The sequence below is a fragment of the Pelobates fuscus genome, chromosome 4 (genome assembly GCF_036172605.1).
Source record: "Pelobates fuscus isolate aPelFus1 chromosome 4, aPelFus1.pri, whole genome shotgun sequence".
Taxonomy (NCBI): domain Eukaryota; kingdom Metazoa; phylum Chordata; class Amphibia; order Anura; family Pelobatidae; genus Pelobates; species Pelobates fuscus.
The window spans coordinates 375,581,529-375,653,617 of NC_086320.1; the positions used below are offsets into that span (position 1 = coordinate 375,581,529).

General features: G+C 42.6%; 2 protein-coding genes across 3 annotated transcripts; one reads left to right on the top strand and one right to left on the bottom strand.

Moving 5' to 3' along the window:
• Nucleotides 1–3,094: 3,094 nt before the first annotated feature.
• ZBTB47 (zinc finger and BTB domain containing 47) lies at nt 3,095–38,516 on the top strand. 2 transcript variants are annotated; one of them, XM_063452787.1, is made up of 6 exons: nt 3,095–3,262; nt 16,044–17,429; nt 31,240–31,387; nt 33,417–33,532; nt 34,411–34,564; nt 37,319–38,516. In XM_063452787.1, exons 1-6 carry the CDS (start codon nt 3,260–3,262, stop codon nt 37,723–37,725), a joined length of 2,214 nt encoding a protein of 737 aa, XP_063308857.1. In that variant the 5' UTR covers nt 3,095–3,259; the 3' UTR covers nt 37,726–38,516. The 2 variants fall into 2 exon arrangements, with proteins under 2 accessions (XP_063308857.1, XP_063308858.1); XM_063452788.1 differs by having other exon boundaries at nt 34,411–34,555.
• Nucleotides 38,517–45,946: 7,430 nt separating this feature from the next.
• Nucleotides 45,947–60,707, bottom strand: KLHL40 (kelch like family member 40). Its single transcript, XM_063452790.1, has 6 exons — nt 59,373–60,707; nt 52,887–53,047; nt 51,942–52,049; nt 49,308–49,493; nt 47,875–48,021; nt 45,947–46,456 (listed from the first exon to the last, which is right to left on the bottom strand). Exons 1-6 carry the CDS (start codon nt 60,501–60,503, stop codon nt 46,345–46,347), a joined length of 1,845 nt encoding a protein of 614 aa, XP_063308860.1. The 5' UTR covers nt 60,504–60,707; the 3' UTR covers nt 45,947–46,344.
• Nucleotides 60,708–72,089: the final 11,382 nt, after the last annotated feature.

A 72,089-nucleotide genomic window follows, 5' to 3' on the forward strand; every position in this document is an offset into this window, starting at 1 on the left:
ATAGCTGCGTTAGAGAGTTTATTATTTAATATTATGTATTTTATAGCTATAGCTGGGTTAGAGAGTTTATTATTTAATATTATGTATTTTATAGCTATAGCTGGGTTAGAGAGTTTATTATTTAATATTATGTATTTTATAGCTATAGCCGGGTTAGAGAGATTAATTTTTAATATTATGAGTTTTATAGCTATAGCTGGGTTAGAGAGTTTATTATTTAATATTATGTATTTTATAGCTATAGCCGGGTTAGAGAGTTTATTATTTAATATTATGAGTTTTATAGCTATAGCTGGGTTATGGAGTTTATTATTTAATATTATGTATTTTATAGCTATAGCTGGGTTAGAGAGTTTATTATTTAATATTATGTATTTTATAGCTATAGCTGGGTTAGAGAGTTTATTATTTAATATTATGTATTTTATAGCTATAGCTGGGTTAGAGAGTTTATTATTTAATATTATGTATTATATAGCTATAGCCGGGTTAGAGAGTTTATTATTTAATATTATGAGTTTTATAGCTATAGCTGGGTTAGAGAGTTTATTATTTAATATTATATATTTTATAGCTATAGCCGGGTTAGAGAGTTTATTATTTAATATTATGAGTTTTATAGCTATCGCCGGGTTAGAGAGTTTATTATTTAATATTATATATTTTATAGCTATAGCCAGGTTAGAGAGTTTATTATTTAATATTATGTATTATATAGCTATAGCCAGGTTAGAGAGTTTATTATTTAATATTATGTATTTTATAGCTATAGCCGTGTAGAGAGTTTATTATTTAATATTATGTATTATATAGCTATAGCCGGGTTAGAGAGTTTATTATTTAATATTATGTATTTTATAGCATTAGCTGGGTTAGAGAGTTTATTATTTAATATTATGAGTTTTATAGCTATCGCCGGGTTAGAGAGTTTATTATTTAATATTATATATTTTATAGCTATAGCCGGGTTAGAGAGTTTATTATTTAATATTATGTATTATATAGCTATAGCCAGGTTAGAGAGTTTATTATTTAATATTATGTATTTTATAGCTATAGCCGTGTAGAGAGTTTATTATTTAATATTATGTATTATATAGCTATAGCCGGGTTAGAGAGTTTATTATTTAATATTATGTATTTTATAGCATTAGCCGGGTTAGAGAGTTTACTATTTGATATTATGTATTTTACAGCCCATTGTACAGCGCTGCGGTATTTGTTTGTGATAAAGCCGGGTTATGTGCAATGATTGTCTAAGTAATTCTCCAGAATAATTTCTTCATCCTCCATCCTATAACCTTTACCAGAGACCCAGGGGTTTGAGGTTAATGTGTGATGGGGATAGTAGTTGGAGACTACATTAAACAACAGCAGACACTATTAAAGGATATCACAACATTGCTTAGTGCTGTGGGAGTTGCAGTTCTCCTGTAGCCTTTCCAACCTATAAAACCCACTCACAATACTTCTAATGCTTGCCTGCTATTAACTCTTTGTATTCCATGGGAGAGTGTGAGCAATGCAGACCATCCCTCCCTCCCAGGGTTAACTCTTTATGTGTAATGGGTGTGAACAATGCATGACTTTCCTCCCTGCAGGGGTAACCCTTTGTATGCCTTGGGTGTGAAATGCATGGCACCCTTTCTTGTAAGGGTTAACCTTTTGTGTGCCATATATACATGTAAGCAGTACATGGCATTCCTCCCTGCTAGTGTTAACCCCTTGTATGCCATAGAAGGGTAGGAGCAATACATGGCATCTCACCCTGCATGCATAACCCTTTGTGTGCCATAAGTGGATGCAAAGACTGCATGTCATCCCTCCCTACAATGGTTAACCCTCTGTGTGCCGTGTGTACAATACATGGCATACCTCCCTGTGAGAGTTAACCCTTTGTGTGCCATGGGTGTATGTGTACAATGCATGGCATCCCTCCCTACAATGGTTAACCCTTTGTGTGCCATTGCTGGGTTTGTACAATGTATGGCACCCCTCCCTACAATGGTTAACCCTTTGTGTGCCGTGTGTGTACAATACATGGCATCCCTCCCTGTAAGAGTTAAGCCTTTGTGTGCCATGGCTGAGTGTGTACAATGCATGGCATCCCTCCCTGTAAGAGTTAACCCTTTGTGTGCCATGACTGGGTGTGTACAATGCATGGCATCCCTCCCTGTAAGAGTTAACCCTTTGTGTGCCATGGCTGGGTGTGTACAATACATGGCATCCCTCACTGCAAGAGTTAACCCTTTGTGTGCCATGACTGGGTGTGTACAATACATGGCATCCCTCCCTGTAAGAGTTAACCCTTTGTGTGCCATGGCTGGGTGTGTACAATACATGGCATCCCTCCCTGTAAGAGTTAACCCTTTGTGTGCCATGACTGGGTGTGTACAATACATGGCATCCCTCCCTGTAAGAGTTAACCCTTTGTGTGCCATGGCTGGGTGTGTACAATACATGGCATCCCTCCCTGTAAGAGTTAACCCTTTGTGTGCCATAGCTGGGTGTGTACAATACATGGCATCCCTCCCTGTAAGAGTTAACCCTTTGTGTGCCATGACTGGGTGTGTACAATACATGGCATCCCTCACTGCAAGAGTTAACCCGTTGTGTGCAGTGAGTCTGAGCCAGACATTGCATGGGCCCCTCTAAGGGTTAACCCTCAATGTGCCAGAGCAGTGCCCAGTGCATTAGATTGGCAGTGCAATGGTTAAAGCTGTGGGTTCCCCCCCTGCAGTTTCTCCTTTATTTTACATTCCTGGCTCCCCCCTACTGCACCCCCTCCCCCCTGAATCCCCCATGCTGCACCCCTTGAATCCCCAATGCTCCCCTCCTGGATCCCCCCTGGTTCCCCCATGCTCCCCTCCTGGATCCCCCTGGTTCCCCCATGCTCCCTTCCTGGATCCCCCCTGCTGCACCTCCTAGTTTCCCCATGCTCCCCTCCTGGATCCCCCCTGCTGCACCCCTTCCCCCCTGGATCCCCCCTCCCTCACTTTGTGTCTATGGAGCAGGGAGGGGGAGTGGGCTCTCGGATCACGTGACCCCGGCTCAGCCAATGGGCGGCCCTGAGCCCCAGGCCCCCTCCCCCTCCTCCTGCCCCCGGCCGGGAGTGAACATGGCGCTGGCTGCGGAGACACGGAGCATGTAGGACAATGAGAGGGAGCGGCGGGCGGGGGCATGCACAGCGGATACATGGACAGTAACCCCCCGGGCAGGAACCGGAGCAGCACCTTCCACACAGCGGCACGGCGACAAAATGGTAACCGACATCCGCAGCCAGGGGCCGGGCCTGGGCAGCCAGGGGGGGGTCAATGGCAGGGGCTGGGGGACAGCCAGGGGGGGGATCAATGGCAGGAGCTGGGGGACAGGCAGGGGGGGATCAGGGGCTGGGGGACAGGCAGGGGGAGATCAGGGGCTGGGGGACAGGCAGGGGGCGATCAATGGCATTGGCTGGGGGAAAGGCAGGGGGATCAGGGGCTGGGGGAAAGGCAGGGGGATCAGGGGCTGGGGGAAAGGCAGGGGGATCAGGGGCTGGGGACAGGCATGGGGCATCAATGGCAGGGGTACAGCCAGGGGGCCGGGCCTGGACAGGCAGGGGGGTCAGGAGCTGGTCTGAGGTACTGGGTATCATATAAAAGGGGCAGGCCTGGACTTGCAGGGGGTATCAGATGGCAGGGGCAGGCCTGGGGTACTGGGCATCAGATGGCAGGGGCAGGCCTGGGGTACTGGGCATCAGATGGCAGGGGCAGGCCTGGGGTACTGGGCATCAGATGGCAGGGGCAGGCCTGGGGTACTGGGCATCAGATGGCAGGGGCAGGCCTGGGGTACTGGGCATCATATAAAAGGGGCAGGCATGCAATTGCAGGGGGTATCAGATGGCAGTGGCAGGCCTGGGGTACTGGGCATCATATAAAAGGGGCAGGCATGGAATGGCAGGGGCAGGCATGCAATTGCAGGGGGTATCAGATGGTTTTGGGCAGGCCTGAGATGGAAGGGAGGCATTAGATGGTAGATCTGGGCTACAGTGGCAGGCCTAGCTGGCAGGGGCTTCAAGGGACATCAGATGTCTGGCTGGCCAGAGCAGTGGATTCTGGGGGAACATAAAATGGCAGTGGGAGGCCTGGGCAGAGCCTCCATGGGGGTATCAGATGGCAGGATCTGGCCTAAGCATGCAGAGGTCAGAAATCTTCCAATGAGGGTATCAAATAACAGGAATAGATCATCCATGCAGGTAGGGCATCAGGGCATCATCAGGTGGCAGGATTAGCATAGACAGGCATGGCATTAAGGATAGGCATCTAATGGCAGGATCGGTATACAGAAAAAGGGCATACATGGACCCCCAGGGTCAGGAGAGACAGACAGGGTACAATCAGATGACAGGATCAGCACAGACAGGTAGTGAATACAAGGGCTTCAGGGGGCGTCACATGGCAGGACCAGTATACACAGGCAGGGCATACAAGGGACATCAGATGGCAGGACCAGTATACACAGGCAGGGCATATAAGGGACATCAGATGGCAGGACCAGTATACACAGGCAGGGCATATAAGGGACATCAGATGGCAGGGCCAGTATACACAGGCAGGGCATACAAGGGACATCAGATGGCAGGGCCAGTATACACAGGCAGGGCATACAAGGGACATCAGATGGCAGGACCAGTATACACAGGCAGGGCATACAAGGGACATCAGATGTCAGGACCAGTATACACAGGCAGGGCATACAAGGGACATCAGATGGCAGGACCAGTATACACAGGCAGGGCATACAAGGGACATCGGATGGCTGGACCAGTATACACAGGCAGGGCATACAAGGGACATCAGATGGCAGGACCAGTATACACAGGCAGGGCATACAAGGGACATCAGATGGCAGGACCAGTATACACAGGCAGGGCATACAAGGGACATCAGATGGCAGGACCAGTATACACAGGCAGGGCATACAAGGGACATCAGATGGCAGGGCCAGTATACACAGGCAGGGCATACAAGGGACATCAGATGGCAGGACCAGTATACACAGGCAGGGCATACAAGGGACATCAGATGGCAGGACCAGTATACACAGGCAGGGCATACAAGGGACATCAGATGGCAGGGCATAAGGATGTGGGTGTCAGATACCAGGATACCATCAGATGGCAGAATCAGGGCATACAGGAGCTCCACGGTGGCCATCAAATGGCAAAGTCAAGATAACCTTACAGACAGTGGTACCATTCGATGGCATTGTCAGGATAGCCAAAAAGCACACAGGGTGAGGCGGGGGGGGGGTGCTGGGAGAGAGTTAGGCCTGGTCTGGATAGCACTAGGGAAGCATGCCGGTGTGTTTATATCTTGCAGGACTGGGATCTCCTGTATTGTTCTGTTTGCAAAAAAAAAAAAAAGGAGGGAAGTGTCTCTAAAGATCTGTAGCTTGCATTAGAATGATGTTGCATTTGACACATTCTTCTGTGGGAGATCATTTTCAGTGTCAGGTACTGATTATCGACACAGTTATATTTTTCTTCTTGGTTTGTGAATGCATGCACAGCACATTCACAGACCAATAAGAGAGCAGTATTTCCTTCTAATCAGCAGCCGTAATTTTATGCAAGCAATGTATGGTATAATGTACGTCACAAATGACCTTTTTTTGTGCTTTAGTTGTTGACTGCCTTCAAGTCCCATCATCCCTAGCCTAATGGCTGTGCATAGTAGGAGTTGTGAGTAATAGCAGTATGGGATCCCATTGATACTTTCCCTGCTCACCAGCATTGTACATGGAACCGTTTAGGCTTGCAATCTATTTTCACTGCATCCTAGACCTTACTGCAGCCAAGAAGTTCATGGATGTATTTTTTCCAGATGTTGCTGAACTACAACTCCCATGATTCTTTGACTACTCATTTCATTCAATGAATCATGGGAGTTGTAGTTCAGCAATACCTGGAGGACCAGAGTTTGGAGAACCCTAAATAATTGTAATTATTTGCAGTCAGTGAAAGTATTCTGTGTGCTTCGTCCAACTTCCTCGCTCTGTAAACTCCTGCACCAGTGTTTGCAGCTACATAATTTATGAGGCAGTGAAAGTGGCGTGCATGTCTGCATTTGCATGTACAGTGTGGTACGACACACACCCACAGGTCCATGCAGCTGTGACACGACCTCCTTAAAACCAAATATTTATACAGTGCAGGGGGAATTCACAGCTGTGCATTAGTCTTGCAGCCAGTGGGTTTTTCTTATTGCTGCTGGATGTTAAATGCACATTAAGCGGTTCCGCCCACCAACGACAGTAACTTTCCACTGGCTGCAGAGACTCTGCCATCAAGGGGTCCTTTTGTAAATGTGGCATAGGGTCGACTTGCAGTTTGTGTGTGTGCGGGGCCTTTAATAATAAATCTACTTTTATTTTACAGGCCTCTACTCTGTGCAGTTCTGTAAAATCATCCTATGCTTTAGTGTAGTGTCTGTGTGTTTAGGGTTTTTTGTTTGTTGGTGTTTTTCATTATTCAGACGCCTCCTAGATTGTAAGCTTGTTTGAGCAGGCCGGTCCTCCCCCCTTATTTCTGTTGACTGATTCATTTGGCAATTTCTGCTATGTAATGCTGCAGAATTAAAGTAATAATTAGGAAAGCCCAGTCCTATTCTGCTGAGTTTATATTTCGCCGTTCTAGGTCTCTTCTATTACAAGACATGTTTAGGGTAGTGTTGGGGTATTGTGGGAGGGAGATGTGCTTGTCTCCGAGCTGTTCAAAATTAGTGGGAGTTATAGAATGCTATAACGATTTCAGCTGGCAACTGCTCATTGGGAGTGTAACTCCCACTAATTGTGGGCAAACTGGCATATATCACAGGGAAAAACACAATCTCCTCGTTGATATCAAGTGTGTTTAATTATGCAATCTTCTTTTCTAATATTTTTGCATTATCAGTTCTGAATTTAATAATTCCCACATTCTTTTTATGGCTGTTTAAATTCCTGGATTGACACATGCATTATATGAAGCCAACGTGGAATATCACTGTAATAGGTGGGATTGTTGCAGGAGCCTCCTTTTAAATGTCCCGGGCTTTTCAAACTTTTTTGGGCCAATCCTTTCCAAATAATTTATTTGCAAACTGCGAAGTAAATGTAATTAACTGCTGTGCGGATAGATCATTTTTATTTTCTGATTGTAAGTCAGATAAACACAGCGATTCTTGTCTCATTTCTGTATACAGCGCCTCAGAATATGTTTCCACATTATCGATAATAGTTTGTGCCATATAGTTTCTTTACAGTGGACAATCATGATGACACGTGCTAAGGGGGGTGCCACACCTGGCCCTCCAGCTGTTCAGATACAATTTTTTTTTTTTTAGACAATTCATGTTTACACTCTTTTTATTATGAAACTTTTGCATAGTTTGTACTTTAGAGACAGATAACCCCTCTTTTCCTCCATATATCTTAATACATTGGCTGCTAGGATTTCATAGTGGCTCGATTATGTTGATCACATGAAAATTTTACTATTTTTATTTTTTATTTTACCTCAAATGTGCCCAGTTTTAACCTCTTACTTACCAGGCATATGCAAATACGATACGTTTATGATATTCCTAATCTGTCACCTTGTAATGAAGAGGTTAAAGAACCCCAAGCAGCATAACCACAGTTGCAATTGTGTATGAAGACTGCAGGTGCAATAACTGTTTTATGTCGAACTGTTTTCGGGGGGGTGGGGAGAATTCTTCTAGAACTGATTTCTGACCCACTGCTTGGTACATCATACGAGAAAGTTATCCATCCCACAAAAAAAACCATTTGTCTAAATGACTTTGGAAACCCAGTGAGGAATATAGGACTTGCCCAGGTAATGTCTCGGATGAGTAGGTAAGCTGTGGGTGCCTATAACCTCAATTTCACATCAGTGAAAACCAAAAATTGAAGGGACTGTGCCATTAACGTCCTTTGAACACTGCAGTAAGGTGATTGGAAATATTATAAACACTGTGTTGGAGATTCATTGAAATCACTGTCTGTGTGCTTTGTATTATGGGCAATGTTAAAGGGGGTCCTCTGCAACGTAAAGGCTCTAAAAGGGAGAGGCCTGCTTTAGATGTATGTACGTGTGGATAGTTTACCTTTTTGCTGGTTGCAATTTCAAAATATGAATTTGTATTGATTGTTTCCAGTAATGTTAAAATGAGAAGGGGGAGGCAAGTATTCAGAAAAGCCAACAGTAACTTTTTCCTTTTTCTTTAATAATAACTTGAAAATGACACATTTTTTGAACTAAAAAAAATGAGTAGAAATTGAAACAAAGCCATTCTACTGAAAACAAGGAGCTCTTCATAGCAGCATTTTTGTGTCTAATCAAATGCTATCTTTAGACTGTGTTGGCAATTAAATCAGTTTTGCTATGGTATTAGTATTTCTCAGTATTTTGGAAAGTTAAACTTTTTATGATGGTTCAGCTTGACTACGTTGGAATTTCACTAACATTCCAACGCAACGAAAAGATGTCGTAAGGCAAAGTGTGGAAAACCTCAACTTATGGTCAGGACTGAAGTTGACCGAACCTGACAAAAAGGCAGATTATCTTCTTGTGTATTGCGATAGCAGGTCTATAGAAAATCCTGTCTAATTTGTCATAGATCTCTCTATTGTGCGATTGTGAAACATTGACGTGGCGCTTGCTGGATGTAGTGCCAGGAGATGAAGATGAAAGTTGCTGATGCCCCCATTGGAGAGTTTCATTTAAGGATATTCGACTTCAGCTTCACCTCGGTGCCCTGTACCTTGAGTGGGGATATCGCCTCAAGGTGTCTTTACAAATTATGAAAAAACACCCAAAGTTGTCAGAGCCACTTGATGTGGAATTCCAATGCTGTCTTAATATTTCATAAAGATTCTGTGTTTAGGAAACTTTGTTTTAAAGGAACACTTGCTTGCACCATAACCACTACAGCCTGCATCTTAGAATGATTTGACTTTTTACCTCAGGTTGGTTTGCAGAAGTTCCCCGGCTGAACTACAGCCTAAAAGAGAGCCAGAATCTCTGTCTGGGCAGAGCCCTGCCGTGCTGGAGCTTCCGCATCACCTGTTAGCTGAAAGGACATGTAGGGCTGCAGCCAGTGGACTTCAGTCAAGAAGTCAAACCTGTTCTAAAACAGGGTGCTCCTTGTTTTTGGGGTGAGATCCCAGGGCGTAATTGAAAATTGGAGTCAATCTAGACATAACTTTTCTGGTTAAAGGGACACTATAGTCACCTGAACAACTACAGCTTAATGTATTTGTTCAGGTATGATCTATAGCTCCATGCAGGCAATCTAATGTAAACACTGTATTTTCAGAGAAAATACAGTGTTTACATTGATTGATAGGAATACCTCCAGTGGGCGTCACTCAGGCGGCCACCAGAGGGACTTCCTATCGTGTATGGCCCTAAAAAGGCCCTGTACACGTCAGCCATATTAAAATACGTCTGACGTGTGCAGGAGAGAGAAGGCACTGTGTGCGCGCCTTCTCTCTCCAGCCTGTCAGCAGAGGAGGGGGGCGGGCAAAGAAATGGAAGCGTCTGATTGCTCCCTGCTCGCGCCCGCCTATTTCGTCATTTTGACGAAATAGGGGGCGCGGCATCACACGGCTCCCGGCGCTGGAACGAGGTGAGTAAAAGACTCTGCCTGGAGAGTCCCTTTAACCCCTTAAGGACACATGACGTGTGTGACATGTCATGATTCCCTTTTATTCCGAAAGTTTGGTCCTTAAGGGGTTAAATATACATTATTGCATGAATGGAACACAGAAATGACCATGATCCCATAGCGACTCTGTTCATAAGCAGGTATTGCTAGCAGCACCTGTGAAATGTGAGATAATATGCAGGAGCTGCCCATTATCCCTTTAAAAAGGAATGCAGAGCCTTAGATGCTGGGATTATGTCCGCACCCATCTAGTGTTTTGCAAACAAAGAGCAGAATCCATTCGGGGTCTTTCGTAACCACAGCTGCTGACCTCTGCTTTCTAACCCGACCCCTATCTAATCTTCACCAGGGAAGGTATTCCCATGTTTGTGATGGAGCTCCGGACAGCTAAAAAAAACAGCTAAAAAAAAAACAAAAAAAAACTGGGATTACCTTAGTGGGCATAATTTACTTTATTTTATTTTTTTTTTCTCTTAAAATCATGATTCTTTTTTTTTAGGTCTTAATTTAATATTTTTGAATAAACGTTTTGAAAATTAATAAAATATAAAATCTTTAATAGATATTGCAATATATAAAAATGATTTTCTAAATATTAAATCAATCTTAAAATCTTATTAAATCTCGACCTAAATTGGGAGTTGAGTAGACTTGACAAAGAACACGGCAAAGTTAAGTCCTACTAGTCATTTATTTTTCAGGTCCGGCTATGGTGAACTAAATGTGCAACTCTCCACTAATGCCACGTTTAGTGAATATTTTTTTTTTCTTTGATTCCAGATCAGATACCGTCATGGTAAAAGAAAGTACACCCTCTTTGAATTCTGGGTTTTTACATATCCGGACATAATAATCATCTGTCCCATAGCAGGAACCATAGAATTCAAAGAGTGTGTACTTTTTTTCCCATGGATGTACATGGAAACATATCTTTATAAATGTATTATTAGACCCTGTAAATAGTTATTTGGCTGAGGATCATGGGACGTGCAGTTTTATAGCTGGCTTGCTACCAGTTAATCATCCCTGGAGTTTGTCTATATTGTTGGCCAACAACCCATGCAGCTCGCTGTTGCCTTACAAAGTATTAACTGGAACCTATAGTCCCAAAAATAACTGTTAGCTCAGGACTATCTGCCCCCTTCAGTTTACCCCCTTTGGTTATAATTTTTTTGAAAGTTTACATGAGATAGCTCACCTTGTTTCCAGTACTGGGATTGCTCCTCTGCAGTTGGCCACTGCCTACGATGACCTCCGCGATCTTGGAAATGGATATCAATGGCTTATTAACATCTAAATAGAACGTAAACCGGTCCTTAGAATGGCCAGATTAATACGTTGAAAGACAGAGAATGGGCAAGGAAGCCAGAAATACACAAGATTGATAAGAAAGCCAAGTCGGGTAAACCAGAGATCAGAAAAGTCATAAATAGCCAAAGTCAGAATACTGGCAATATCATTAAGAAGGACAAGAAAACGCACTCTCGGGAACCAGGAACAGAAACCACAACGTTGCATGCACGCTCGCGTGACCTTTGGAGGCGGAGCTACAAATGGCTGCGACCTTGTGGTCGGCGCCATTTTGGATCCCGCGTGTGAAGGGGACGGACGCCCCAGCGGGGTCGGCTCCCGGCTTGCTGCTGAACAGGTAAGCTCCTAAACCTTTTAGTGTGGGCACAACGATCAGGTGCGACAACGTGCAGCTGTGAGCCGTGACAATCCCTAGCTGTTATGGAATTACCTCTCCATTCCCTCAGCCGAAATGACCCCTAAGGCAAGGATTCTATTTAGTAATCTTAGTGATTGGACGGACCCCTCTCCAGGCAGTTTAGAAAACTTGTAATAATCCAGTAGAAGGTTAGTAGGAGAGCTGCTTCTTTTGACTGCATGTTTTTAAGCCTTTTTCTCTATTCTGATTTCTGATGATCACTTGGTAAACCAGAACAATTTCATCTTCTCCGGTTTGTCTGTGAAACGTCTTTAAATGTACCATGCATAAGTCGATCTAATCTATCCCAAGGGGACGCAAAATGCATAGCTGGTGCTCAGATTTAATTGAATGGAAGATGATTAATAGATGTTTCTGTTACTCAATTTAATTATACGCATTTTATTGACATCAGGAGGATGAAAGACCGAGTCAGCCTTGAGGTCGGCTTGTCCAGCTTCAAAACCTGCTCCTTTTAACCAATTGAACTGCCCCACCAGCATATAGGTTATGGACATCAATGTGGGTGTTTTAGAACTGCTTTTCGATAACACTTTGTCAGCCTAACAACTTGCATCATGGGATTTGTGGTTTACAAGCATCTGCAGAGCTAATAATGACTGACACTTACATATAGGTAAAAGTTTGAAGCCATAATATTGCATCTTTAGACAGGTTAACAATTTGTCTTCTGTTCCGTTTTTAATTCTCCGTTAAGTTGATTGTGCAGAGTCTGTATGACTGTTGTTCTTTAACTTTGCAGAGGATTCCTGTGACCTTGTTTTAGAGATGGAGTATTCTAAAGGGATCATTAGATCGAGCCAGTGGTGTGTAGTATATTCATTAGGGAAGGTGTGTGTGTCAAGGTAGCGGCCTGGCTGATTAATGGTTTTGTCCACACAGTAGACAAAGGAGAAACGTATGAAGGCTGTCGTTTAATTCTTCCACAGACACAAAGGAGAGTAGACGTGAAAGCTTTTAAATAATGTTCCTGTCTGGCCCTCCGGGATCCAAGCGAAGAATATAGGACACTGGAGTCTTAATTTGTGCTGACTTAGCTGTAGTTATGAGTCAGCAAGCAGTGTGCATATGGGGAGGTGGACCTATTGAGAATTAGTAAAGGTTAATTTATAAAATGCCAAATTACTGTGGAAATAGCAGAAACAAAGTGAGCAACATTAATGCATCACTTACCTACAAGAATGAGTATGGGCACAGCATTGCCACTAGTGAAGCCTAATGAAAGGCTCCTCTCAGATGGCAATGTGAACTAGCATGGCTGGGCACTGCTATGTATTATATACAGGGATATGGAGAGGACAGCCGAAAAAGGGCCATGGCAGCCACTCTGGATAAGGCGCCACTGAATCGCGTCGGTGCCCAGGCAGGGCGCCACTGAATCGCGTCGGTGCCCAGTAATCACTTTGCAGCGTGACTTTAATGATGCGATTTTGATATTTCCGGAAGTGGGACACCAAAAGAATTGGGACTCTCGCGAAATCTAAATCTTCTTCTAGACATGCTTATAGGTAGTGCTGATGTTCTCAAGACGTGATCATGGAATCTGTGTCTTTTGTGATTTGTAATTAATCATTGCTAGCATCAGCTGTGGAATAAAGACCGCATTGCGAGTCGAGTTCTTTGAAAGATCTTGCAGGATCCTCCATAAGCCTCTGTTTTTCAATGGTGAGCATTTACAAATATATATGTGGATTCTTGGTGGCTGAAGCTCCAGAATCTGAAGACCTTTCTTATCATAAAGAAGGAGAGCTTCAAATAAGTATCTTTCCCATGGACTGACACACATCAGTGGCTTCTTTGTAGTCTAATGATCATTGTTAATGCCCTCATGAGGTATGTGCAAACCTTTTTTCGCACTCTTCATAATAAATCCCCGTTATGTAACGTAGTTCTGGGTTCTATGAATCCTGCAGTGACTTTAAAATGCATGCATATTGATCATGTTAGTATGCACTACAGTGTGAGATATATTATACATACATTTTAAATTTTACTGGTTGCCAAAGCTGCTCTCGCCCAGAAAATTTTAATTCCAATCGAGGTCGGCCATGAATATTTTTTCTTGCGGAAGTTTTGATGAATGGCATCCATTGTGTAACTTCTGACCTGCTGGACGGGGCACAGACGCGCCTGCTTATTAGCGCAACGTTAGAGTTTCTTGTTTTTATTCACTGTGCATAATTATAGTCAATGTTCCATAAAAATGCCATGCAGACTAGTTACAAAAATTTCAAAACATAATAGGAAAAAAACTGCACTTTTTTTTTTTTTTTTACATTTTTCAATTAAATGATTTATTTTATAAATGATGCTTAAAGGGGCCCTGTTAGAACTAGAACCACCAGAACTCATGGTTGTAATTATGGTGCACAGAGCCAGTGGGCACTGTCCTCATCTGTATAACAGGTGGCGGATAATATGAAGACGTGATTGGTTGTGGGATTGAGCTATTTTACAGCTCATGGTGATTTGCTATTGTCTGTGCATGTGCAATCAGGAAGGTGTTTTAAAGAAGAACAGAGTTAGCTACCGGAGTGGCGGGTTATACTGCTGAATGCGGCAGAACTATTTGTTTTGCTTAAAGTATGACTATGGTGCCAAAACCAAGTGCATTTAAAGGAACACTCCAAGCATTATAACTTTTACCGTGTTACGTAATGGTTATGGTGAAATGAGTGCCCAGACATCGGCCAACTTGAATAGTTGAACCATATTGGAGTGGTTTGATTTTTTTTTTCTTTTGTTAACATAGGTTTAGCTGGACAGAGCCAGAAGTGCTCTTCACTGGGCTTTGCATGTTGGCTGAGCGTGATAAACTCATGTTCTCACCCATATATGTGTCTCTGCACTGCAGAACTTCACTCAGGAGACCTAATAGAAGCTCGTAATAGCTCTCACTTGCCGGGAGCTAGGCCCGGCGAATCCCAGGCCAGACTGGTCTTAAAAAGTTGTTTTTACTCGCCATTTTCCCCACGCCGTCCCCGTTTCATGGCTGGTCAGTCATAATAATCTCAACTAAGGGAGGATATTGCGCAAGCGCAGCAAAACAATGCGCCTATCAGCATCGCATTATAGAGATGCATTGAATCAATGGATCTCTATGAAGAACATTCAGAGCCTCCGTACAGAGTGTGGAAATGCTGAATGTAGGAAGCCATCTGAGTGACTGTTACTAAGCAGCAATGTAAAGGGCAGTGTTTACATTGAATAGTCTGCAGTTACAAGCTGTAGACATCAGAACAACTACATTAAGCTGTCGTGGTTCTGGTGTCTATAGTGTCCCTTAAGAATTGCTTTTTTTTTTTTTTTTTTTTTTTTATATAAATTAAACTTTAAAATTTTGATTTAAAAAAAAAAAAAAACTGTCTCCTAGATTCTAAACAAATTAGCCCAAACTAGGGATGCACCTAAATTCCGGCTGCTGAAGTGGGACAGGGGAGGTGGGGGAGGAACGCAGTGGGACAGGGGAGGTGGGGGAAGAACACTAAAAATTTCAGTCTAAGTATTCAATCAGTAAGCCTCTAAGCTGGGCACCCCTGGTAGGCTATCGATCAGTTGGCGGCCTTCTAGCATAAAAGTAGCCCCCTCAATCACAACTTAAGTTGTGTTGGTGCTGAAGACTAAAAATCTCCCCTTGTGTTTCATAATACTATCATAGAGCTCCACATCAGTCACCCGTTTTTTTTTTTTGTTTGTTTGTCTTTTTTATTTTTTATAAAACTTTAATGTTAATCGTGCTAATTATTTAATCATACTTTTATGTGCTATGTGATGATCGTTACCATCTCATTTCCTATGCGGTTAAAAAACTAAGTGAATAAGTGTCTGTCTTACCACATTACAGCAAGATAAAACCTGTATATTTAGTGTGAGAAAGTAGAATTTAACAAGCCTGGACGGCAGGTGTGTGTGGGGGCTAACTCTTACAGAAGGTTTCAGAAGTTTATGATCAGCTGAGGAGAGTTTATATTCTTTAAGGTATGGTCTTTAAAGTGTTAGGAATAGTTGCAGTGTATTTTAGGACAGGACCCAAAGCAAAGTCTTTCTGTGGCCAAACATCCATATAAAGGAGGCTACTTGCTGGCAAACATGCCCACTTTTACACGAGATAGAGTACTGGGTGCGAGGACACCACATCGAGCAATCTTCAGCACTTCAGATGTGGATTACTTCTTTCCAATGCTCACTGCTTTCACAGCAATAATGCTGGCAAAGCATCAAGGGGGATGTAATCCACAATATCTGGAGTACCAAAGCTTGCTTACCCCTGGTCTATAAAATAGCAAATACTCTGTCTCTGCACTTGCCTTTAATTTCTCTTAGAAAACAATTTCAGAGGGGCTGTTCTTCATGTCCATGGGTAGGTGGAATTGGTGATGTAGTGGATCCATCGTTCTCGTTTATAGATATTTGTAATTGTTCTGAGATATTATTCTGTAACGTCAGTGTCACTTTTAGCTCTTGGTATGGGGGATGAAATAAAGTCACCCCAATGTGTACATAGGTTTTTGTGGGTATAATGAGGCATTGTTATTCTTGTGTTTGGGTCTGGGTGGTGCAGGTTAAAGCAAAACAGGATCTGTTCTTTGAACTTATTTTTTCTTCTTCTTTCTTTTCTGCAGTTGATAGTTGAGAAGACAACAGACTACCCTTCCACTGAGTATTCTCTGGTGGAGGATGTCGCCCTTCATTTCACATGTCTCATGGACAGACTCAATGAGCAGCGCCTATTTCAACCAGACCTCTGCGATGTGGACATTGTACTGGTGCAGCAGAAGAGCACGTTTCCTGCTCACAAAGGGGTGCTTGCTGCCTACAGCCAGTTTTTTCACTCTCTCTTCACCCAGAACAAACAGTTGCAGAGGGTGGAACTGTCTCTCGAAGCCTTGACATCACAAGGCTTTCAGCAGATTCTAAACTTCATCTACACTTCCAAATTGCTGGTCAATGGCTGCAATGTGCAGGATGTGTTGAATGCTGCTGCAGTATTGCAGATGAATGAAATCGTAACATCATGTCAGGATTTGATTCACAGCAGGTCATTAAACCTGTCACTGGCTAATGAGATCATGGACACAGAGGAAACTAGGAATGATACTAATACAGTAATGCCACCGCAGTTCTATCGGGAGATAAAGCAAGAGGTGGATGCGCCTCCAACCAAAATTTATGCTCGAGAGGGAAATGACCCTTACTCTGTTAGAGTGGAAGACAATGTGAGTAAAGGGCACAACAATGCTGAGTCACCGAAGCAGTATTACAAAGACGAGGACAGAAGTGGGACGAGGATCTGTAAAATAGAAGGGGCAGATTCTGAGGAGGACATGGACAGTCAGGAATCTTACAATAGAGAGCAGATCATTGTAGAGGTCAATTTAAATAATCAGACTCTAAACGTCTCCAAGGGGACCGATGGCAAGGCTTCCTCTGAGGCTGTGACTGTCGTCGACCAATCAGATGGTGATGAGCGAGGTTCAGAAGGTGATGGAGATGATGAAAACGAAGAAGAGGAGGGCGGGATTGAAGAAGAGGATGACTTTCTGGATATGTTGGAAGATGAGGAGGATGATATCTTGCCAAGCGAAGAGGATATTGAAGAGCCGCAGGAGGAGGAAAAGGACAATGATGATGACGAAGAGGAGGATGAAGCAACAGAGTTGGCCAAAGATGAAAACTCCCCAGCTGAGGGGAGCAAGTCACCAAGTGAAACTAAGTCCACCAAGTTAAGTAGAGGTGCAAAAGGAACACGCAATCAAAGAGGGTCGGGAGGTGGTGGAAGGAGGAAAAAGAAAGGACAGGATGGTTTGGGACAAAAGGTTAAATTTGAGGAGAAACAGCACTTCCCCTGCAAGAAGTGCCCTAGAGTGTTCAACAATAGGTGGTACCTGGAAAAACACATGAACGTAACTCACAGCCGCATGAGGATTTGTGATAAATGTGGCAAAAGATTCCTGCTTGAGAGTGAGCTGATGCTCCATCACCAAACAGACTGTGAAAAGAATATCCAAGTAAGTGCTAAAATGTATTAAAACACACAATGTGAGTCTTGGATATTTTGGTGAAAGAATCCTTGAGCTCCCACGTAAATGTTTAAAGGTAGTTCTTCATCTGTGGATTTGCAGATGCAACTCACTGGCATCTTCTGAATGTGCACACAAACCTGAAATACACAATTTCATATCTTTCAAGGCAATGTAAAATCATTCATCTCAAATTGAATTCTGATGATTTGGTCACATTGTGTGGGCTATGCCTGGTCAAGCCCAGTGTTAGTGGGTCCTGGTTTAATTTTACCATGGGAGGAGAATATTAAAGGGACACTCCAGGCACCCAGACCTCTTCTGCCCATTGGAGTGGTCTGGGTGTCAACTCTCACTACTCCTAACCCTGCAAGTTTTCTATAAACTGCAATAATTACTTTGCAGGGTTAACTCCACCTCTAGTGGCTGTCTACTAGACAGCCACTAGAGGGAACTTCCTGGATTCTAGCAAAGATTTCCTTTGCTAGAGCGTCGCTGGACGTCCTCACGCTGTGTGAGGACCTCCAGCGTCGCTCGTTTCCCCCTATAGGAAAGCATTGAAATTCTTTTTCAATGCTTTCCTATGGGGAGCGCTAATGCACATGCGCGGCATTGCCGCGCATGCGCATTAGGTCTCCTCGGCCGGTGGGCGGGATCAGTCTCGCCCACCGGCCGACGGAGACAGCGACGAGGGACATCGTCGCTGCCTCAGGTAAGTGACTGAAGGGGTTTTCATCCCTTCAGTAACCGGGGATTGGGGGGTGGGAGGGAGAAAGACCCTCCAGTGCCAGGAAAACTGATTGTTTTCCTGGCACTGGAGATTCCCTTTAATGCTGCTTTACTTAGACATTCCACACACACACACACACACCATTTAGTAGATGTACCACCAGTAAAAACATGTATGCATTTAGTTATGCTTTTAATTTCATTGGAGGCATATTTAAAACCAGATTGCAAATGTTGAAGATCTTGTCTGTAGCCTTTACAAGCCCCTCCTCTTCTAACCCATCACAGATTTTCTGAGGGTGTCCAATCACAGACTACAAACTTATACCATACCGGAGCATATTATAAAAACAAACAAACAAACAATACTTTATTAGAAAATCCAATTAGCAATAATCCATAGATTCACTCAAAAACAGAATATATTCAGGATAGCAAAAAAATTTATAAACCGGTATTCACAATACCCATTATTGTTCAATATATATATAGGAAATAGGATTACATACCAGATAAAGGATTCTGATACCAACAAAAAATCAATATCCCCCAATCGTTTGGCCAAAATGCCTTTCTCAACAGAATATATATATTGTTGTGAGGGAATTTATGGATTGTTGTTAAATATTTTTTTCTAATGAATATTGTTGTTATTATAGTAAACTCCTGTATGGTATTATTTGTAGAGTATTTATTTGGCCCAGAAGGAAAACCATGTTTCTATAGTGAGCACGTGTTTAAATTATAATCCTTATGTGTTCAGTTTTGAGTGCCCTCCCCTGTATTAATTGGTGTGGCTGTCCAATCACAGACTTCCCAATGCAGTTCAATGAGAAATAACAGGACCGGTTATCCGATTGACAGCCAGGGGGTGTGACAAGGTTTATTAATAGAAGTACCAAAGTCTGTTGGAATCTCCACACTCTTTACATATAAAGCACTTTAGCATGTTAAACCGCTTTAGGGGCCTGCAATGTCCCTGTGTAAGCTGAAAGAGAGACTATTAAACAGTTTAATTGGACACTAAAGTCGCCCAGACCACTTCATCTCCGTAAAGTGTTCTGGGTGCAGTGTCTCTGTCCTTTTGAACCTTATGATGAACCTTATGAAACTACAATGTTTCCATTACAGGGTTAAATTGGGGATTGACAAATTTGCTTTGCATCTGTTGAGGTCACATTTGTTCGTGACCTCACCAAACACATTCACTGACACATTCACAGACACCTGGACTGACGCACACAGACACTGACGGACAAATAAGCATGATTTTAAGGCTACATAGAGCCGAAACGTTGCACTTATCGGTGAGGAGAATTGCCCTCTAATAAACACAACAATCTTAGACACATAAACACACTGACCGACACATATGAATACACTCACAAAGTATTTTTTTTATTTGATACCCTCAAATAGCTACACACACAGAAACACAGACTGACTTGAAAATGAGAGAAATCTCCTATCTTTCCTGGTAAAATATTTTATAAATAAATAATTACACACAAATACACATACAGACATATACTCACCTGTTTCCTACCTTTTGTGTGCAAGAGAGAGCCTTTCCTGGGGTCCAGTGGGACTTGGCAGGAGCAGGTGACTGGGGGGCTGGCTGTGGCTGATGGGAGTGGGCTGCCGCTGGTAAACACTCCACCTCCTGTATCTCCGCAGCTGTATGCAAGCCGGGGGGAGGGGGGGTGAAGGAAACTACAATCTGTTCCTCCCGGTGCTAAGGTCGCGCATGGGAATGGGCGGGAGGCGGGTGGCTAGCAAAGCTGTCTTTACTCAGTACCCTGCCAGCTTACCATTCCCCTACGTGGCCCGAAGGAAGTAATTACAGCTCCCTTCATTTCCTCCTGGCGCACAGATAGCTTCACAGGGATGGAGGGAGCGGGCTGACAAATCCAGGACAACATTCTTAGTCGCCATGGTGATTAGTTGAGCCCTGGGGTTAAATCTATTAAAGGCGAGTCAGTGGCACGGACTAAGTAAAACTGTTATGTGATGCAGATGCCCATAGGCAAACATTGGATTGGAAGAGGCTATGCCTCCTCGATAATGTCGCAGTAGGTGGAAAGGTGAGTAAACAAAAAAATATATACAAATTCGCCGGGATCATTAGAGATTGCTTGCCTTGTGTAGTAGTACAGATGCAGTAAAGCAGAGTATTAAACTCCTGATGGGAGAAAGGTGTCTAATATGACGTGGTATCTGCTTGGCTCCCCTAGACCCGGTTTTGTTCTCTATTGCATGTCCAAAATATCTGCTTCTGGCAGCCTCCTCTGCCAGGAACTGAATGGAAAGATGGCAGCCGTGTGGAGGAATGCAGGTGTGTATATCCAAGTCACCTGTACCAGACATGTTACCTGACTGGAGGGATTTCAAGAAATTCATCATGTGGTAGTTTGACATTTTACAATGTTATTTTGAGTCCCCATATTTATTTGCTAAGAAGGTGATTTTGTTTCACCGTATCGTGTTAAGCCCAACACTCCATCACAGCGCCCCAATTGTGGTGGGTCCTACACTAATTGTAACATGCTAACTGCAATACTTACTGCTTAAACTGCTTCTAGAGACTCTCCTTAATCTATGCTTTCCTGTGGTCTCCTCCAAAAGGGCACCTATAATGGGTGGGGTGTCAACCGAAAGAGGAATATGGCAGAGAATTAAGCGGTTAGACTGCAGGGGCATGATCTATACAATAAAACTACTTCATTAAAGGGACACTATAATCACCAGAACAACTACAGCTTATTGAATTTGTTCTGGTGAGTAGAATCATTACCTTCAGGCTTTTTGCTGTAAACACTCTTTTCAGAGAAAATGCAGTGTTTAAAGTACAGCCTAGTGATACCTCCACTGGCCACTCCTCAGATGGCTGTTAGAGATCCTTCCTGGGTCATGGCTGCCTAAAATGCATCCAAACATTCAGTGTCTCCTCCCTCTGCATGCAGACACTGAACTTTCCTCATAGAGATTCATTGATTCAATTCATCTCTATGAGGTGATGCTGATTGGCCAGGGCTGTGTTTGAATCATGCTGGCTCTGCCCCTGATCTGCCTCTTTGTCAGTCTCAGCCAATCCTATGGGGAAGCACTGGGATTGGATCAGGCTATCACATGTCAGCAGACTGCTTGTTTTTCCTGAGTCTAACAGCATGCAGAGTTACACCTTCATGCTTGAATGCAGTAAGATTTTGCTATATTTATGGAGGCATGAGGGGCCCAGGGGGGCTAGATTGTAGAGTTAACACTATAGGGTCAGCAATACATGTTTGTGTTCCTGACCGTATAGTGATCCTTTAAGCTAAAGCTGTTTTGGTCAGTACAATGTACCTGCTTTATTTACTAAACTGTGAATGTAGTGGATAGAAAATGCCATAGTGTTATGGTGCCTTGAGTATTTCTTTAAACAAATTATAGCATTTCCTAATTAACTGTTATGTACCGGAGTCCTGTAAATCTTGCCAAAATAAAAATCTAAGGAAATTCAAAGAATGAGAGGGAAGCTTTCCAAATATTACTAGTGTCCAATGACTTGCATGCGACACAGGCAAAGATTTGGATGCCTTGATTGTGATGCTTTTCAATCAAATAGGGCTTAATGTAGTGGTTCTGGTGTCTCCTATGGCATTGGCTTTGCTGAGATCATCAACATTGATTATCTCCGACAATGGAGGTGGGGACAGCTGCAGCAAGAACGGCACAGTGTGGGAGAAAAGATGAGTAAAAACACCATTCCCATGTGATCGGAGGGGGACTGGTCACCTAAAGAAACACACTGACAGACCCTCACACACACTTTCTATCTCTCTCTCTCACATACACACTCTCTCTCTCTCTCACATACACACTCTCTCTCTCTCTCACATACACACTCTCTCTCTCTCATACACTCTCTCTCTCTCTCTCTCTCTCTCTCTCATACACTCTCTCTCTCTCTCTCTCACCAATATTTTGGCAAGATTCCTTTCTCAAGGTGTTCTCTGGTTATGTGACACAGAGCAGACTACCGTATATACTCGAGTATAAGCCGACCCGAATATAAGCCGAGGCCCCTAATTTTACCCCCAAAAATTGGGAAAACGTATTGACTCGAGTATAAGACTAGGGTGGGAAATGAAGCAGCTACTGGTAAATTTCTAAATAAAATTAGATCCTAAAAAAAATATATTAACTGAATATTTATTTACAGCGTGTGTATATAATGAATGCAGTGTGTGTGTATGCAGTGTGTATGAGTGCAGTGTGTATATAATGAATGGAGTGCAGTGTGTGTATAATGAATGCAGTGCAGTGTGTATATGAGTGCAGTGTGTGTATATGAGTGCAGTGTGTGTGTGTATGAGTGCAGTGTGTGTGTGTATGAATGCAGTGTGTGTATGAATGCAGTGCAGTGTGTGTATATGAGTGCAGTGTATAGGAGTGTGTATAATGAATGCAGTGCAGTGTGTGTATAATGAATGATGAATGCAGTGTGTATGTGTGAGTGCAGTGTGTGTGTATGAGTGCAGTGTGTGTATAATGAATGCAGTGCAGTGTGTGTATGAGTGCAGTGTGTATGAATGCAGTGTGTATACAATGAATGCAGTGCAGTGTGTGTATGAATGCAGTGTGTGTGTGTGTGTGTGTGCAGAGCATTGGTGGGGGTTGGGCATTTTATTAATTATTATTTAATTATTATCTTAATATTTTTTTTTTGTTATTTTTTTTAGGTAATTATAGGTAATTATTATTTATTTAGGTAATTATTTATTTATTTATTTTATTATTAATTGTATTAATTTTTTTGTTATTATTATTGTAATATTTTTTTTTCTTATTATTTGTTTTATTAATATTTTTATTTTTTCGTCCCCCCTCCCTGCCTGTTAGCTGGCCAGGGAGGGGGGCTCTGACTCCCTGGTGGTCCAGTGGATGGGCTGTAGGAGGGGGGCTGGCAGGAAGCTGTAACTTACCTTCACCGCAGCTCCTGTCAGCTCCCTTCTCTCTCCTCCGTCCGTGCAGCTCCCAGGTCGGCTTCCTCTGCAACTCTCGCGGCCGCGCGGAGCGTTGCCACGGTAACCCGTGGCAACGCTCTGACCCCGCGGCTCTCGCGAGAGTTGCAGAGGAAGCCGACCTGGGAGCTGCACGGACGGAGGAGAGAGAAGGGAGCTGACAGGAGCTGCGGTGAAGGTAAGTTACAGCTTCCTGCCAGCCCCCCTCTCCCCCCAGTCTGTATTATGGCAATGAAAATTGCCATAATACAGACCTTGACTCGAGTATAAGCCGAGTTGGGGTTTTTCAGCCCAAAAAATGGGCTGAAAAACTCGGCTTATACTCGAGTATATACGGTAACTGGCTAATAGCTCCGATGATGTTAAAGACAGTGACAGGGGACCATTAACCAGTAAATGCAGCATAGGATATGATAACCGGAGTGGCTTTCTTACAGGAACACTAGAAGGTTAAAATCACATTCATTAATTTATTTTTAAACAAAGAAAAACACATTTAAAAGTGATCTAAATCCAGCACATGGACAGTGTGTGTGCGCAGCAGTTTCTCTCCCTACTCACAGTGATTGATGATCATATATATATAGATTATATATTAACTCACAGCTGTTAGTCTGGTAACCAATGAAACCGTCTTCTCTGGCAAATGTACACATTGTCGTTTCTCGGTAACAGCAAGGTTTTAAACTGTCAAAGAAAAGGTACAGCATCTGTGCACCAAATCCACTTCATTAAGTTATGGTGTTTTTGCTGCTAAGAGTCAATTTAAAGAAAAAATAAGCTTGTTCTCTGTTGCATCCCATGCATAGATAATTAGAAAAAGAGATCAAGCTGTAGTTTATATGATGGAGAAAATGATCCATCTTAATTTTTGGAGCGCTGAGCCATCAGTTGAATAACAGAGCTATATTTGCGCACTGGAACTATTGGTAAAACGAAGTTGCGTGGTATGATTTGTTTTGGTAAAGGTGTAAATTGTAAAATAAAATGTTTTTGAATGGATTTAAGAGATCTAGGACGTTCTAACTGAACCATTGATTTCTCAGGATATGATGGCGTCTCTGTGTTCTCTGAAGTGAGAATTCAAAGTGAAAATGACATTTAAGGAATTTTTCCAGTTTGGCTTTTTTTTTTTTTTACCTTAAATTTGAAATTCATCTTAAACCCCTTCTCCAATGTGTGCTCTATCAGCAAGCAGAAAGGTCTGTGTATAGATTGTGCTTGTCTCCAGTATACAGATAAATCGAGATTCTATGAAGCTGCAGGTGGGAGTTTCTTGCACAACCATCTGGTATAGAAATCAGAATGTGTATATTTTATTATTGTATTTTATTTGCTTTTTACGTTTTTGTATTTGTTTTTGTTTTACCCTGAGCATGTGTTAGAAATACATTTTGAATGTGTTCTGATGAGAGCATCTTGTGCGTTCGTATCATTCCATTCTGAGTCTCTCTGCAGCTCTAATGAAAACTGTTTTGTTGTCCGTAATTCCCTTGTATAGCGATCAAGAACGTTGGCGATTCGTGCGAATGGCTTTCTGCTTCGGGTCACAATCTGCTGCCATGTTCCCTGCCTCACTGAGCAAAATCATTCTGTGCAGACACATTACTAATGTCCCATGAAACATCTTCATATCCCCATCTGTTTCTGTATGTCTCCCGCTAATGGAGCATCGTTTAAAGTTATGGCTTGCTCTAGGATTTTTTTATTTTTTGGAAATTATTTTTAATTAATTTTTTTTCCCCTGGGCGAATAAAAAGAGAAATGAACCATTAAGGACATATTTAAATAAGGAAAAAAAATGAAGTATATCGTCACAAAGATTCCCTTAGGCAGGGGTCATTTTTGCTTCCTACTAAATTCCTGATGACCCTCAAGTAGCAGGACAAAAAATGCATTACCGTCTGCTTGTAGCCAGTCTCCTTATGCTATTAGTTGTTCTACACAAGTCAATAGAAGTTCACACATGAGCATCAGTCAAAATGACAAACGTCCACAAAACATGCAGCACACAATGTCATTTGTGCTTTGTTAGAATTTCGGGCATTAGTCCCACTGAAAATGCATCTTAATATAATATATTAAAGGAGCACTCTGGACAAAATAGCAACTTGATTGGATTGAAGTAGTTATGGTGCAAGGAGGTTCTGGGCTGCAGCTTACTACAAGGTGTTAAACTGTTAACGAACAGTTATACCCCAAAGTCTTCAACCCAGCACCTGTCTGCTCTGCCCCTGAACTACCGTTCCAGTTCGAGGCTTTAATCTGGCATCTTTGGATTGGCACATGCTCTAAACCAGTCAGCAGCGCCAATTCCGACGCTTCAGACTGTTAAACGGTGTATTAACTGCTTAATAGTTTGGGGGCAAACCGGCACTCGTAAATTCCTCACAGGCTCACACCATAAAAACTTCAACCTGATGAAGTGGTTATGGTGCTTAGTGTCTCTTTAATGTTACAAAAATGAAGGCAAATGTTTTCATGACACTCTACAATAAACAAATTACAAACATTTTAAAAAACATGGGAACATTTTAGGGTAATGTTATAGGCACTACTAATACGGCGCAAAATTTTATATTTTTTTATTAGTGAAAATTTTTAAAAAGTGTTTTTTTGTTGTTGTTTTTTAAATCCGATCATTATTTTTACCAATTTCCTTCAATAATTTTTTTTTTCTGTATGTTAGAATAAAACTTGAAATCTTTGTTTTCAAAACGTTTTCCTCTAATTCCTATTATTCAGATAGGAAAGTGTAAGAATTGTTCAACAGTCACTAATGGTTGGCGATGCCGATCTTAAATCTTCTTTCACTTTAAGAACGGACAAATCCTTTATTAATGTATTATAACCTTTAACCCCTTAATGACAAAGGGGTACTGTTACTCGCTGGGGATTCATTTGACTAATGAAGATGGATGTCACCATAAAGCAGTCCGTACAATTAAAGCTGGAACGTACAATCTAATCAACACCATGTTATGAAATCTCACTAATCATTCCAGGCTTGTAAATGGCCTCAAAATAAGATGTTCAGGTTTTCCCTTTTGTAACACAGACCAATCCAAGTTTATGTAATACACGTGGACAATTTCACATCTTTTTAAATATTAATCTTTTAAAATGAAAATATCTTTGATAGGCGCACAGAGTATTTACTGAGGATTACGTCATATTGAGGTGATTCCTAAAACATTTAAATTCTGTATTATAGAATTTTCCTTATTTCAATTCGAACTGGAATCTTTTATGTAAAACTCCATAAAAAGGCTTTTTATAAAATCATGGTATGTGGTTTAGAATGTCTTATTGGGCATTTACTGGGGATCCCTTTATAAAACTGCAAATTAAGATTAAAACTTGCATGGAATCCAGCCTCAGGTGAAACACTGCCCTCCAAGCCTCCATTGACGTCAATGTATGCTGTTTCACCGGCTCAGCGCGCTCTCAGCCAGGGATAGAAGGGAGCTGGGTGGGCCATGAACTGAGGGAGGGGAATTTAAAAATTATAAACATAAGGATAAATATCAGTGCAGGGAGAGAGGAGGTCAAGCTTCCCCTGGCAGTACTGTGTCAATAATATAAATATCTCTATATGTGCACAGTTTCTTCTTGAACCGCTGAACATCCAGACTATCACCATGGTCACTTCTAAAAGATGTAGTGGTCATGGTGGCATTGGAGTTTGCTATGGAAAGCAACCTTTAATGCTGGCTCGTAGCAAAGGACTTTCGCTACTAGCCGTGTGACTCATATTCATTTTAACACTTGCTCTTATCCCCTTAATTTTGGCCAAACACTTTGAATAAGATTGTTTTGCTGAACTTATTTAAGTAAATGGTGAATTAAGATCAATGTGCACATGTACATTATTTGGATTCTAAACAAATCGGTTACAAATATTGTGTTTGCTAAATTGACTGTGTACCTTAGTGCTCCGTATCCGTGTGAGACAGAATTAAATTGAAGTCTAGTGAGCGTATATGGTGCCATAGTGTAATAAAATCTCTGGATCCAGGACATTGTTCTGTAACGCAATAATAGGTAGATCCCAATTGTATATCAAGCCCCCTCCCCCCCAATATAAATCATATACTATATCAGATTGAGATGCTGGCTGAGGTTTATAGGAGTTGTAGAACAGCTATAATGCATAGAGGGCTTGGGTCTTATTTAAGTCCTATAGTTATGTAGAGGATGTAACATTTGTAGGGATTCTGTTGGGCCACACTAAAACTGACACAAACCCAAACATCACTGCAGCTGTGGGATACTTGTGGTTATTTTTACAGAATAAAATCTAATGATAAAATGTGTTGACACATGGCCACTGGCTCTGTTATGTGGCCATGTTACAGTTTATGAAGTATGGCTACACATTTAGATTAATTCAAATAGTTTTTAGATGTGAAGAAATGAAACTCTCCACGTGTGCTCAGCGATTTATCGTGGAACGACCAGCAATCCACCTTACTGTCCCTTTTCAAATACACATAAAAATACTAAATATAAATCACTGTGTAGTAGATATACCTCATATGAAAACATGCATGCATTTATTGATGAATTTTGTTCATTGGGTCTATATCTAGAAACATCTTGCAAAACCTGCAGTTCTCTTGTCTGCAGCCTTTGCAAGCCCTCCCTGTCTAACCCCGCCCAGACTTTCTGTGGCTGTCCAATCACAGATTTCCTAATGTACCTCAATGAGAAGTCTTTGCAAGGCAGGTGCTCTGGACAATTGCTGCAGATTGAGTTTATCTCCACTGAGCTAACCAAACCAGGAAGTAACATGACCGGGTGCCTGAAAGCCAGGGAGGGTGGATGTGACAAGGTTAATTTATAAAAGTGCCATTTTCTATTGAAATCTTTTTTGTAAATAACAAAGTGGGGTGTCCCAGTAACTCCATTATTCTGTAACACATTTGATGATTTTGTCAGTTTTGTAGCAAAATATTAAGTCTGCAAAGTGACATGAAAAATAAATGCATCGCATTATAGAACACAAAACACAGATTTCACAGTAGTTAAGGGGTTAAAACAGAAGTATTATCAGATTCTAAAATGTGACAATGTTCAGCAAGTGTTGATATCCAGCTTTACTGTGTGTGTAATAGTAATTTGTTAAACGAATTGGTCGGTATGGGAGCATGCGCAAGAGAGCAGGTCTACGTTCGGGTGGATTCCCTTGAGCATAGATCCGATCAATAGCGCAGGGAATCCCGCAAATCTATGTTAGGGAAAATTCCCCGAACATAGACCAGCTCTCTACTGTGGGGAATCCCTTGAATCCCCCCGCCAGAGAGCTGATCGTAAGTGCGAGCCATCGTAAAGTGAGGACCACCTGTACCCCAGTTCATTGCATGTAATTGTTGCAGTTCACGTTATACAGGGCAGAATGTAAAATCCAATCTAACCACTATAATCTCTTTATGTGGGATGGACTCACAATGTGTTTGCAAGTCATACAGACTTTGCCAGATTTAAAGGGACAGCATATTCCACAGAATCACTACAGCTTAATCTTTCTGGAGCATATAGCTCGTCCCTCCCTTCTGAGAAAGTGCCCTAGATGATGTAACTCGGACAGCCACTAAAGTGACTTCCTGAACGAGGTTCTGCAGTCTTTGCAGGACCAACATTTAGCATCTTTAGGCTCTTTATGGACACACTGAATTTTTCTGTTTCATTGTTTTTTGTTTGTTTGCACATGGATGGTAGGAGTGGACACAAATAGTGAGCAGAAACCTATAGCATTAGGAATACACGTTTCTGTTTCGAACTCTGTAGTATTCATTTAAATCAGGATTTAGTTTGGCAAACTGATACTATGTAGTTTGTGTAGCTGTGCAGCAATTAGAAATCCTTATAGATTTCACTTTTAACATACACAAGGAACACAATTTTTTTTTGGAAATTCCCATAGATTTCAGCCCAACTTTCTGCTATTTTAGGTCAGTGTCCCTGTCTCCACTCTTAGCCTGGTTCCCTGTTTTCCGGTGCCGAGGCTCCTCGGCGCTGCTTACCACTCTCTTCCACAACGTCACGGAAGGGGCATGACCATACGCACATTGAATCAAGGCCTTCGTATGGGTGCTTCCATGTCAAATAAGAGCGTTTTACTTGGTCAGTGCAGCAGAAGTGCCTCTAGTGATCGTCATACTGACAGACCCTTAAAGTGGACATAACCATGAAATGTAAACTTTGCAGTTCCTAAAAAAAATAAAATAAACTGCAGTGTTTTACATTAGAGTTAAAAGGACAATCAATGCATCCAGACCCTTTATTGAGATGAACTCAAATATTTCAGAATTTTGCTTAATCCTTTAATTCTTGAACATTTTGCAACAGCATTTGTTAATTTCTGTTACAGTGCTTTCCTATGGACGCTGGCGTCTTCTCACTGTGATTTTCACAGTGAGAAGCACGCAAGCGCCTCTAGCGGCTGTCAATGAGACAGCCACTAGAGGCTCTGGAGGCTGGATTAACCCTCGGTATAAACATAGCAGTTTCTCTGAAACTGCTATGTTTATAAAAAAAAAATAAAGGGTTAATCCTAGAGGGACCAGGCACCCAGACCACTTCATTAAAGGAACACTATAGTCACCTAAATTACTTTAGCTAAATAAAGCAGTTTTAGTGTATAGATCATTCCCCTGCAATTTCACTGCTCAATTCACTGTCATTTAGGAGTTAAATCACTTTGTTTCTGTTTATGCAGCCCTAGCCACACCTCCCCTGGCTATGATTGACAGAGCCTGCATGAAAAAAAAAAACTGGTTTCACTTTCAAACAGATGTAATTTACCTTAAATAATTGTATCTCAATCTCTAAATTGAACTTTAATCACATACAGGAGGCTCTTGCAGGGTCTAGCAAGCTATTAACATAGCCGGGGATAAGACAATCTTAATTAAACAGAACTTGCAATAAAGAAAGCCTAAAAAGGGCTCTCTTTACAGGAAGTGTTTATGGAAGGCTGTGCAAGTCACATGCAGGGGGAGGTGTGACTAGGGTTCATAAACAAAGGGATTTAACTCCTAAATGGCAGAGGATGAGCAGTGAGGCTGCAGGGGCATGTTCTATACACCAAAACTGCTTCATTAAGCTAAAGTTGTGCAGGTGACTATAGTGTCCCTTTAAGCTGAAGTGGTCTGGGTGCCTAGAGTGGTCCTTTAAGCATCTAGCAGAGAAGTTAAATGTAATGCGCATTCAAATTTTAGAAACTTTATTTTCCCAAAAATGTTGCGCATTAGATTTGAGTAAAAACTATATTTGGAGTGAACAAGTGTCCTCTTTAAGCAGGTTTAAAGAGGACAATGTACTTTTAAACTAAATAAAGTTGTGTATACTATAACAGGTACACTTTAACTACCGGCACACTGTGTTGTCCACCATACACTAGTAGGCTCTGATTAAACTCTTTCTTATGTGAATTTAAAGGAACACTCCAGGCTGCAAAACAAATGGTTTAACCCTGAAGTTGCCTGCAGCTCTGATCTCAGCTCCCCCCAACACAGCACCCAGCTTCTGAAATTGTTACTTCCGAAAACGCGTTGTGCTGCCAGAGCAGGGGCGCTGCTGATTGGCTGAGAGCTGCCAGCTTATGCGCTTAGCCAATCAGTGACTCTGAATTTACAAAACTGGTTTGCAAAGAAACGCACCTTTTTTGCAAGCCAGTTTTGTGTACATGACGTTTACTTCCAACCATTTAACTCTACGTAAAAGCTTTGCAGAAGAGCAATAAATGGGTTTACAGTATTCATATATAGCAAATATCTCTCACCGTTATTTAAAACAAACCCTTAAAGTCAGAGTGCAAGTTTCCTGTGACAGGTAATTAGCTTTTACATTCTTCGATTTTGTATAATGTGTTTTAAAAAAATCTTTGTATCTTTTTTCTTAGTACATTTTCCAATTTATCTTCTTAGTTTGCAAATGTAATCAAAGTTAAAATCATTGGAATAAAAAGAGGAGGGCGGGCGCTAAATCTGTGTTGGTTTTATTTTTTTGTCCCAAGTTAATATGGTAACTAACCGACCGTCTGTCTGCTTCCTTCACAGTGTTTAACTTGCGGGAAGACTTTTAAGAAGCTTTGGTCTCTCCATGAACACAATAAAATCGTGCATGGTTATGCAGAGAAAAAGTTCTCCTGTGACATTTGTGAAAAGAAATTTTACACCATGGCCCATGTCCGAAAACATCTGGTTGGTAAGTGATCGTAGAGCGCAGATTTATCCCAAACCCAGTTACTTTATTCAGTATTCTTTTTTTAGCCCATTTCCAACATGTCTTGTTAGTGAGATGGGAAGATGAAACTTACCCTCCCTTGCGGTAATCCCGAGCGTACCAAAAGCAGTAACCCAGAGCCACGCTCAGGATTACACTGTAGTATCACTTGCCTTTTCCCTACAAGACCCTGGTGTCCTCCCCCCCCCCCCAATGCCAGCATTCATCGTCGTGCTCCCTTTCCCTGCGAGCGCCTCCTGGCAAAACCAGGCGGGAATACTTTTCTTTTCTTTCTTTCTTTTTTTTTTTTTTTTTTTTAGTACACATTCACACAATACATTGTAATACATTATAACTATTTATATTAGAATTTATGATTACGCGTTTCAAACTTTATCATACCCGGGATGTCTACTAGACTCTTGTTTGGACAGATTTAAGACAGTTATTCCTAAGAATTACAAGCCTACAATATGAAACAACAATTTTACATACAAAACAATGTACTGCTTTAACATAAAAAAATACTGACATAATCAGACCGCCAGGGAGGTTAGAGGCACTGCCACCCAAATAATTCATTTCCACAAATATTTAAAACAATGATGCCAATAGATGATATATTTATGTCACCAAGCTGTAGCAGGTTTAAGTGAAATTACCAGTTAAAAATCTTTGTGTTTTAGCATGGAGGCAGCCATCTTGCAAATGCATATCTTGAAATCGCAGTTTTCAAACCCTCCGTGTTAAGCTTTAATGATCATGTAATGGCAACAGCCAATCAGTCTGTAATTAGCAGAGGAGCTCATAGAATTTCACTAAGCATTAAACAGAAAAAGGTTATTTTAACTCTCTATTGATGGTCTGTGCCCAAAGTTATAGCTAGACATAATTTTTACCTTTCTTTTATTTTTTTTACATTTTTTTTATGCTGCCTATTCTCTTCCTTTCGACAGAGCCACTTTCAGCTCAGCTATCTGATACTCCCTCTGTACATACTTATTGCCAAGTCATAGCTCATAATTCATTGGTTAATCAAGGTTCTGTCCAGTTACCTTCAGTTGTGTATTCTGGTTTTGTGCTGCCCTAGGCATATTTATTAAGTTAGAATTCTTTGATTCCACACAGCAGCCATTTACACTTTAATGCTGACTTTTAAAATTCATTTTGCACATTTTGTTTGAAATCGGATGTGTGGATTTTATAGATCATACATGCTAACACTGCAGCACCACTTCTCTCCCAGGATTCGAGAATGTAATTGGGCATTTACTTGAGAATGAGGAATTGTGTTTTTTTGCAAATATACATCTTCAGAGGTTCAAATACGTGTGTGAGTGGATCATGCACTGAACAGGAAGAAGTTTTGCAGCAATTTGCAATGAATCTCACACTGATTTAATGTCTAATAGCACCATATTTAACCCCTTAAGGACCAAACTTCTGGAATAAAAGGGAATCATGACATGTCACACATAGCATGTGTCCTTAAGGGGTTAAAGCAACGCTACAAGAAAACTTGTAGTAATTTGCCACAAATTCAAACTGTAAAGCAAAGAATTTTACAGCTGAGCTAAGAGAACGCTTAACATTAACTTTGAAGTTTGTATGAGCTGCAGTAAGACTCAGGGTATTTAATAATCATGAACCCTGAAAAAGTGTGCAAGATTCAGGGGTGATTTGAATCTTACTTATGTGGAAGTGGATATCTTTGATAGGTTTTAAATACAAAATCTGCCTGGCCCATGTTATTGTCTGGCTTAACTTTTATTTTGTGTTTTCTTGGTGCAGCTTGACATGCCCGGGATGTGAATTTAGGGTAATTAAGAGCTTACAATATTTGGCTGGGCTGTAAAAAAATGTTTTAAGTTATTCTACCACTCTGGCTTACATTTTGCCAGTCTGTTTACTCTATATTTATAACCGTTTAATGATTAAACCTTCACCTGGTGAGTAATAATCCCACCAAGGAATCGAGATGTCTGATGTTTCCCTGTCTGTTTTGTGACAGCACACACAAAGGACATGCCATTCACTTGTGAAACATGCGGGAAGTCGTTTAAACGGAGTATGTCTTTAAAGGTCCACTCGCTGCAGCACTCTGGGGAGAAGCCTTTCAAGTGTGAGGTGAGGCTCTGAGGAAAAGATGAGGACTGTTGGCTGCAGGAAGTCAATAGATCTGTGATCCTTCAAGAAATGTATTTAGTATTGGGAATATTCTTACAAAATGTACTGCGAAAACATTAGCACAATATATAGATTGAATGCTTATGCTTCAGTCTCCTGCCATGTGGTGGCTGCAGAGATTGCTGCTTTCGCTATCCTAACCAAGCGCTTGGCGTGGCAGTATGGGAACCACCGTTGGCGTCACATGACCTGTGTATCAATATAGGGTTATCTATAAGTTTCTAGCAGTGATTACAGTGAATAGATATTTATCTGTCAACCGGTGCAGTTTACTGTACTGTGTATTGAAGAATTAAAAGGGGGGAAAAATAACATAGAAATCTCAAAATACTAAGCACAGATATTACTGCCGCATACAATAATATATATAGTATATCTATATATCTCAATATATATATATATATATATATATATATATATATATAGAATAGTGAAAGTAATGCCTTTCCGTTTCCATTATTTATAACACATGGAAAACTGTCTTCCATTGTCTCATATTGACTAGTTCTGTTGCCTTCTTTAAAAGAGGATGGACCTGCCCATTAATTACATCTTTATTTTGGCCTGTCGGGTATTGAGTGAATCAGACACAATAATCCTCAATTACCATCAATACTCAATGTCTTGTCTGTGTCCCCATAAGAACAAATTTTCCAGCCTCCGTGAAGGCTGCTTTGGCCTTTCCCCAAAGGGTTCTTGGCAAAGCTCTGTGTCAGATTGCTTTTGGGGAACTATCTGTTTTAATATAGGTTTGGTCTGAGATCACCAAGAGTAATGTCTTGTACCTTTTTATAATGTTCTTTTTCTGCTTCCGGTAGAACTGCCATGAACGTTTTCAATACAAATACCAGCTACGATCCCACATGAGCATCCATATTGGACACAAGCAGTTCATGTGCCAATGGTGCGGCAAAGATTTCAATATGAAACAGTATTTTGATGAACATATGAAGACCCATACCGGTAAGGAAAGTAAGGAAATTCATTTAATATTGTTTTTTTTTTACATTCCTTCTGTCCAGTCAGTCTCCACCCATATCTTCCTTCCCTGTATCTTGCTACTTCCTATCCTACATCCTCCTGCTCACAGCCCTTCCTGCTCACTCACAACTCTGCCCTTTCCCACCCTGCTCACTCACGGCCCCTGCTCTTTCCCAACTTTCCCACCCTGCTTACTCATGACCCCTGCCCTTTCCCAACTTTCCCTCCCTGCTCGCTCACGGCCCCTGCCCTTTCCCTCCCTGCTCGCTCACGGCCCCTGCCCTTTCCCTCCCTGCTCGCTCACGGCCCCTGCCCTTTCCCTCCCTGCTCGCTCACGGCCCCTGCCCTTTCCCTCCCTGCTCGCTCACGGCCCCTGCCCTTTCCCTCCCTGCTCGCTCACGGCCCCTGCCCTTTCCCTCCCTGCTCGCTCACGGCCCCTGCCCTTTCCCTCCCTGCTCGCTCACGGCCCCTGCCCTTTCCCTCCCTGCTCGCTCACGGCCCCTGCCCTTTCCCTCCCTGCTCGCTCACGGCCCCTGCCCTTTCCCTCCCTGCTCGCTCACGGCCCCTGCCCTTTCCCTCCCTGCTCGCTCACGGCCCCTGCCCTTTCCCTCCCTGCTCGCTCACGGCCCCTGCCCTTTCCCTCCCTGCTCGCTCACGGCCCCTGCCCTTTCCCTCCCTGCTCGCTCACGGCCCCTGCCCTTTCCCAACTTTCCCTCCCTGCTCGCTCACGGCCCCTGCCCTTTCCCAACTTTCCCTCACGGCCCCTGCCCTTTCCCAACTTTCCCTCCCTGCTCGCTCACGGCCCCTGCCCTTTCCCAACTTTCCCTCCCTGCTCCCTGCCTTTCCCAACTTTCCCTCCCTCACGGCACCAGAATTGCTTTTCCTGCTCATGGCCCAATTTGCTCTCCTGCTTCACTCCTCTGGCCTTAAAATCTACAGATGCCAGAAAGAACCAAAGAAGATATTAATGCCATCTTCATCCTTAATTTTAAACTCACTTCCCTCTGCTCCTGTGCAGTGCTTTAGTTGGTGAGCCTTTGCTGCTTATTCTCACTATTCTGCCCTTTTTTGTTTGTTTTTTCATATACTCACTGGCTCCATCTATAGGCCATCATCCATATTGCATTTGTATACCCTGTCAGCGCTGAAGAACAGTATTGGCTTGTCCATTACATTTGACCTCTGGCTGCACTAGATCTCCCAACAGAGTCTGTCTGAGAGGGAAATGAGTTGTGATTCATCAACAACTGTGTCCTACCACATGGCCAGGTTTTCTTTGTGTTGTTTTTATTAAAGAAAGAAGCCTTTGTCACCCAATGGCTGGCTGAATGAAATGAGTGGCAGAGCTCTCTTTAAGGTAGCCAGCTTTGCAGGCAGGTAATGTTCTGAGTGTTGAATAGTCTGCTCTGTGTAATTAGTTTTGAGAGTTAACATGGGGAGAAATTACCTTTGGTTTAGTTAAGTAAGTCATCCTTTCTCACCATTGATTTTATTACATCAACCTTTTAGTACTGCTTGAGTTGCAGACATTCGTAGATTGTGACGGTGGTCATTGCGTATTGGCTTTTTACCCTTCCCTTTTATTACACCTGAACAGCAATTTATGTAATCCTCTGTGTGGGTATAATGCCCCCAAACATTGGGTACAGTTACACCAACATGGGTTTATTTGATACATTTATTTTAGCCTGATGCCAAATTCTTTCTTTCTTAATAGAAAAACAATGTGCAAAGATAGTTTGTATCTGCCTCCCACTTCCAAAAGCAAGTCGCAGATACCCAGCTGGAGACCCGCACACAATATTTTACGATTGAATGTGAGACCCCGAAGAATAGTCTGTATTTCGTTATGGGATTAAATGAATGAAGTCAGCTCTTGCATATCACAGTATGCCAGTGACTGTCCGTAATATCAGCCTTCCTCACCTATTTGACATATTACAGGGTTGTCTGATAGCAGTGGGATGCCAAGGATTCGCAATGATCTCTTCCTTGTTGAGAAGGATAAGAAACTGGACAGAGAAAGCGTTGCGTGCCCGTTTGTGTGTGTGCATGCGTGCGTGTGTCTCTCTCTCTCTCTCTCTCTCTCTCACCCGGCAGAAACGCTCCCATTTATAAATAGAGACTGCTTGTTCTTGTGGTAATAAGCTCTGCGATGTCTGAGGCCAGTATAAATGTTGGAGCTCTCAAAGTTTGTTTCTAAATATATAATGTTGTTTTGTTCCAGCCAATACCTTCAGTGCTGTTTGGGATTACACTGCTCTTACACATTTTCCAGATTGTTTTTTTTTTTTATTATTATTTTATTTTGGTGGAGTTTTTTTATTATTATTTTATTTTGGTGGAGGTGGAGTATGTGTAGCAAAGGATGTGATCATGTAAAGGGAAATTTTCATCAAACAAAAACCCAACCATGCTAATCCGGTCTTGTATTTACTGTGGGCCTCCTGAGATTGTTACATTCTTTGGGGGATCCCTTGTACAAACAAAGGAGGATTCCCACTTAAATTATGTACCCTGGTCATGCTTTCCTGGAGTTTGGGTGTGAAAGGGGACTGCAAAAAAAAGTCCATGAATTTGATTGTGGGTTTAAAAAATTATATAATGCATGAAAATTTCCCTTTGTAATATAAGCTTTGTGCGATGGGCAAACACAAACATCCCCAGGATGTGATTCTGTGTATTGTGTTCAAGTCTTCCGTGTGACCAGTGTCTGCCCCATCCCTGTCCTTTCTAATCTTGTAGGAGAGAAACCATTCATCTGCGAGATCTGTGGAAAGAGTTTCACCAGTCGGCCTAATATGAAGCGCCACCGCAGGACGCACACCGGGGAGAAACCCTACCCTTGCAACGTGTGTGGCCAGAGATTCCGCTTTTCCAACATGCTGAAGGCCCACAGGGAAAAATGCTTCCAGGGTGGCAATCCACCAACTCCCGGTAGCCCTGGCACTGCCGCTAGCCTCTCCGCTTCCTCCCAGAGCGGCAATTCACCTGGTCAGTCAAGCCCAGGCCTTTCCCCAACCTTGCCACAGCACCCATTGTCTCTGCCTTTGCTCCACTCTCTACCCCTTGGCATGCCACCGCCGGGACACCATCTGCCTCCACCCCCACCCCTCTTCCCCGCAGGCCGCATTAACTCCAACAACAACTAGATCTCCCCTGGACTGGCCTGGAATATCGAAGTGCCCCTCCAGACCACGCTGTGGAATCACAGTTGTTTTGTGATTTCTGTTCCCACTCCTAGTTCAGCATCCGTCTCAGGCTTGGGGTAGAGCAGGACAATGAACCGTCTTGGTTATTTCGGTCGCACCCACAGAGCTAGTTCCCTCCTCTACATGCAGCGAGAACTTTGATATATTGAAGTAGAAAAAAAGGAGAAAATGCTAAGTACTGTGCTTTCTATTTTTGTGCATATTAGATTTTTTTAATGTTGTCACTCTGCTTTTTTGCTTATCTTAAAGTGTGTATGTATGTTTGTCTTTATGCATGTGTGCGTTCACATACAAGGTAAAACATGCATTGTTGTGCGCACACGTGCATTTTTATTTCCTGTATGTTACTAAGCATTCTGTACAAAGAGAGGGGTGAGGGGGTCATTTGGTATCGTTCATTGAGGAACAGTTGGAGAATGGTGGATGTTTACAGAAAGCGAGTTCACATTTCAAACGGTCTCTAGGCAACTCTGGCTCTGTTTCTCTGCGTGACAGAGCTGCCCCTCAGTATAGAGAGGAATGCATGTGTTGCAGAGGACATTAAATTCACCATCTGATTGTATGCCATTTCCACCTAGCCTGGGCCAGTAATGGCCAACCTTCGTAGCCCATGGATTGCCCTCCCCCCACCGCCTATAAATGCTTTTCCCATAGTTCCTTGACTTTTTGCTATTCTGTTGCAGACTACTGCATTGTAACTTTCCACAAATAAAGGGAAGGGGCTTGCTCTCTTTATAGTCTGACATATTTTATTAGAAATGTTAGTTGTTTTTATCAACATTTGAATCAATGGTCTTTTTTTTTTTTTTTTACTTTTTTTTTTTTTTATATGTTCACATGTTGTGGATGGTAAAACTTTGGCGAATGTTTGGACAGTATTTTAAGCTACGCATTATGCTGCAAAATGGCAAAATTGGAGATTACGCTACAGATTTACTTAATATTGTCTTCTAACAGCAGTATACAGTTCCCACAATGCACTGTGTCTTCTCCCAGAGTGCATTGCATGCACTCACATGCATTGCTCTCTGTGTGTTCACTCAGAAGGTGAAGATGAGAACAGCAGATGCAGATAAATACACGAATGTGTAAAATGTGTTTTACCATTTTCTTGTAGTCCTGTTCATGCTATCACTTACTTTAATTGAGTAATTTGGAAATTCTGTCCATTCTGCTGGCTCCCTGGAGATAGTTTAATAATTGATCCCTAATTAGGACCCACCTGAGTTGCTCATTAGACTGGTAATTGTGGAGAAATACCAAGGAATTTACAAATTCTGAGCCAAAATAGATAAAGTGGAACATTTCTCCAGCTTCCCTAAATTGTTTAAAAAATGCAATTCCGTTGTCACTTCTCCATAGTTACTTTATTGACGTACAAACCCCATTACATCGTCATACAATAGGCTTGAAAAATAATCAGGTAATCTGTGACAGTCAGTCAGCAGCTGGCCAGGTTATTGGTTAAATATAAAACGTTAACTTTCATTTAACCCCTTAAGACCGGAGGGCGTACAATTACGTCCTTTTTTAAGTGGCTCTAAACACCGCCGGGCGTAATTGTACGCCCTCCATTTTTTTTTATTTACCCGGTCGCCGACGATCCCACGCCGGCGATCGCGGTTGGGGGGACTCCCAGGGAGCCCCCCGCAGCACATCCGCCCTCTTCAGCCCCCCCCGGGCCATGTGAGAGTGAGGTCCTTGCGAGGACCTCACAATCAGATGGCCAGTATAGCTGGCTGCAACAACTGCAATAACTGTAATGATTTTGGGGGGATTTAAATTTGGGGGAAAAAAACAAACAAGAAACCTAGGTAAAGTAACTTACAGGCTCCTCCATTTTTGTGAAAATGTATTCTCCGTTAAGAGAATTTATTTGCATATGGGTGCTACATTTTAAAAGAATTCCTCTTGATGTGCTGTGAATCGTTCCATGACAATGTGTCGATCAATGTACTCTACCGAGGACTGCAACCTTTCGGGAATTTGGTGTGCACCCTCGTGATTTAGGTTTTAAGAACACTCCCACAAACAGAGATCGGGCATCGTTTTTATCAAACACATCTGATTCAGCTCTTCATATATGAAAATAAAATGTAAGTTAAGGTTATAGTGTTTTAGCAGACAGAAACCAATTCATTTTAATAAGTTGATATTTGATCTATAAACTGGCATTGTGCGATGAGTCTGTTAGTCATTTACAAACTATGTGAAAGATAGCAAATGTGACAAAAGCTATTTTTTTTTTATTAAAATAAATTGTGGATGAGTTCATTTTAATAAAATAAGCTAAATTTAAAAAAAAAAGAAATTAGAAAGTCTGCAATTAAATACTTATGACTAATGTGTAACTTAGCTGATTTTTCCATTTTACATCTTTCTTGCTAAACATTTATATATAAATGCTATGCATACTAATTGTTCAGCAATGTGAAGATTAGAAATTAGCACACCAAGTTTAGTAGGTATCTGTATATACAATGCTCCTTTAGAAGCGTGTAAGCTTTGTGTACAAGCCCAACGTTACAGCTTATACAAGATTATTTCTACAGCATTCTATAATTTCTAGTTAATTAAATTAATTTTACTTCGCTGATACGATACCTCTTCATTACAAATGTACATTATTACGGTTGTACACAGTATAAATCTACCTAATTTCTTCTATGGCAAGGGATAACAGATTTTCTTCAATATGATCATTTGTAAGTGGCCATCGCATGACGTACTGCCTTGCTGTATGTGGTATTCAAATGTTACAGGATGGAAACAAAGGCATCCTAAAATAACTGTCTTGATTTCCCTTCTGCGCTTATGAGTGCTATATACCACCTGTCAGCACATGTGATGACCATTAGAGTAAAATAAATTGTGTGTGCTGGAATGTCTGATGAATGTAGTCATGCATCCGATCTGCAATACATAGCATGTCCCTCTTTTACACCAACCTTTTATTCATTTCTCCACGTTAGGGCTTATCTCGCAGGGTCAACATTTTACTTGTTCTTTTTGATTTTCGTATGATTGCAAACTGACAGCTTGATTTTTGTATAGATTATATCAAATTTTATATTTTTAATCCAAATATTCAGGACTGGAAGTTCTGTGTCTGTTTTTTGATTTTGTAGCCGATTCTTCCCTGTGCCTCTTCATCATTAATCTTGTCCCCTAGCCCAAAGCACTTTAGGAAGTGGTTTGCTCATTTGAAAGGCTTTAAATTGCACCGATTTGTGGCTTTTTTTTACCAATTGTTTTTGATACATTTAATATTGGGGTTTAATGTCTCCAACATTGAAGCTAGTTTGCCCCATCTACCTGCTGCTTTCAAAGTTTTGTACTGTATTCCCGTATGACGTCACACATAGAAAGCTGAGGTGAGCAATGTGTTATATTTCTCTATTCCCGGATAACCTTTGCTGTAAGAAGGATCAATAAGTGTGTGTGTGTGTCTCAAAAGAAAATTGTCCGAGCATCTCTTTGCTCACCACAAAGACCTCCATCATTTCAAACAGTATGGTCGATGTAGCTATAGGTATGAATAATGCAAACTCTGCACCAGATAGTAGACTTGTGCACAAGTCCCGTTCAGCTGCACTAAACGAGTCCAATGCGTGTTAATCATTAGACGAACATACCCGTTCGTTCATCCAGCGATTAACAAACACAGCTGAACAGGATTCATGCACAAGTCTATCCGATAAAACTGCGTTTTTCTTGCACCTTTCTCTGTCAAAATCTTGAACTGTTTACTGCTTTAAACAGATTGGGGGGGTATTTTGTATGTTGATTTAATTTTGGTGGTAGGGAGCTACTTTTTATTGCACTACAGTAAATAGTGAGTCCATTGGGTTGAAGTGGACTTGTTTTTTGCTATGTTGACCAACTCCTAAATTCTACCATGTAAATCTTGCAATGTTTATCTTTAGAAATGATACCAACTCATCTCCTCCTCCTCGCTTTGCTCTGTCAATCTTTGTAAACTATTTATGGCTTCTAACAACCCAAAGGATGTTTAGACATTTTCTCCAATCTTTTTCTAATGACAATATATCACTGAGCTGGACAATGCTGCTTTGTTCAACGTTAACAGGACATCCAAGGACTGGGTGAGATTTGGGGCTCTTTTGTGGTTCAATGGACTTTTGGACAGTTGTGATGAAGTGTACTAGCCCAACTTCTGATGTTCAATCTCTTTTCTTCAAAACAAATTTCGCATTGTTACCCTCCCACAGCATTCAGGTTAAGACGGCATTTAGTCTTTTCCTGTTTTTCAACTGGCACGTACCCCGTAACTAGTGCAAGTCACTCTGGCAGGAGACAGATACCAAGGATGAGCATTTGTCCACTTACAAAGGAACTACTGTGTACAGATTAAAAACCCTCCATTGTTCATTGTGCCCTATTCCAATCGTTTAGAAGTTGGTCCCAGGAAACTTGACATAAGTGAATGCAAAGCATTCTGGGAGTAGATGTGAAAGAGGTAGTAAAAAGGTGACCTCTGTATAGCGTTCAACTTCTCCTTTCTCTTGTAGATAGGATAATCTCAGCAACACTAGATATTGTTGGAAAGAAAAATTGTCAATATTTCCCTACTATATGAAACTTTTTCACTATATCATAAGCTTACATTTTACAGCATTTTGCTGTATCACTGTATTATTGAACGTTGCAGTTTTAATGTCTTTACTAGTGCTTTCAAGTGGAAAGACCTAATTAGAAGAGATAGCAGAACAAAAAAAAATGTAGTCGTAGAATTTGTTAGTGAGAAATTTCTTGTCCAGAGCACAATTGTAGACGACGAAGTGTGTGGAGATTCAGAATTTAAACCACTTGCCTATTGCCAATCTCAAAAAAAATAAAATAATTTTGTTCTTTCCTTTTTAAATAGCTATAAAATTCTTTGACAAAATAAAAACTACATTTGAACATTTTCTTCTGCATTTTCTGTGATTTGTGTGATGTGTCGAGGGACAATCAGTGTAACCTGTGCTTTTTACAGGAATATCTGCTCCTTACAATGGCTCGGCATTTGGAATTCTCTAATTCTCTTCCAGTGACTGTTGATGAAACATGATTGTTGCTAAACGATTTTATTCACAAAACTGCAATGTGTAATTTCTAAACCGAATTGCAAAATGTTGGACAGAATACAATTTGGCTGTAGGCATTTCTTGCACACCTTCGTAAAAACAAAATCGCTATTAACTTCCAAACTCCTCTTGTGTCAGCGAAGCACCACATTTTATTGTATGTATCAGATTGATTTTAAATTTTAAGCAATAAATGCTCTTAAAAGTTGGAGTGCATGCATCTGAAGTTCTATCAATCCTGTTAAAAGAAGGGAGAGAGCTGTCCCTAAAACGAGCTCATACACTGTTATACTGGGAGCCAGGTCACAGGCTCTGAACCAGGTGAGGAGTAACCTTTACTCTTATATTTAGCTTATTATTATATTGTGTCCATAAGGATTTCAACACCAGGGCGAGCTCTTCCTGTCCTCCCCTCCCCTGCTTTTGTTTCCCTTTCTGAGGAGTACACTCCATCTGGACGTTGAGGTGTGTGTCACCTGAATGACACAAAAGCGAAAGTGATTAGAGCCAATCCAAATAGGCTCTAAACCACGTGAGTGCTTCTTAGTTATAAGGGGTATAATCATTTGAAAAAATTGGAGCACACTATGTATTTTTATTTCTTCTAGCTATCAGGAGACTATTTGCACCCCTAAAGAAATTCGGGGAGTAAGTAAATATTCTTTAGCGCTACGCACTTTCACTATTACACACGGGTTGTGGAAATAGTGTATTCTGTATTCATTGAATTTGGAGGGATTGGAGAGATCCCACTTTTTGTGTGTGAGCAGCTGTATCAAAGAGCACTTGTTTTAATTTTGTTTAAAAGCGCCTATAAAGCACAGATTATTTTGTATATTGAAGCACCACAAACCCACTAATGTTGAAATGTTTTTGTATTTTATTCAGAATTTTCTGGTCCTGTATTCTCTCTGCTCATGGGTCTGTTCCTCCTTTTTAAATAAATAGCAATTGCATTAATAATTAAAGGTGGCACATCCAAGGTACAGTTCAAAACCTGTTCTTTGTTTGGTTCTATTAAAACCGATATAGATTTAAAAAAACAAAACAACAACAATAAAACATCCCCAAAAATCTCTGTATAAAGGGTAATTTAAAAAAATAAAATAAAATTAGGTCCCCAGACACCAGGACAGCCAAATAATAAACGTATAATATATTTCTTTAAACATAAGTTAGACATACAAATCGTACATCTCTCGTTCCTCTAAACAAAGTTTCTAAAAAGCGGCCGGATGGGATGTACCTAGCATGATAAATTGTTGAATGAAGTTTGACCAAGCTAAGTTTACATGTCAATCCGATGCGGAGTTTCAGGCTGTCACGGCGAAGTGCTGGTCACCGAAAAAGTCTGTTTTCCTAATGGAAATGGGGGACTCCCCTGGGATCTTGGGTAGTAATTGTTCCTTGACCCCCCTCTGCCTCCCCTCCAAAAATTGCTCTCCTATGTGTTAATTTGAGAGAGTAAGAACGGCCGTTAATTTCACCAGGCAGCCGCACTGGAACAGGCCGACTTAGAGTTCCATGCAAGTACCGCCTGGTCCCGCTGGAGGTATTGTGGCTGTTCCGGGTTTCTGGAACCGTTTTGTAGCTGGGAGAAAGTGCTGCACATGACATGGGCTTGTTAAGGAGGGGATGTGACCAGTGGTGATTAGCTCGCAGGATTTTGGACAGTTCTGGTGCATCACACACTTATTATGGTAGAATTTGGATTGATAGACTCATAGCACCATTACATTGAGCTCTACTGGTTCCTTACTCAGCCCTTTAAATAATACCGATGGTACCCTGTGTGCCCTCACATTCTGCCGTACTACACATTGAAGGGATTTTTTTCCCCCCAAGAAACCTGTTAAATCTCTTCTCTGATTGGTGTTGCCAAGCGCTTAAATCCTCTCTTGAAATTGATTTGCCTAAATCTCACCATGGAAACTACATGAGACATTGTGCGAAACTCATTCACACGTAAGCGACAGTACCTTTTTGGTCAGAAACATGTCTGCAAAATAGTAAGACCATTGACCATATTAAAAAAAATAAAAAATGCATTGAAATTGCTATTTATGTAACCAGACAATTCCAGAAAGATTAAATGACTTTTTTTTTTCTTGCAAACTTTATTTGTATTAGAAGAAAAAAATCTATCAAAATTCTACAAATGTTCACCTTCAAAAATATATTATATAAAAAACAAAACAAAAAAAACCCACAGTGAAAGAGCTGGATTATTTGCATTACATGTAACACTGAAGAACAATCTATACTGTATTCTACCAAAAATATTTATTGTAACTGGTTTCTGTATTCATCATGCCCTCGTATGCAAATGATTTATATTTTAGTTAATTCTCATACATATGGGGCTGCATTTCACAGCCATACACAAGGTGGCGCTAACAGGCGTGAAAATCATCTACTTCTATTTCCTAGCAATTCCAATAGTGCAATAAAAATATGGTTTTGTTTGTTGTATAAAGCAAAATTGGACTTTATTTTTTTTAAAGTGTGTGTAGTTTAATTTTGGTGGTCCTGCGGCCAGTCTTATTTGGGTGTTTGCAATTTGATTATTTTAGCCTGGTTAGGGTTTGACAGCTTAGTTACCCGGAATACAATGGAAGGGTATAGTTTAGATCTGAGTGTTCCAACTGGTTATTCTCAAACTGTTCTTAATTTACCTCTTCAAAGCTGATGTTCCACGATGCTTGGAGCGCCACCTGTTTCCCAGAACTGGAGTTACAGCTAGATACAGCTCCAAAAATAGATTGTGGAAACTCCGTAAGTTCAATAAAAATACTATTTCTTAGAAATGGGAGAATAAACCTTTTATATAAAAACAAACAAACTAGGGAGCCATAAATGGTTGTCAAAACAGTATCTTATTTGCTACCGGGTGAAATGTAGAGAAATTAAAATTTAATTTTACGTTTTATACCACAATAGCGTAATTGGAATAATCCTCCATTTATTTTCAGTCTGGCTATTCTGGTGTAAAATTTGAAAATCACTTAGAATTCCCAAAAATTCACGAGTAAAAGTACGCTGAAACCTGTAGATCTTTCACTTCTCCTACAATGCCAACACTGATGCCGTCTGACACACGCTTCTGCTTTAAGGAGAATACTTTTTATCTATTTGACTTTTAAATACAGGGAAGATTATAACTGTTCTGTGAGCCAACTTACAAGAGGTTTTGATGTTTCTTTTTAGGAGGACAAGGTTACCCTTCCCCTCATTGCAGTGGCTTTGGTGACTGTTTACTCGGTGACTTCCGATATATATGCGTTGCGGTCGTTGTAAGACATTTGTTACATTAACGGAGATTGGCTTTAAGCCTCTTTGAGTGGGTGAACCTTTCATTTATAGTGTAATAAATCGATGCCCTTCCTCCAATGCTGAGGTCTCACCGGGCTGCACTAACTCTATGCACGATCTCTAGATCTTTCTTAAAACATGGTGTGATTGGGCTTGTCTACATTTTTGTTAATCGGAGAATATTCAAATGAGCAGCCAGGAAGGTGGCTCCGGATGCAAATCGGATTTCTTTGAGGGTGCCTTCCCATTTCTTCTCCTCTTCATTATACCTGAAATGGGATAAAAAAAAAAAAAGTTTAAAAAAATCTTTTCATATATATATATATATATATATATATATATATATATATATATATATATATATATATATATATATATATATATATATATATATATATATATACACAATCAGAATTGAAATGTCTGGTTTGACCTCAGCAGCAGTGGAGGAAGATATGGTGTTTTCACTTTGTGTTCTGGGAACATACAGGTTACTCACTAAAGTCAGAATACAAGGTACATTTTAAATTTAAGGCCCAAATAGCCGAATTACAAACATTTTCTATCAGCTATGCTTTCAGTTTGGCTACTCTGGCCTTGAATTTAGAATTCACTTTGAGTTCTCACGTTAGTAAATAATCCTGTTACGTGGAAACCGTGAAATCCGCTATTTGCAAGATTAGATGTTTAGTTTTCAAAATTAATTTAAACATTTAGGCCACAAGTAGTCCGACTGCGGAAATCCTCCGAGCCAGTTGTCTTCAATCAGGCTGTATTATGGGAAATCTGTATAAATGCTGTGGGAGCGCTGTGTGTAATCACAATGGCTGGTGCTTATAGCCCCTCTCCAACTCACAGTGAGAATGCCGAACTCCCCAGCCGGTGACTCACATCCACCGCATGGTGTGTTCAGAAGCAGTATGGTTTAATGAGGTGTGTGCAGTACCCAGAAGTCCCCCACATTACATTATACTAAAATAAAATGAGCATGTTTTACTTATCAGTAAAACATGCTCATTTTATTTTAGTATAATGTAATATACGCTACACAGAATAATGATGGGCTATAGTTTGTGTCTTCTTCAGCTTGTGCAGATCTCGTGTACACAATAGGATAGTGTTTGGCTTAGTTGTAGTGGTGGTTATAAACCTAAGATTTCCGGGATTTTGTTCAGTTAAAAGGTTGTCTTAAAGGGACACTGTAGTCACCCAGTGGGTGCTGTGACCCTTTAGCACTTAGTGCTGCAATGTAAAACTTTGTGGTTTCAGAGAAAGTTTACATTGCAGCTCTAAGTCTGCCCTCGGTGGCTGTCTTAACACACAACCACTGGGGGCACTTCCGGAATCCAAACTGACTTTTGGTCCGTTATCTGACGCTGGACGTCCTCATAGACTTCCAGCGTCAGATTTTTCCCATAGGAAAGCATTGAGTAATGCTTTCCAATGGGGAGGTCTCATGCGTGCGTGGCCATTGCCGTGTATGCACATTAGGTCTCCCCTGCCGGCTGATGTTGGCAGGGGAGGAGTGTGGGCAGATCCTAACCCAGCGCCGAGGGACATCGGTGCTGGAGTCAGGTAAGTGGGAGGGGGGCACTCCAGGAGCCTTTGTTTTTCTTGGCACTATAGATTCCTTTTAAGTGTTTTTTTTTTTTTTGTGACCTTTATCTGCCTTTTAATTTTGACTCGCCTCCAAATGTCGTTTAGCTCTGTTGGTACCAGTTCTTGTGTTTCAGTCTCCAGTGTTGCGAATCCTCCGATTGCGTAGAGTGTCCCGTCCATGCTGACCAGACTGAGAGAGCTGCGTTCCTGCGCAAACTCAGTGAAATCTTCCCACCTGGAAAATCGAGAAAAGACATCACTACCATCTAATGAGACCTTATTTTTAATCATGTATTTTACTATTGTTTCTGAAATATTTAGTAAACGTTTCATTTATTGCTACATTTTCCACTTTCATAATCTTGTAAAGTGCTGCGGAATAGGTTGGCGCTATGTAAATAGCAATAATAATTTAATACTGGGAATTTAGATGGCTCTGAATGTGATTAATGGTGACCAGTTATCTATGCGGAAGAATTTTCCTGTAGACTTTCCAAATGTGATCTTGTAACTGAGTAGACTGCTTATAGTCCAAAGAACGGGTCAGGTAGACCTGTGCAAAAAAAGTTTCATGCAATTGGTTCAAGCCAAATTTTCAGAATCAATTATTTTGCCGATTACCATGAATTTTTGGGGAGGGTTAAAATAACGCACCTAAAAAGAAGTAATTTTCCATTATTTCTGGAGACTAAATTGGTCCTGTCTACTCCCCACTCCGTTATGATCTCACTTTTGTTTATCTTTCAGCAACCCAATCTTCAAGGGTAGAACTAGCTGAGTGACCTATTTATTGTGGGCATGTGCCTGGCACCCAATTTAGGATAAGCCTGTTCTAACAAAGGATGACATGCTGGAAATAGTACAGGGATCACATTTTCAGGCACAAGCTAGGTTTCAAGAACCAGTGGTATTACGTTATCAGTTTTATTTACTAACCATGATTTCATTTTTAATTTCATCACAGAATACATTAAGCTAGACAAATTCTCTGCCTATTAGTTGTTTCTAGTTCAGTTATTTTGTCCTTAAAAGGACACTATAAGCAACAAAACAAATCTAGCTTAATGGAGTGGTTGTGGTGTATAGATAATGCCTCTGCAGTCTCACTGCTCAATTCTCTGTCATTCAGGAGTTAAATCACTTTATTTATACAGCCCTAGTCACGCCCCCCTTGCATGTGACTATTACCATTTCCTTAACACTTCTTGTAGAGCAATCTAATGTCTAAATTTCCTTTGTTGCACAGTCTGTTTAATTTAGAATGTCCTATCTCTTGCTCTTTTATCCTGCATTAACCCCCTGTGTATGATTAAAGTTTAAGTAACAGAGCAGGAGACAAATACCTCAGTATACACCCTGTGCCAAAACGGCTTCATTGAACTATAGTTCTTTTGGTGCTTAGACTGTATAACCCTGGCTGTGTATGGATTCTATGATTCGTTGCCTAATAGCGGGGCAGCTAGTCTATGTGCAGGTGATCTATTTATAAATACTTCTACTGATTGAATAGGAGTTACTCACTTATTGTTCTTGATGTCATAAGCTTCAATGGTATTGGTCAAACCAGTATCCGTAACGCCAGCGGCTACAAAAATCTTCCCCTTGTGAATCGTGGCACCAAATAGCGAACGAGCAGTCTTCATAGGTGCAATATCTTTCCACTCAAACTTCTGTGGGTTATACACACAAACCCTGCTCAGGCACTTTCTACAGAGAAACAAAACGCTTTGTTACTGTAATGATCGTATTGCCCAATTAATCATTGCAGTGCTGAGGGGCTCGTATAAGGTGGTGCTTCCTCAACACATATGTTTAATTTCCTTGCACTGTAATATCCACGTACCCTCAAAATATAGCAAAATAACAATTTGTCATGTTAGTTTCACATTATTTTCAGTCTGTGATATAAAAATGTCCCTTTCAGTGACAGACAGGGCTCTTTACTGTAAGAGCAGGAAAGCTGTGGATTTCACTGTGAGCCGATAAATCCACTGAGGAAAGCAGAGAACCCTCTTGTTTTTTAGACTAGAAGGTTTTAAGACGTGTTTCTAGCTCATCCTTGACCTGTTGTCACATTCCCATACATTAAGCTAGTGCACATTGTAACGCTGTGCTCCATTTCAGCGTCAATACTGACGCCAGACAACTGGGCTTAGCCAACATTGCATCAAGTCTGTGTCAGTAATGATACGAGGCAACCGGACTTAGCCAAAAGTGCCGCCTCGTGCTAGTCCTGCGTCTGATGCTGGGATTCTTGCTATTGTGTATCATGTTTACCAAGGTCCATGTTTATTGTCAACAGTACATAAACACACTTGATGGCATATATTTCTGCATCTCATTTCATTCGATTAATATTCTAATAGTACGGTTGGCCTTTGTATTATGAACCAATGGAGGAACTATGACCATCAGCACTACGTAGCGGAGCTGAAGTCAATATATTTGTCTGAAAACCTGTCTGCGTAAAATATATCAGAAATTTTAAACCCAATTTATAAAGAATATTAAAAAGTTACGACCGTAGGAAATTAGATCCCTTTACTGCTCTACAAATTGATTTGCTATACTTTAGACTTTCAAGTTTATTCACAACAGCGAGAATTATTGGGACTTCAAGTGAATTTCAAATGAAAGGCCAAAATAGCTCAGCTGGAAACATTCTCCAATCAGACTATGCTTCCAGTTTGACTACTTTGGCCTTAGATTTGAATTTACTTTGAATTCCCGACAGCTCTCCCTTTGGTACATAACCTTGTGTGTGTAAATGTTAAATAGAATAGAATAACTACCCTTTTCAAGTAAGTTTGCCACGAGTTCCTGGAGGAGCCTGCTTGCCAGCCTCCTGCCCACAGACTTTGGACCCTGTAAAATGTAATATAAAAGTCTTCGTTCGTGTATTTGGACTATATGTTTCGGGAACCGAACAGCCGCACAAACCAGAGACCACCCTGGAGCTTGCTAATCCTAATTGATACTTTGTAGCAATTTCCACTGCAGTGTTCTAAGTGTTCGTCTGGGTGGCTGCATTTCCTATGGACGACCACGAGGTGGCGGCCATCTTGTTCGCATGAACGAGGGCAGGGGTGTTTGGTCGTCGAGTTCATGGAACTATTTTCGGACACTGAAACTCCCGACCACTGTTGGACTTCCATGATCGCCTGTGTTTGGTTTTATAACACTTAGAAAGACACTGTTCGGTGGAAATGTTCACACGAACAAGGGGAACAAGCTCCAGGGTAAGAACATTGACTATATTCGGTTTTAAAACTACTGAACTAGACCGACCGCAAGCCCTGATTATCTGGAACTGTTTTGGGCATGGCATCTTGCGTGCAGTCGGTCAAATTATGACTTGCAAGAAATTCCTGAACTTTTGTGTGGTTTTATGTATTTTTAGGGTGTTGGGGAAATGTGTGTTTTTTGTACCTGGAGATAATTGAGTTTAATGCAGTGCTTGACTCAATTATCTCCCAGGCACAGGGGAGGGATTATCTTGTTTTGTATGTGTGTGTCCTGGACCTGAGAGCCAATGTAAATGTTTTTACTGTAGTGTACTCCCAGAACTATGTGTCGTCTGGTTACTGGGAGAGGAAAGGGCTAATGACTGTTCCAGTGTGAGGATTCAACGGGGAAAGTCCTTGTAAGGACTAGAGCTCCCAGGACTGAGTGTCCTCCAGTGCCTGGGGGTGTCTACAGCGAATACCCCATCCGGCTCCAGGAGGGAGCAGTTCCAGGACCCCAGTCAAGCCACGACGACTGTGGGCAGAAGTGCTGCGGTTTGTCCCCTGTTCCAGGTAGGAAGCAGTCCTTGGCGGAGGTACCCAGCCAGGGGTACAGGGAGCTCCGTTACAGTGTAATTTAATCCCATACATGATGCAATCAGGCATATTTAATAATATCACTGCAAATATCTCTTTTAGAAATGAACATGATATTGTGCAGTTTTCAACATGAGCTAAATTAGTTCTAATTTATTCATATATTTTTCAGTTATAACATTTAGTAACAGTTTAGTATTTGATTAATTATTACACAGTAATAGTAGCAGTTATTCCTTTATAGTTAGTCTTTATCACATCATTAAATTGATTGTAACTCCCCTCCATGCTTTAAATCATTTTATTTGACATTATTTTACCCAGTTTTACTTACTTGTCGATCCCTTTTCCACCCAAAACATAGACTAAGTTATTGTGTGATACCACAGTGTGTCCATAGACTTGGTAAGGCAGAGGGTCCGACTCCCCCCATTTAAATGACCTAGATTTGGAAAACAAAAGCAGACCTTTAAGAAATCCAAACATTCATAAGTCTTTTTAGATTTTTTTTTTTATAGATCTATAAATAACAGTAACTTAACCCCTTAAGGACCAAACTTCTGGAATAAAAGGGAATCATGACATGTCAGACATGTCATGTGTCCTTAAGGGGTTAATGCTTTAGGACACATATATTTATTTAATTTACACTATGCTACTGGCTCCAACTGGATCCATGCGCTTTAAGCCAGCAAGGGGAGAGAGGGAAGGAGGGTTTAAATAAAAACTAAATGTAAAGTATGGAGGAGAGGGGGGAGGTGGTGGTGCACAGATGGAGAACAAGCTTCCCCTTGTAGGCGCAGCTCCAGCAAGGGAGAATATTATAACATCCGTCGCCAGTGCTCTGTGCGCACTGACAACAGACGTCATTTTTGCACAGATTTGATATTACGCAGTCTGGAGCATAGTTATGGGCTACCTACCTCTCGTGTTATGGGGGTAACTAGCTCCTGCAAAAAAGTGATTATATCTCTGTGCGTACAGTGTTTTAAGCAGGAATGTTGCACACACAGACTGATAACCCCATGACCATTTCAAATCACTGAAGTGGTCATGGGGTTATAGTGATCATTTACACACACAGAAAAAAAAATCCTTATGGGTTTCTATACAAATAAGGCTATCTGTCATGGGGATTGTCAGGAATTCAAAGAGAAAAAATGCCTCAACAACTAAAATATATTCTTGGCTAATTAATGTTGTTTATCACTAAGCGTCCACATAGATACAAATGTTTACCAAACGTGTGACTAATATCATGTTTTATTATTAAACTTACGGGCGGTCGTAGCACAAGACGGAGTCCAATATTTGTTCCCCTTCTTTTAATTCTTTGCCCCCAATCAGATAGATTGAGTTCTCTGATTCTCCCAGGCCAAACAGGCACCGAGCAGATGGAACGGGGGGCATACCCAACCAATCCGAGTCCAGGTGGTCAAACTGCAAGATAGAAAATCAACGTTAAAATACAACATGTCTTAAAGTAGACTTATCAACTATAAGAAAAATAGACTATCAAGGTTATTTACAAAGGTGAGAATTCTAAGGGAATTGCAAATTTAAGGCAGGGGTATTTGAACTGAAATCATTTCGGGATTTTCCCTATTCGGCTTTTTTTACCTTAAATATGAAATTCATTTTGAATTCACCTTGAATTTTCACTTAAGTATAAAATATTTTCAAAATTTGGTATTGAGCCTTTAAGAATAATTTTCAGCATTTGAGATATTTTAATAATTTTATTGATATGAAATCGTGATATTTCCCAGCATGCACCTGAGCACTTGGCTATCTACTCCTGATTGGCTGCTTATTTTAAATATTTGGAATTCCCTCACCGGTGTAAACACTACTAAAACACTACAGGGGCCCCTTCTTGTCACCTAGTTTTACTAGACGGGCCCCTTCCTGTTAGCTGGTTTTATTACAGGGGCCCCTTCCTATTAGCTGGTTGTATTACAGGGGCCCCTTCCTTTTAACTGGCTTTATTACGGGGGCCCCTTCCTATTAGCTGGTTTTATTACAGGGGCCCCTTGCTATTAGTTGGTTTTATTACAGGGGCCCCTTCCTATTAGCTGGTTTTATTACAGGGGCCCCTTCCTATTAGCTGGTTTTATTACAGGGGCCCCTTCCTATTAGCTGGTTTTATTACAGGGGCCCCTTCCTATTAGCTGGCCTTATTACAGGGGCCCCTTCCTATTAGCTGGTTTTATTACAGGGACCCCTTCCTATTAGCTGGTTTTATTACAGGGGCCCCTTCCTATTAGCTGGCCTTATTACAGGGGCCCCTTCCTATTAGCTGGTTTTATTACAGGGGCCCCTTCCTATTAGCTGGTTGTATTACAGGGGCCCCTTCCTATTAGCTGGTTGTATTACAGGGGCCCCTTCCTATTAACTGGCTTTATTACGGGGGCCCCTTCCTATTAGCTGGTTTTATTACAGGGGCCCCTTGCTATTAGTTGGTTTTATTACAGGGGCCCCTTCCTATTAGCTGGTTTTATTACAGGGGCCCCTTCCTATTAGCTGGTTTTATTACAGGGACCCCTTCCTATTAGCTGGTTTTATTACAGGGGCCCCTTCCTATTAGCTGGCCTTATTACAGGGGCCCCTTCCTATTAGCTGGTTTTATTACAGGGGCCCCTTCCTATTAGCTGGTTTTATTACAGAGGCCCCTTCCTATTAGCTGGCCTTATTACAGGGGCCCCTTCCTTTTAGTTGGTTTTATTACAGGGGCCCCTTCCTATTAGCTGACCTTATTACAGGGGCCCCTTCCTATTAACTGGCTTTATTACAGGGGCCCCTTCCTATTAGCTGGCTTTATTACAGGGGCCCCTTCCTATTATCTGGTTTTATTACAGGGGCCCCTTCCTATTAGCTGGTTTTATTACAGGGGCCCCTTCCTATTAGCTGGTTTTATTACAGGGGCCCCTTCCTATTAGCTGGTTTTATTACAGGGGCCCCTTCCTATAAGCTGGTTTTATTACGGGGGTCCCTTCCTATTATCTGGTTTTATCACAGAGACCCCTTCCTATTAGCTGGCCGTATTACAGGGGCCCCTTCCTATGAGCTGGTTTATTACAGGGGCCCCTTCCTATTGGCTGATTTTATCACAGGGGCCCCTTCCTATTAGCTGGTTTTATTACAGGGGCCCCTTCCTATTAGCTGGCCTTATTACAGGGGCCCCTTCCTATTAGCTGGTTTTGTCACAGGGGCCCCTTCCTATTAGCTGGTTTTATTACAGTGGCCCCTTCCTATTAGCTGGCTTTATTACGGGGGCCCCTTCCTATTAGCTGGTTTTATCACAGGGGCCCCTTCCTATTAGCTGGTTTTATCACAGGGGCCCCTTCCTATTATCTAGTTTTGTTACAGGGGCCCCTTCCTATTAGCTGGTTTTATTACAGGGGCCCCTTCCTTTTAGTTGGTTTTATTACAGGGGCCCCTTCCTATTAGCTGACCTTATTACAGGGGCCCCTTCCTATTAACTGGCTTTATTACGGGGGCCCCTTCCTATTAGCTGGCTTTATTACGGGGGCCCCTTCCTATTATCTGGTTTTATTACAGGGGCCCCTTCCTATTAGCTGGTTTTATTACAGGGGCCCCTTCCTATAAGCTGGCTTTATTACGGGGTTCCCTTCCTATTAGCTGGCCTTATTACAGGGGCCCCTTCCTATGAGCTGGTTTTATTACAGGGGCCCCTTCCTATTAGCTGGCCTTATTACAGGGGCCCCTTCCTATTAGCTGGTTTTGTCACAGGGGCCCCTTCCTATTAGCTGGTTTTATTACAGGGACCCCTTCCTATTAGCTGACCTTATTACAGGGGCCCCTTCCTATTAGCTGGTTTTATCACAGGGGCCCCTTCCTATTAGTTGGTTTTATTACAGTGGCCCCTTCCTATTAGCTGGCTTTATTACGGGGGCCCCTTCCTATTAGCTGGTTTTATCACAGGGGCCCCTTCCTATTAGCTGGTTTTATCACAGGGGCCCCTTCCTATTAGCTGGTTTTGTTACAGGGGCCCCTTCCTATTAGCTGGTTTTATTACAGGGGCCCCTTCCTTTTAGTTGGTTTTATTACAGAGGCCCCTTCCTATTAACTGGCTTTATTATGGGGGCCCCTTCCTATTAGCTGGCTTTATTACGGGGGCCCCTTACTATTATCTGGTTTTATTACAGGGGCCCCTTCCTATTAGCTGGTTTTATTACAGGGGCCCCTTCCTATTAGCTGGTTTTATTACAGGGGCCCCTTCCTATTAGCTGGTTTTATTACAGGGACCCCTTCCTATTAGCTGGTTTTATTACAGGGGCCCCTTCCTATTAGCTGGCCTTATTACAGGGGCCCCTTCCTATTAGCTGGTTTTATTACAGGGGCCCCTTCCTATTAGCTGGTTTTATTACAGGGGCCCCTTCCTATTAGCTGGCCTTATTACAGGGGCCCCTTCCTATTAGCTGGTTTTATTACAGGGGCCCCTTCCTATTAGCTGGTTTATTACAGGGCCCCCTTCCTATTAGCTGATTTTGTCCCCAGAATAACCCGCCAGATGACCATTGGGGGGACACCACGCCTACCCCATGTAGCCGAGCAGGGCATTATACTACTGATGGTGGATTTGAGAAGCATGTCTGTATGTTATGTGTAAGCAGCGTTTGGTGTGGGTAGTGTTTACATGTCTGTATGGTATGTGTAAGTGGTGTTTACATGTCTGTATGGTATGTGTAAGTGGTGTTTACATGCCTGTATGGTATGTGTAAGTGGTGTTTACATGTCTGTATGTTATTTGTAAGTGGTGTTTACATGTCTGTATGTTATTTGTAAGTGGTGTTTACATGTCTGTATGTTATTTGTAAGTAGTGTTTACATGTCTGTATGTTATTTGTAAGTGGTGTTTACATGTCTGTATGTTATGTGTAAGTGGTGTTTACATGTCTGTATGGTATGTGTAAGTAGTGTTTACATGCCTGTATGGTATGTGTAAGTGGTGTTTACATGTCTGTATGTTATTTGTAAGTGGTGTTTACATGTCTGTATGGTATGTGTAAGTGGTGTTTACATGTCTGTATGGTATGTGTGTGCAACGTTTGTATTATTGCCTCAATTTAAAATAGTTTGATAATCTTTACAAATAATTCAATATTTCTGAATAAACTTTTTTAATAATTAAACGATCACTATACTGTCAGGAAAACAAACCCGTTTTCCTGACACTATATAATCCTTGGGGGACCCTCACCCTCAGGGTCCCCCTTCCGCTGGGCTGAAGGGGTTTAAACCCCTTCAGCCACTTACCTTAATACAGCGCCGGGCTCCCTCGGCGCTGGTGACCTCTTCTCCCCCGTTGATGTCAGCTCCTGAGTGGAGCGGAATGCGCATGCACAGCAAGAGCCGCGCGCGCATTCTAACAGTTCATAGGAAAGCATTTCTCAATGCTTTCCTATAGACGTTCTGCACACTGAATGCGAATTTCGCATCCATCGTTGCAGAAGCGCCTCTAGTGGCTGTCAGGAAGACAGCCACTAGAGGTTGGATTAACCCTGCAATGTAAACGTAGCAGTTTCTCTGAAACTGCTACGTTTACATGTGAAGGGTTAAAACCTGAGGGACCTGGCACCCAGACCACTTCATTGAGCTGAAGTGGTCTGGGTGACTATAGTGTCCCATTAAATACTATGAAAAATATTAATTTAAAAAAAAATTGCATTTGGATATTTTTAAAATAAATTTATAGATAGATGACCTATTTTTGATATTTGAATGTTTTTTGTTTTTTTTTAAACATATATAGTCAAAAATAAGGTCTAATTACATTCTGTAGCCGGTAACAGTGTTTCAATGTATCACAATGTATTAGACTTGTGCATGCAGTTCGTAATTTGTCCAATTTTTGGACGATTGGTAGTTAATTTTACCATATTAAGGGTTAATAAGTGTGTAGGGGTTTAGAAATATCCCACTCTCTGTCACATTGGAGATTTTGTCTTTTAGCTGATACAGCAAGGTGAGTTGTTTTTGTAGGACTCACCTATGAGGTTTGCCTTGACGTGTCAGGTGAGCTTACATCTAGTGGTCATTGGAGTGACACTAAAAAAGTCCAGTTATTTAAATGTAAATAGGGAGTTGGGATAGTTCACAAGTAACTTTGCTCTTTGCTTTTCCTACATAATATTTGCCTTTTTCCCTACCATATGGTTTGTCTGAATTGTTTTCCCAAAATAATAGCATGGACGAAATTTGGCCCATACTGACTGAATCAAAGCTTTTTATTTGGACACATTGATTGGGCCGAAATGGACTTTCACGCTGAGCATAATTCTACAACGTATCATGAAAGCTCATTGTGCGTATTGGAAAACATTGGGTTTTACTGCAGGGGTTAATACAACCTACATGCCATGTCTCCACTGCCAGGCAGGTTAAGTAAATCAAAAAATAAAACGAGTGCGATTTAAAAAAAAACCCAAGTATAAATAGTACAACCAATAGTTTGCTTTTACGTAGCTGACTGTTAAATAAATCTCACATGTGACAGTTCCTCTTCAGCCAATGGCTTGAACTGCCTACACAGCATGCCACGACCCCCATTGCATATCTCCCAAGTCCCTCTATTTAGGAGAGACAGTCCCTATTTAGGACCTAAATTCCTCTTTCCCTCTTTTTTTATCCCTCTGTCCCTCTTTTCTAGGAGCTCCATATTGGTGTGTCTGAGTGTGTAACAGAGCTCCACAGCAATAATACTCCCAGTAATGTGTCTAAGTGTATAACAGAGCTCCACGGCAATAATACTCCCAGTAATGTGACTGTGTGTATAACAGAGCTCCACTGCAATAATACTCCCAGTAATGTGTCTGAGTGTATAACAGAGCTCCACGGCAATAATACTCCCAGTAATGTGACTGTGTGTATAACAGAGCTCCACGGCAATAATACTCCCAGTAATGTGACTGTGTGTATAACAGAGCTCCACTGCAATAATACTCCCAGTAATGTGTCTGAGTGTATAACAGAGCTCCACGGCAATAATACTCCCAGTAATGTGACTGTGTGTATAACAGAGCTCCACGGCAATAATACTCCCAGTAATGTGACTGTGTGTATAACAGAGCTCCACGGCAATAATACTCCCAGTAATGTGTCTGAGTGTATAACAGAGCTCCGCAGCAATAATACTCCCAGTAATGTGCCTGAGTGCATAACAGAGCTCCACAGCAATAATACTCCCAGTAATGTGTCTGAGTGTATAACAGAGCTCCACAGCAATAACACTCCCAGTAATGTGTCTGAGTGTATAACAGAGCTCCACAGCAATAATACTCCCAGTAATGTGTCTGAGTGTATAACAGAGCTCCACAGCAATAATACTCCCAGTAATGTGTCTGAGTGTATAACAGAACTCCACAGCAATAATACTCCCAGTAATGTGTCTGAGTGTATAACAGAGCTCCACAGCAATAACACTCCCAGTAATGTGTCTAAGTGTATAACAGAGCTCCACGGCAATAATACTCCCAGTAATGTGTCTGTGTGTATAACAGAGCTCCACAGCAATAATACTCCCAGTAATGTGCCTGAGTGCATAACAGAGCTCCACAGCAATAATACTCCCAGTAATGTGTCTGAGTGTATAACAGAGCTCCACAGCTATAATACTCCCTGACACTGGCCACCCCCATTGCCCAACTTTGACCACTTTTGACCACTTTTTAGAACAGAACACTTTGATAAATGTCCCCCACGTGACTATCTGCCCCAGGAGACTACAAAACACGCACAGTACCTGTAAGAAGTAAGAACCTAAGGGATCATCCTTATTTTCCTCATTATAGAAAAGTCCGCCGGCTACAAAGATCTGGTTTTCCTTGGTTACCAGACTGATGTGATTTTTGGGAATTTGTGCTGAGAGTGAGGCAAAGAAGCATTCGTTTGCACTGGGGTCATAAGCTACAGCTCCCGTGTCACTTATCATGAATATAAGGTCCCTTAAGAACATTCCAAACCGCAGTGTGTCGTTCAGAATCCCAGGTAACAATTCTTCTTCCTCCTCTTCTTCCACATTTCCATTCACTACTGTTTCCCCATCTTTTCCCTCTTTCACTGAAGACTTCTTTTTTAAGACAGGTAATTTTCCATTATGGGCTTCATTGACCATCTCAAGTTTTTTTAAGAGTTCCATATTGGATTTTACTAACTCATTCTTTTCCACCTTGTTCTTTAAGTAGTCTGGGGAGATAAGACGGAAGCGAATACTTTCAAATATGACTGGTAGGGCTTCGATACGTTTCTCCTTGTCCCTTGCGGCCCATTTCATGACCACCTCAAACACGTCCTCTTCCTTCTCCACATTCAGGGAGTCGCTGGAGATAATAGCTATCAGCTCATCCGGACCAAGTTGGTAGAACTCTTCATCTCTGCTGATTAAATTAAAACGATCACACAAAAAATCCCGGGCAGACACAGCCAGTCGAGCACAGTCCAGCATCAAACCCAGTCGAAATATAGCCAGGCAGTTACTGAGACACAGCTTTTTTTGGAGGAATGAAACACATACTGTAAATATCGACGGGATCTGAAGCATATTGGCCACCGAAAATATGTCCTGCACGTTTGTCTCTGTGATTTCGATCTCAGAAGTGTAGATGTAATTAAGAATTTTTCCCATGACTTCCGGGTCCACATCTTCTAGTTCAATTTCTTTTTTCTTACTCTCCTCCAAGTCTGAAAGGAACATTGCCCTAAAGTAAGGACTGCAGGCTGACAGCACCAGCCTGTGGCAGGGAAACTCCTTTCCTTTTATCTTCAGAATACAATCTATAAACTTATTGTGATCCAACATATCTTTGAGTCCATCTTGGAGTAAAGTTTGCTGATAGAGACGTAACTCTTCAGCTTGTTGTACCGAAAGCGCCATATTTGCTACGTTGTTTCGTTGTTTCCTTTCTGTTCCTTCCTTTGCCCAGCCCAGGGACCAGAGGCCTATATGTCTTGCTTCAAAAAGAAAAGGAGTCTAAGAGACCGAGAGAGGTTTCCTGCTGCAGAATCTGATATTCGAACCAGCATTGAGAAATTCTGCTTGTACAGCTGACACGACCTTACAGCTGTAAGGGTTTTTATATATAGCAGCAACATTACAAAGCAAGGGAATCATTACGAGAAGATCTCATTTAGACGTGACACATTGGAAGACCAAAAGAGACAGCTGTCTTTGCAGCCTGGAATCACTAAGCATGGCTCTGTCCAAGCGTGACTCATCAGTGGAAGAGTGTGAGCTTAATCTGACGCCTCATTTCTCGACATGAACACCTACAACTTTTCATGGCAAAATTATTTAGTTTAGTTCCTCCGAATAGATGAGTCCATGACTGAAAGATTTCCTGCACTCACCTCGGAGGCGATGGAATGATCATCACTAGATCGTAGAATAGAACAGATTTTTTTTTAAAATCTTTTATTGATATTAAACTGGGGAATTTGAATGTTTTAATATGATAGAAATTTTGTTTCAAGCCAGGTTTAATTTCCTAAAAGAAACACAATTTATATATTTGCTCATATTTCTCTAAAGCAGTTTTACAATCAAAATATCATAAATCAGCAAGATTTAAAAAACAGAAATTTCTTACATAGAGTAAAAGTCCAAGTAGTTTGTTTATTGAGGCGATTTAACGAAAATAGTAATTTGTATGTATATACATTTCTCACGTTTCTTGGCTAAAGAAATGCGAGAACTCATGTTTCCACAGCTATCCCAGAAATCCCAGCTTCACATGCAAATTAACATAAACAGGCATCGTGCTTCAGACTTCATACTGCATGTCCACAGATGCTCTTGGCAATGTGCGCTGTGTTAAACACAGCTTTACGACCTTGTGGGTCTCATTATAAAAGTGCCGATTCTGGTCTCAAAGTTGAAGTCTCTCTGAAAGCCTCTAGTTAGGTGCTAAAAAGATTCCATTCTTTTTGGTCTCACCATAACCTTTATGACACCTAGCTTTAGGCTCTCTGAGAGGCTTCAACATCAGACCAGAACTGGTGTCATGTTGATAAGACCCTCAAGGTCAAAACCTTGTCCATGGCTGGTTTTCTGGTCACTGGTCCTTTTGGATCACATCCTATGCTACGAGGTAAAAAGGTGTGTTTAAAACAGTGCCAATTGCTTAGCATCGTAACAGAAAAGCTGTATGAAGTCTGATACTCAATGTCTGTCTGCGCTCCTTTGCGTGTCAGGCTGGGAACTCTGGGATATAAGCATTATTTCTCGAGTTTCTGTGCCAAAGGCACAAAGGTTGATACACAGGAGTAATGTATATATATTTAAATAATATCGCAAAAGCAATAAACAACATGGAGTGTTTTTAAAAGTGTGTTTTAATATTTTATTTTTTTGTAAATATATTTTTATTGAAGATGTTTGTATAAGAATGGCAGTAAGGAAATCAGGGACTCGCAGGTCCCACAGCATAGAAATAAAAATAATAATAATAAAATACAGGAGAAGACGACATGCAGGTCTCTAAGTTTGAAATTTACACTCCGGAAGGAAGAGATAACAATATCAACGACAATCTTGAGGAATAATGTGAGATATGCAGATCTCAACTTGTAAGCTGAATGTTTAGAACTGGCCCCCTAGAAAGGACCACTCTGAAGCAAAGAATGATTATCGACCCGTTCTCTGTCTTTTGAAAGGTAATGTCTGAGGCCCTGTGATTGTCATTTTTCCCAAAGTGCTACCCTCATGGGGCTGCCATCTCCCAGCCCCTCTCCGTCCTTGTCATTTTAAGAAACCTGTTGCTGGGCTCCATAGGGACACTCCTTTCGAGCCTTTGTGTTGTATCTTGTAGGCTTGGCAAGGTGGGATTTTCGAGAGGGTCCACTCACAGAGAAAGTGGTTACGGTAGCACGAGGGAGCATAGGAAAAACCATGGTGATCATAATCCAAAATTTAAGTGTTACCTATTCCATTTTGGTAAAGGTACCCTTGTGAGTCTTTTCCCTTCCGCAGTCATTAACATTGTCGTCCTCTACAACTATGCCTTATAGATCAGAAAAGTAAACAGCAGCAGAAGAACAGAAAAGGAAAGAACGTGAGGGTATATATATGGGTAGGAATGTGGGTACAGAAGTGAGTGTAAGAGCGGCCGCCCGGTCGCATTCCCTATAGGTGCGCCTGAAACTCCTCCTCAGAAGTTGTCAGTAACCAATGTGTCCAAATGTCGGAGTACACCACGTGTTTTAATTTTACTATTATAATTTCCATAGCACCAATATACACCGTACCATTAATCAGTTTTGTGATGGACATTTTAAAGTGGCTCTGTCACCTTCTGGGGTGTTGGTATCTCTTGTAAAGACACCGGATGGTGACCTGGCTACTTGGTGTGCGGTGGCCCAAGGGTGCAGAGGAAGGTAGGTTTTACTTACCTGAAGCTGTTCCTTGTGGCTGCCATCTCCATCTCTGCCAGGAGCCCCTATCTCACAAGAACATAGAATACTGAAGTCCATGGAGGATCCCGCAAGACCACAGAATCCTCCATAGACATTGTCTTCACTAATGGCAGCTGTGAGAACTGACCAAATCTGACCGCGGTAGCTCTGCCTTTTGTTAAGTTTTGCCAAGTGGAGGGAAAATAAATTTTTCTTATGAAATCTTTTGATTTGGGTTGGAATTTCAGTTTCAATAATAGTCAATGTATTTCAATAATCCATTCATTTCATGTATTTTTTGGGGGGGAGAGAGGGACTGATAAATCAATTGAACAGAAACTAGAGGTGAGGAATTTCTGCTTTTACAGCTGGGTCTATGTCTCTGGGGCAGTCGGTGGTTACTTTTTATATCTCAATACTGAACATTTCCACTTTTTACTCATCTTGTTTGTTTTTTTGGAAAAAGCTTCATGCATATTGTATACCCTCCAGCATTGGAGGAAAGACGAGACAGGGGGAATATGATAGAAACATTTAAATACATAAAGGGAATCAACACAGTAAAGGAGGAGACTATATTTAAAAGAAGGAAAAACTACCGCAACAAGAGGACATAGTCTTAAATTAGAGGGACAAAGGTTTAAAAATAATATCACAAAGTATTACTTTACTGAGAGGGTAGTGGATGCATGGAATATCCTTCCAGCTGAAGTGGTAGAGGTTAACACAGTGAAGGAGTTTAAGCATGCGTGGTATAGGCATAAGGCTATCTAACTATAAGATAATGCCAGGGACTAATGAAAGTATTTAGAAAATTGGGCAGACTAGATGGGCCGAATGGTTCTTATCTGCCGTCACATTCTATGTTTCTATGTTATGGATGCAGGATTGGAGTGGGCGTCAATGCTGCTCAACAATTGTACAGACACACCTTAGAAGCAGGGGGCCCTTCTGAAAAGGGTGTCATGTCACTTGCCCAAGCCCTCTCCCAGCCTTGAGTTCTCAGGCACAGAGCAGCTGTACTCCCCCAACATAAGGACGGCTCCTTCCTTCACTCTGCAAGTGTTTGTCTTTACTCTGAGCATTCCTTGTGCATCGAATGATACTCGCGTGCTGCACTTTCTGGTGACATTTACTTGGTGTCAACAGACGTAGGATAACAGGGGACAACCCAAGACAGCCAGACAAGGACCCAAACTAAGGCCATCCAACCAAACTGGAACTGGTGGGAATTGTGGAATTAAGATGGTAAAAAATTCCCACAAGGATTCATACTGGTCAACCGACTAAAATGCACAATTACAATTATTTAGATAGCACCAACATATTCCGAAGTGCTGTACAATAGGTAAACAAGACACACTTTTAATTCTAACAAAACAAGCCTGACATATAGGAGCGGTAGGTTGTTATATCCCTGATTTTTACCAAAGGGACTCTTCAAACGCCATAAGAATGTTTGCTCATATTGCACTGGTTATGGGCAAAGAGGTCTTTTGTCACTTTTATCTAACAATACAGTTGTCAATAGCTGCAGCAAGCTGCAAAATTGCTGCAGTTAGTAGACTGCCCGTTCTCCTATATATCGGTAGGAGAAGCTATGCTTCCTTTATAACTGCACAAATACTTGCATGGTGCATGCACGCATTGTTCCAGCCTCTGACTCCCTTCACTGGTTCTAAGAGAGAGCCTGAACTGCGGCTGTGCGCATGCATGCAACAGTATTCACTGCTCCATGAACAGGGCTGTCAGTAAACTGAGAGCAGTCTTGTTTAATTAACATTTCCACCCATCAGATCTCACGAATGGAACTGCTGTCTGGGCCTGAATCACATTTCCAAGAAATCATTTCTAGACAAAGATTTATGGGATAAATGAAACGCCATGGACCAGAGTAGGAGGTAACGTCCTGATCGGGGAATGGATTCTTCTACTGTTACTTGGCCATGCATTTGCAGGAGCTGCAGTGACATTGTTGTGCGTTACCCAAATGGAGTATCCCCTTAGTAGGATTATAAAATATTTAGTATCTGTGTTTTCACTATATTACTTTTAGAACCTGGCCTCCTGTTGATTGAAGAAACACAGAGAGAGCTTGATAAGTGTTAAATGAACAGTAGTTTGAACGGCATTCTAATCAATAACTGTGGATTCCTCTGTCTTGTAAAATGAGAACAATTTACAGAACATTTTTTACTCTCTACCCATCCGACTGTGCGCTGAGAAAATGACTTTGTGGGGCGTGGTTTCGGCTCCGTCTAAGATGGCCGCGTGAGGAGAGAGCTCCGCTCCGCCGAACCCCCGCTAAAGCTATAATAAGCGGCACTTCAGCATTGATGGGGCGCACAAAACGCCAGGAACAACCCCAGACCCCGGGGAACCCCCAGCAGGGACTTATTGACGGTTTCTTTCAACCGCAGCCCGGAGCAAGCGGCGAACCAGCGGGCCCCAAGATGGCGTCGGAGCCACCTCATGCCACAATGCACAGCGCATTGGAGAGAATTGAGGGAACCCTCGAGAAACTAACATTGGCTATGGCCACGAAAACCGACTTGCAAACCGTAGCAGCCACAATTCAGGAAGCCATGCGGGCGGAGGTCGCAGGGATCCGCGCTGACCTCACAGCACATGCAGGCCGTATTACCACGCTTGAGGAGACGGACACAGCCCTCGCGGCCCGCATGGCGTCTACCGACACCGCAGTGGCAAGGCAAGGTGAAATGCTGTTGAACATGCGTCGCCACCTCGAGGATGTGGATAACAGAGGTAGGCGATGCAATATTCGTGTGCGAGGTGTGCCTGAGGCTGAGGGGGCAGAAGATGTGACTGACACCCTTAAAGAGCTCTTCCGCTCCGTCATGCACCCGACATTATTGCCACAAATTGATTTCGATAGAGCCCATAGGGCCCTGCGCCCTAGAAACTCGGAAGATGGCCCGAGAGATCTCATATGCTGCCTGAGCTCCTTACCGGTGAAGAACAACATTATGGTTAAAGCCCGGGAGAGACCCTCCTGGCCCTTTCGGGGAGCTCAAGTGTCGCTCTACAACGACCTCTCCCCTATCACCTTAGATGCCAGGCGAGCCCTCCGCCCTGTGACAGCAACATTACGGGAACACAACGTGGTTTATAAATGGGGCTTTCCCTTCGCTCTGATGGCACGGCACCAGAATCGTTGGCTTACTCTGAGATGGCCGGAAGAAGTGCCGAGTTTCCTGGGGGAGTTGGGCCTTCCATCACAGACTGTCCCTAACTGGATCCTGAGCACGCTGGGCCCACCCCCGAGACCATGAAGAGACCCACGTCAACGAGTAACAGGTGCCCCTGCTTCTTCCCAACCCGGACGGTATGGGAGACCGACATCTCCGGAGGAGTAGTTGCCTCTCTCTCCATCCCCTGCAGATGACCGTGTGGACCTCCACGCCGCATTATCCCCGGCGGTTCCAGTTCATTCCACGAGAGACTGCTGGCACCGTAACAGGTACCCCCCCTTTATTGAAGCCTGGGGTGGGGGATGACGGGGTGGACGGGCTCCTGGATGGGTGTGCCATGATTGTACATACAACACTCCGCTTACATGTTGGGACACTTGGACTCCAGCTCGATGATATCGCCTGTAATGGAGTGGGATAGCGAACCCTTGGGTGGGGGGCTGTGGTGGGGGGGACGGGCTTGGGATGCAGATTTTCACTCCGTTCCACTTTCCTTACTAACACATTGGGACTCATCGTTAATGGGATTTTCAGAATGTGTTGGACCTACTCTTGGGATGGGGGCTGGGGGGGATTTGTGGGGGGGCGGGGGGGATCCGGTGGTGCTCATTTCTATCATATGCCTTAACCCGATGATGTGTACTGTCTTACATAATGTGTTACATGCAATTGACCGTTATAACTGCTTGTTTGTTACTGTAGGTGCACCTTGTGACTACCGGTACATCCATCCACGTAGCATATGTGACTTACACTCCTAATAATCATACTCACGGACGCACTCTATGACGACCCCCCCCCCCTCCCCTCCCCCCCCCACGCCCCTGGAGGCATGACATCTCACACCATAATGGCTGGAGTGGACGGTGCGCAACCCTGCGGAGGGTGGACCTGGGTGGGCTATTATGGAGGGACACCCCGGGTTGCGTAGGGATATCAAGACAACGGGATCCCATACACGTTGACGCTCCAGGGGAATTAATGTATACCTCCTGACCATCTTTATTGCTTCACACACCTGACACACGGGTGGAAAAGGACCGTCCAAGACATGCTGAGAGGGAGTGACTTAAGGGTACCCTGCTGGGGGAACCACCTGGGGGACACTGAGTTCCTTTAGACACAGCTAATTTGTATAAGATTCTTAGCGCATCCTTCACTTATCCAACGCCTGATGCTTTTGTATCCTCTTACTGCTAACGCCCTATAACGGGGATAGTCCTGCCTTGGTGGCATAGCGCTGGGGGAGCCTATGGACCCTCCGTGAGATATCATTTGGGCGGAGCTCGAGACACACTTCCACACTCATACACTCGTGCTACGTGTGACGCAGCCGCATAGGGGGTACCTCGGATTCCTGAGCTGGTACCGGAACGAGGATCCGCTAGTGTCGGTTGCTGCACGAGACAACCCCCCCCCCCCCCTTACCTGGAGGGAGGGCATAGAGCTGGACTTAGTCCAGACTCTGAGAGGGTATCGACGATAGGGATACACACCTCCTTTTAACTACCATAGTGTTAACCAGGACCACACCCGGGACGCTGACTCCTGGCTCATTATTCTACCTTTCACACTTGCCTTATACCTACTGCTCTGTACCACTTTTCTATATTCCTCCTTCCTCTCCCCCCACTCAAGCATCGTACTAACTGAACTACCGACTGGGGGCCTTCCCTAGAGCTTTTCCGTATTCTAATCACCGATAGCCCCGGTAATCATGGCTTACCGCTTCACGCCCCTGAGAATCATCACACAGAACTGCAGGGGTCTTAACATACCAGAACGCAGAACACACCTTCTGAGAGAACTGAGGAAAAAACATGTGTCGATAGCCCTGCTACAGGAAACTCACTTCAAGGAAGGGACGCAGCCTAGGCTACAGAATCGACATTACTCCAGTAACTACTTTAGCAATCACCCCACGTCGCACAAAACAGGAGTAGCCATTCTCCTAGCGACAGATCTCGGATTTGAAGAACTGGATCGGATGCAAGACTCGTCGGGGAGGTACCTCTTCCTTAAGGGTGTTATTGCTGGCAAAATCTACACAATAGCTACCATCTATGTGCCCAACAAGAGGCAAGCTCCCTTCCTCCGTAACGCTCTTCAGCAGCTGGAAGATTTTTCGGACGGTATCTTAATTGTGGGAGGTGATTTTAATACTCCACTGGATCCAATATTAGACTCCTCAACGGGACACAGCTGCATACCTCAGCGTACTATTAAATCCATCCGACAGTCAATGGAGGATTTGAGGTTGGTGGACTGCTGGAGGGCACTACACCCTTCGGTGAAGGATTTCACCTATTATTCGGCACTCCACAACCGTTATTCCCTTATTGACTATCTCTTTGTCGCTCGGGAGGGCCTCACGCACCTACGGGGAGCCGATATCACCCCGGCTACTTGGTCGGACCACGGTTCTGTAGAAATGGAGCTGACCTCCCCTCTATTCAAACCGGCAGTCTGGAACTGGAGACTGAACGAAGCCTTGTTATTAGATCCGCACGTCAAGGAACAGACGCGACAGGAATTGGAGCAATACTTCCTGGAAAACGACACCCCGGATATCTCCCCGATTTCCCTATGGGAAGCCCATAAGAGCGTGATTCGCGGCACTCTTATCCGCCTTGCCTCCCAGAAGCGGAAAGCGTTTATGCAGGAACTAACTGAATTGCACAAGGCAATCGCGACACTAGAACGCAGCCACAAGAGATCCCAAGTAAACGCAGTGTACGGCGACTTAATGGAACATAGGAGGAAATTGAGAGCACTCCTATTGAAAAGACATCTACGAACAGTGCAACGTAATAAAGGATTTTATTATGCCCACGCCAATAAAGGCGGCAGGTATCTTGCGAGGCTACTGAAGGGCCCTGTTCCTCACCGGCAAATCCAACAGCTTCGCCTGTCCACAGGGGAGATCTCCCCCTTTCCCGAAAAGATCGCGGAGGAATTCAGGACTTTCTATGAGAAACTTTACAACCTATACCCACCCACAACGGACGCAGAAGCTGCACGGAACCGCTCGGTGATCCATGACTACCTCTCAGAAGCAACCCTGAACGTCATGGACCGGGACTCGGCGGACTTGCTGGATGCTCCAATCAGTATGGAGGAAATAGCTACTGCTCTTAAATCGTCCAAAACCGGCAAAGCACCTGGCCCAGATGGCTTCTCCCTGGGGTATTATAAAACCTTTTCGGGACTACTCCTATCACGGCTCACTGATGCTCTGAATGCGATTGGCGAGGGGAGAACGCTAGGCAGGGAATCGGTTGCAGCGACCATCACTGTACTTCTTAAGCCGGGGAAGGACCCCCTACAATGCGGCAGTTACCGCCCGATCTCGCTGCTAAATGTGGACTCTAAACTGTTCACCAAGGTTTTGGCGACCCGCCTGAAACACCTCCTGCCTGATTTAATACACGCAGACGAGACGGGGTTAATTCCGGGTAGGGAGGCCAGAGACAGTACGCTGAGGCTCTTCGCTATCCAACATCATGCTCGGAAAAGAGGGACCCGATTGATGCTCCTATCAACAGATGCGGAAAAGGCATTTGATCGGGTCAACTGGACGTACATGTTGGAGACGTTGAAGTGGCAAGGCTGTGGAGAGAGACTTCTAACGTGGATAACTGCCCTATACACGGACCCCAGAGCGACTGTACGAATTAATGGAGCCACAACCGCAGACTTCCCAATTCGGAATGGCACCAGGCAAGGGTGCCCACTCTCACCTCTGCTATTCGCGCTCTAACTGGAACCCCTCCTGCAGGTGATCAGGCAAAACCCGAACATCATGGGTTACACATGGCAGGAGGTACAACATAAGGTAGCTGCATACGCAGATGATCTCCTCTTCTTTGTCCACAATCCTCGAGTCACACTGCCCTGCCTCCTCTCGGAATTCAGCAGATTCGGACGAATGTCCGGCTTCCGGCTTAACATCTCGAAATGTGAAACGCTCAACATCTCGCTCCCTTCGGAAGAATTCCATTCCCTGGAGTCACAATTCGCGTTCCGCTGGTGCTATGGCAAGATGAAGTATTTAGGCGTCTTGGTGACTACTGAACCGAAGGACATGTATGACCATAACTTCGCACCTCTCCTAAAGAAGGTCCTGATGGACATGGCTAGCTGGTCCTACCCGCATATCACGTGGCATGGTAGGGTGGCAATGATTAAAATGAATGTCCTACCGAGGATCTTATTTCTCATGCAAACTATACCCCTTGCCTTACCAGCGACGTTTTTCTCGTCCCTAAAGACGGGAGTGATTAAATACGTCTGGCGCGGGGGTCGATCCCGAATACGACATGACATTCTGTGCCGACCTAGGACACTGGGCGGATTGGCACTACCCAATTTTAAAAGGTACCATCAGGCAGCGGTATTGCAACGCGTACTGGATTGGCACACGACACCGCCGACCAAACAATGGGTGACCCTGGACAGGGGCCTCATGGGCCGGGCAATGGAAATGAAGATCTGGGGAACACCTGGGGGACGACTCACCTCGACGACCGATGAAGGATTGACTCTACAAACCCTGATTACCTGGCAAACACTGAGAGGGATGGAGCACATATCCCCAACACCCAGCCCCATGTTGCCAATCACACATAATGAAAAATTAGGTGGAGGGCTCCCTGCGGGAGTGTGGCCCATTGAGAGCTCGCGCGACTATATCCCTATATACACGGTTCTTGCCGATGGAAAATTACGGGATTTCTCCTTATTGCTGGCAGACAGGCCGCGGACATCTCTTTTCCAACTCCGATACTTGCAATTGAAACATTACCACACCTCCATACCACACAAAGAACGTTTACGCAGAGACCTTACATGGTTCGAGAGACTCTGTGACCAGGGGACCGTTCTCGATCATGCACTATTGGCGCTATACCAACACCTGCTGACAGGAGGCACTCCTACCCCGATGGCGTTTAAAAGGCAATGGGAAGGTCAGCTGGGGAGAACCATCACCCCTCGACAATGGGACTTAGCGTTGCTATGGCAACACAAGAGCTCTATGAGCTCCTACTACCAGGAGATGAACTACAAACTCATATCCTTGTGGTACAGGACGCCAGTGTTCTTACACCGTATTAATTCATCTCATCCCCCAGATTGCTGGAGATGCCAAGAAGACCGAGGTACGATATACCATATCTGGTGGGAATGCAGAGTTATTGCCCCCTATTGGGACCTGATCAAAAACACAATAGAGTTCATCCTGGGAGACATACCGGACTGGACTGCGGAATTGGCCTTGCTACACATCTCCACTCAGCCCATTTCCGTATACAAGAAATCGATCTTACGACACCTACTTAATGCCGCTAAGGCGAACATCCCAGCCCATTGGAAGACGACCACGGTACCAACTGAACACGAATGGATACGCAGGGTGGAAGAGATCCAGGGGGCAGAAGAGGCCCATGCCACCATCACAGGCAGAGGAGCCAAGCATGCAGAAATGTGGGCCCCGTGGTTCCTATACATTGCTAGATATCGACAGGATGCGGACGCTCGAGGGAATGCTCCTCAGACTATGATGCTCCCCCCCTTAACTTTCTCCTCTTTCTTTTTCTTCTGGATCGTTAGGAGATCGGCTCGCCCGGGTTCGGCACTGGTAGAACCATATACGGAACAGGTAGTAGACGACATACGAATTATGACAGACGGTAACATCAACCGATAATAATCCTCGGACAGAGATCTGATGTGGAACTCTGGACCCTGTTTACTAGCCCTGTTTCCGGGGATATGTTCCACCATAACTAATACGCAAAAAGGACATTATGTACTCCCTGACGTCCCGATTAACAGATACATTTCTTAGGCACACAAAC

What these genes read in the sequence shown, in the direction of transcription:
- KLHL40 (XM_063452790.1), bottom strand. Translation starts at nt 60,503, where the DNA reads ATGGCGCTTTCGGTACAACAAGCTGAAGAGTTACGTCTCTATCAGCAA. An exon ending in GTCTTGTGCTACGACCGCCC is followed by an intron (nt 52,050 to 52,886) that starts GTAAGTTTAATA and finishes TTCCAAATCTAG; the next exon opens with GTCATTTAAATGGGGGGAGT. An exon ending in TATGACATCAAGAACAATAA is followed by an intron (nt 48,022 to 49,307) that starts GTGAGTAACTCC and finishes TCGATTTTCCAG; the next exon opens with GTGGGAAGATTTCACTGAGT.
- ZBTB47 (XM_063452787.1), top strand. An exon ending in TGTCCGAAAACATCTGGTTG is followed by an intron (nt 31,388 to 33,416) that starts GTAAGTGATCGT and finishes GTTTTGTGACAG; the next exon opens with CACACACAAAGGACATGCCA. An exon ending in AGAAGCCTTTCAAGTGTGAG is followed by an intron (nt 33,533 to 34,410) that starts GTGAGGCTCTGA and finishes TGCTTCCGGTAG; the next exon opens with AACTGCCATGAACGTTTTCA.